Below are 64283 nucleotides of genomic sequence, written 5' to 3'. Positions count from 1 at the left end.
ATTAGCTACCGATGTCTTGTTGCATAAATGCACACAGTTGCCAAAGTGGCACAGGTTTTTAATGTAGGACATCTTAATCCATTGTGATAGCTACATGGCTTCTCCTGCGAACATAGATGGACGACTGTGCAGTCAAGGGTTTTTTAATTCCGTATCTAAAGTTCAGCAAACAGAAGAGAGAGCATCGAAAGACTTAAATAAACCACAATGCGATAAATCATAACAAAGCACAAAATGAAAACATCCAGTTTATTTAGAGAATGTTCTCAAAGAACGGAATACATCAGTCTCGAACCAAAGGATACATTTATCCAGGCTGCTGTTAATTCACAGTTTATTTATAAAATGATTCCATTTTTGATAACATCTGTACATGGCAAGGTGCCTAACCTCTGGGGCACAATGGGGAGAAGTTATTAAGCTAGCATCCTCCTTCCTCTTTATCTACAAGCAAAGAAGCTGGAAGGAATCACTGCTGACTCGACTCAGGCAGCCAACACCAGGTGGGTCTTACTAACTTCCACTCATCGGAGAAAAGACAGAGCTCCTCTAAAATGGAGACAACAGGACATCTTGGTAGGAGATTCTCAGAACCGCAACCAAAGCAAGCGAGGTACGAGACTGGAGACCCGTTGTGATACAGAGTCAACGCTTCGACTTCAATCATGGGAGAAACTAAACAAAAATAATCACACAAAGTGATGAAATTAAATCAGAAATTATATGTTTTGTGTCCGTTTGTGATAAAAACTCCAGCTGTTTACAGACAGCACAAACCCCAATGGTTATTATCGTTCTGGTTTTCTCTCTGATTACTGGACTGGGAAAACAGTAAAACATAATTTCTATTTGTGCAAATTTTTGAAAGAGCAGTGAGTGCTTATGAATAATGTACCTATAAGGCGAAGTACTGATCTGGTCTGAAACAAAGTTCTTAAAATACATTTTTCTGTACAGAAATTCCATTTGCTATACATCACCCACAAATTTAGTATGGCTGAAAAAATAAATCTGATTGGCCACAAAATGTTTTTCTTTGACAGTTAAGACCTAAAATATATTTTTGATATTGGAAAAAATAACATATCGGTCATTTTTTCTGATGGATTTTACCACTTCCTGCCTGATTGTTGAGGAATTCAGAATGCTTTTTGGCCAGCAAGAAGTATGCCTACACTAGGGAATTTCTTGCTCTCTTTTCAGGAAACACAGCTACATTAGTGCTATTAACGCAGGCTTTCTCACCACCATTTATCTAACGCTGTCTGGCCTCCATCGCTTTTCTGGATCCCTCTTATCGACTCCGCAGCGGGCCCCTATCCTGCAATTAATTCCGCTTGGTACAGAGGTTGGCAGCGCTCGCCGTGGGGTCCCAGCCGTTACAGATATCTGTATGTAAACACGGAGGAGATAGCAGCACCCGAGCAAGCAAATACCAAGCCAGCGGCATTCTCATATTTGCCTGGAGATCGGATCGAACTCCTTCAGATAGGGTTACACCAAGCAACCATTCACCCTTCAACATGCCAGCCTTTGAGGCAGAGACCTGCTGCTCCTGGGGCAATGGGGTCTCCAGCCTCACTGGGGCAAGTAATTAGAAAAAGATGAGACCTGGCCGACCTGCTTTCTCATTTCCCTGCTGCTGTCTTCTCCCAGCATGAGCCCAGGAGGTATTTCACTATTCTGGAGTTTGCCTGTCTGTCTCTTCCCTCCTCATCCTCAGCTTTTGTTGTTTGTTTGTTGTTTTGTTGTTTGTTTGTTTGTTTTTAAGTAAAGCTTTAATTTTCTAAAACACAACACTTATTTATTAAGAAATAACACATCACCAAAAAGAAGGGGGTTTTTAAGACTTTTCTCCTCAGCAAACTGGCTTTCACTGAGCATTACACATGCCTCCAGTAAATAAATTAGGAGATAACGAGCATTAAACTCATAAAACAATCGCTGTATTTTGCTGACGGTTGGCATCCCTGCAATACAGCTGCTCCTCCTGGCCTCCTGGGAGAAGAGAAAGGGACAATAGCGAGCGATGCAGCGTGACTGACATCTCTTCTACCCCACCAACCTCCAGGCGCACACATGTATTTACCCATGCTCACCATCAGATCAGAGTCATTTCTGTAGATGTGACATCATCTTAAAAGACTTTCTGTCACCCAACCAGGAGTCAATGGATGGTCAATGCAGGAGGTCACACAGGATGGTCTTAACAAACTCATAGATTCAGAGATTCAGAGATTTCTAGGTTGGAAAAGACCTTAGAGATCATCGAGTCCAACCATCCCTAATCCCCATTAAACCATATCCCCAAGTAGCTCATCCACCCTATTCTTAAACACATCCAGGGATGGGGACTCAACCACCTCCCTGGGCAGCTTATTCCAGTGGCTGACAACCCTTTCAGAGAAGAAATACTTCCTAACATCCAACCTGAATCTCCCCTGACTAAGCTTATGCCCATTTCCTCTTGTTCTATCACCCATCACTAATGTAAAGAGCCCTTCCCCTAACTCCCCACCATCTTTTCTCAAGTATTTATAGGCCGTAATCAGGTCTCCCCTCAGCCTCTTCTTCTCCAGGCTAAACAGCCCCAACTCCCTCAGCCGCTCCTCATAAGTTTTATTTTCCAGCCCCTTGACCAGTTTGGTCGCCCTTCTTTGGACTCGCTCCAGGAGCTCAATATCTCTCTTAAAGCGAGGGGCCCAAAACTGGACACAATATTCCAGGTGCGGCCTCACCAGTGCCGAGTACAGGGGCAGGATCACTTCCCTGCTCCTGCTGGTCACACTATTCTTGATACACGCCAGTATCCCATTGGCCTTTTTGGCCACCTGGGCACACTGCTGGCTCATATCAAGCCGGTAGTCAACCAACACCCCCAGGTCCTTCTCCGCCAAGCAGCTCTCCAGCCACTCCTCCCCGAGCCTATAGCGATGCTTGGGGTTTTTATACCCCAAGTGAAGGACTCTGCACTTGGCCTTATTAAAGCTCATGCCATTGGCCTCAGCCCAACGATCCAGTCTGTTCAAATCCCTCTGAAGGGCCTCCCTACCCTCGAGCAGATCGACACAGCCTCCCAGCTTGGTGTCGTCCGCAAATTTACTGAGGGTACATTCAATCCCCTCATGCAGGTCATTGATAAAGATGTTAAACAGAACTGGACCCAGCACTGAGCCCTGGGGAACCCCACTGGTGACCGGCCTCCAGCCGGATTTAGCCCCATTTACCACCACTCTTTGGGCCCGGCCATCCAGCCAGTTTTTAACCCAAAGGAGGGTGTACCTATCCAGGCCAGCAGTTACCAGTTTCTCCACCAGAACACTATGAGAAACTGTATCAAAGGCTTTACTGACTCCCTGCAATCCACCACTGAGTAGACAATCTCCCTGTATCTGTTAGAACATTCCTTTTGTCTTAGCATTGAGTCTAACAGGCGCAGCTCTGCCCGTGAGCCGCCCAAACTGGCCAGCTGTGCTCACAATGAAGCGTTACCATCTGCGATCATCGGAGGAGAGGAGTCCTCGCTGAAGGCTGTAAATAAAAGGAGAAGAACGTAGTGGCTTTGGGCCTTCTGCCCAAGCAGATAAACCTTGACCGCTGTTGCGCCTTTGCTTTCTCAAGAAGCCCCAAGTGCCGTTTCTGATCGGAGAAGAAAGAAGTCCTCTGCTGTGACCCTCATCACCGGCTGTGGCTGCTCCAAGCTGGAGCTCACACCACAGACCAGCAGAGCCAGGACAGAACCCGCAGCGTTGCTCCCTGCCACGTGCAATCCCTCGCGCTGTCGTCCACCCCATCCTACACGTTTTCTCCTCCACTGCTGATTTATGAAGGCTTTTCATTAGTCACACCCTGTTTCCCAGCACCGGTGTTCTGCGAGGAGACCTCTGCATGCAAGTAGGTGTTGAAAAGGCGAGAGGGAGCAGGAAGGTAATAAGTAACTGGGTGATGGTTAATTCAACTGGCCTTCCAGGAGCTAAGAGACAAGAAATCTCACACGCTCTAAGGAGAAGTCACTCCTCAGGAAATCCTTATGGATTATTGTTCCTATGGAGCAGGAAAACGAGCCTCTCACAATAGAAAATATCTTCCCATCAGCAGCATTAGAAAATGATAAAGCAACCAAACTGTGGCAGAGTGAGTCATCACTCAACAATTTTTCTTCAGCGCTTTCCCAGTGATAGCTAGCAAAGGTCGTGGGTTGCTAAGCCAGAGTTTGGAGACTCTAAGATGGGAAGGGCCATCAGGAAGCCCTGATGATAACAAAGATGCTGACTTCTACATTTCAGTCAAGCTCAGAAGTAGAGTGTCAGGGGGAAGATCCATCTTCCTTGTTCTAAATTAAAGACTTGCGTTTTAGCAGATCTGAGGGAAGTGTTGTGGTTGCTATGGATAAAATATATGTAAGGTCCAAAACTCAGAATTCACTCTTTTAGTAGATGGACAGCAAAAAAGAACTTAAAAGAGTGTAGTGCTATCACATCCCCTGCTGAGACATCCAATTCAGGGTTAGCTCCAGATTATGATACAGAAAGTGGCTTTGACTGCAGTGTTCCCCTGCCTGTTGTGATAACCTGACCCTAACGTCCTTCCAGTCCACCGAAGTGACTAATCTGCAGAAGGTCTTCAAGCCATCATTCAGCTCCCTCTTCATTTTCTGTTTGAACTATCCCAGTAATTAATTTACCACCTGTACATCTGTGATAGTGGGAGGAATTCGTTCAAAAAAGAAAGGAAAATCACTGCTTTCTGCTTCATTTATCTTAAAGCTGAAGTCCTACAGAGGTGTCATATTCCCTTCCTTCCTGCAGATGTAGGCTTGTCTAAAATAGCCACCCTCCCCTGGCATTCAGTTATCTCTGGTGTAGCACCATCGCCTGTAGCAACACAGAGAACAATTAAGATAAGACATCCGTGTTTTATCACTGTGCAGTCTAACCTTACTTAAAGCGAGTTTGGTTGATGTAGTAACAAAAAAAAAGAACCCCAATGCCTCGCAGTACCTCTCCTGCCATCGCTACCGACAATCCAGCCACAAAGGAAGTCCCAACATTGGAAGACATTATGGTGGAAAGTCTGGTGGAGACCCAGGTTTTGGCATTACATTGAGGCAGCAGATATAAGGAGTGGGAAAAAAATGGAACTGGATTTCATGTCCATTGTGTTCTTGTCCTTCTGCGATATACCTGTGAAAACTTATAGAAAAGTGCTCAGGTATTGTTAATCAGCCACTAATGACCTCTTGCGCTCTAGGGAATTTACAGCTTTCACAGAGGTCTCTCTGGCTCTTTTTTTCAAGATTACAGGGAGATTGTTTCATTTCTATGTTCCACGGTGGGTTGATTCACTGTGATTTCTCCTTGCAAGGGTAGGGCGACAGGCTGTGCTCGGGTAGAGCTTCCATCCTGAGAATGTCCAGACGTGCCCCATACCCCTAATGAGATTATTTTTACTCTGTCTTAAGGGTATTTTAGGTCTTCAGAGAAACTAGGTTTTAGCTGCATACCTTACAGGCATATAACAAAGACAACGTCAGCTGCACACAGTACTGCCTAAAGAATTTCAGAAATATGTAATGCATGATAAACAGAAAGATGTGCTCGGGGTTTCGATCATCTTTCTTCTTAGGGAGGTATTTCAGGACTTCGACTAAATGCACGTCTTACATTAGAGAAGCTTAGCAGGCTCAGAATATGTATATCCCCATTTCCCTTCAGCCTGTGGAGCTGCATTACTACCAAAGCTGAGTAAAGTATCTTTATTGAGTCAGTGTAAACAGTTCCTACTCAGCTCTGGGTCCTGCAATCACACTACTGACTGGTTTTTTTGTTGGTTGAGGTTTTTTTGTTTGGCTTTTTTTTTTTCTTTTTCCCCTGCAGCTTTTTTCTTTTTCGGAAATACGAACCTTCTCATGCCTGTTGATTTCACCATTCAGGAATTTAATTCAGCAGTCACCTTAAAAGGCCATTCATTTAGACTTTAGGGAGGAGTGCAGTTGCTTCCTTTGCAAAATGTGATGTCAAGGCTTACATTTTTTTCCCCCCTCCATTCATTTTAAAGTAGGAAATGCAGAAAGAGGAGGGCCTGTAGGACAACACAGTGCACATTTGTGCGATCACCTAAACGAGCAGAGCTGAGACTCACAAGCAATAAGTTTCTTACTGAACGTGAGTACGCCGGATGCTCTTTCGGAGGGTCACAGGTACGGAAAAAGGCATAACATATTTCGGCAGGGTGTTGATTCAAGCTTCTTAATTATCCACCCAAAGAGATCAAAGAGCAAAGAGAAGTCAGATGAAAGCAAGGTGCTGGCGTGGCTGTAATTCCTCTCCTAACTATCTGGTTCCCAGGTTACAATGATGTCAGGCTGTATCTGTCACAATTAACATGGGGAGGGGGAGGATAAACAAAAGCCTGTTTACTGTAGGTGTTGCCAGAACAGTTTTTGTATAGATTTCTCCAAATGAAATCAGTTATTGTAGGTGAGCCTGGTGGCTCCGGGTGTTATTAAAGCTGTCTGCACGTCTCGTTACAAAACCCTGTTTCCAGCTGGTTATAACCTCGTCCTGAGTTCAGTTCCGAGAATTGAGCCATTCCGAGATGTCCGTGTAGGTACACGTGTAGGTACACGTGGCTGTACTCCTCGGATGCAGGGTAAAAGTGAAATGTATATCTCGCTCAGGTCAAAGGATTTTGGCGTGAGGATTTGGCCTTTGCCGTGGGGAGCTGCGGGAGGAGGAGGGAGAAGTGGTTTTCCTGAAAGGGCTCTCTCTTCCACGCTCCTTCAGCAAATCCAGCCACGCTTCGCTCCGGCAGAGAGGGGCCTTTGAAAGTTTGCAGCTCACGTGAGCTCAACAAAAACCTTCGCAATTTTAGCAGCTGACCTTCCCCAATGATTTTGTCGGCCATGAGCACACCGCAGTCCAAATTTAAGATTTTTTTTTTTCTCCCCCTTGTACAGTTGTTCTAAGCCCCTGTGGCAGGTCACGCCTAAGGATGGGGGGCACTGGCTGGTGTCCAGCCAGCCTCGCTGGGCTGGCACTGGGCAGGAAAGGGGAAGCTGCTGGGAACAAGGACCCTCAGAGAATGGAAACTGGATTTAACTGGAGTTAACAGGAGGAAGGGTGAGAGGTTTAAACTCCCAGGTGAGATGGGGGAGAGTGCTGGTGCTGAAGCAAACTGCAAGGCAAAAGTCAGAAGGGAGCTGGGAAGGTGGCATCACATCTAGGGCACCCAGGAAGTGCCCACCAGCAGAGCTGAACCCTCCTGAGGTGGCACAGGAGAAAGGGAGAAAGGGAGAAAGGCATTGGGGATGGCAATCATAGAGTCATAGAACAGTTTGGGTTGGAAGGGACCTCAAAGATCATCCAGTTCCAACCCCCCCTACAATGGGCAGGGACACCCTCCCCTACACCAGGTTGTCCAAAGCCTCATCCAACCTGGCCTTGAACACTTCCAGGGATGGGGCATCCACAACTTCTCTGGGCAACCTGTTCCACTGCCTCACCACCCTCAGTGTAAAAAATTCATTCCAATGCCGAGACAGGGAGGAGATGACGGTGCTGGTCCAGGCACCGAGCTGCACGTGGGTCCGCACCTGCCGTCTGCCATCCCTTATCTGGGATTTGCTAGGGCCTGGGATTTGCTGAGCAAGAAGATTAGGACCGGGTGGGAAGTTTGTAAAGCCGAGGTGAGGACTGGCTCAATCACAAGTATAGGACTTAAAGCTGAGGGCAAGGAGAAGATGTGGTGTGGATAAATGGCCTCTGGGGTTTAAATGCTGCCTTGGACAATGTCCCTCTGCTCCAGAATTCCTTGCACACCGGGCAAACTTTGCATATGGTTACCTGGCAGCTACCTCCTCATTTCCCTGAGGATCAACATGATGCCTGATGTGAGAAAGTGCTGAGTGTTCAGAGCTGTGGCTAAAGTCAATGGGGGCTATGTTTTTAGTGTATACAAAAAAAAAAAAAAAGTCAAGTGCTTAGAAGGATCACATTGTAATATCTCACATTGGATGCCAAAATTAAGTTATATTTTTCCCCCCATTTTTCATCCACTCACTTCAGAGTTTTAAAAAAACCCCACCCATTGATATTTGTGAAGTAGTCAGATTTTATAATGTTAAATGCCACTAAATAAGTGCCTTGGGGAACAAACAATTCTTCCTTCAGAGCAAAATAAAAGAATACAGCACAGTAAAGTCTGAAGCTCCATTAAACGACCAGGAGAACACAACTCATTGAACAGTTGCTTATTACACCACCAGCTCTTATTCTGTGTACTGGCTGAAACACAGCTACTCTTGAAAAAATAGTTACGTATCATGCTACTAGGAGATGAGTCATCCATGGAAGTACTAACTGGAAAAATACCATCCATTTCTTTTCATGTAATATTAATAGTGTAAAAGCAGTGGTTTTGAGCTTTCTTCACCTGTAGATCCCTATAAACTTTCCAGGAGAGATGCAGACCCTTGGATAGGGACAAGACAACAGCTTGTTCCTTGGTTACATCTTCTGCAGCCCTTGGAAGCCATCTGTGGATGGCTAGGAGTCTGTAGACCACATGTTGTAAACCACTGTCTCTGACTGCATAGCTCACAAAGGCAAAAAAATCCCTGTTCAATCAAGAATTATTTTCTCTGTCTTTCCAGTAACACGCTCCTGTGTAATAAGAAAGTAGGAAACATTCATTGCCCTTGCTGCCAGCAATAATCTCAAAAGCAGGGGATGAATTTGTTTCGACTTTGCCTCCTTTTTTCCTTTATTTGTTGTCTCTCCCTCGATCGCACTGCCATATCCTTTGCCAACCGCATCCTGGGCTGCATCAAGAGAAGCGTGGCCAGCAGGTCGAGAGAGGTGATTCTTCCCCTCTACTCTGCCCTCGTGAGACCTCACCTGGAGTACTGCGTCCAGTTCTGGAGCCCCCAACATAAGAAGGACATGGACCAGTTGGAGAGGGTCCAGAGGAGGGCCACGAAGATGATAAGAGGGCTGGAGCACCTTTCCCATGAGGACAGGCTGAAAGAGTTGGGGCTGTTCAGCCTGGAGAAGAGGAGGCTCCGGGGTGACCTTATAGCGGTCTTCCAGTACCTCAAGGGGGCCTACAAGAAAGATGAGGAGAAGCTGTTCAGGAGGGCCTGTTGTGATAGGGCAAGGGGTAATGGTTTTAAAATAGAGGGAGGTAGATTCAGATTGGATATTAGGAAAAAATTTTTTGCCATGAGAGCTGTAGAACACTGGAACAGGTTGCCCAGAGAGGTGGTGGATGCTCCATCCCTGGAGATGTTCAAGGCCAGGTTGGACGAGGCCCTGAGCAACCTGATCTAGTTGGAGATATCCCTGTTCCTTGCAGGGGGGTTGGACTAGATGACCTTTGAAGGTCCCTTCCAGCCCTAACCATTCTATGATTCTATGATTCTATGATTCTATATCTTGCATTTCTCTTGCTGACCATCATTCTTGTACCCCCAGCACACTAGCTCACCTCTCCCAATTTGGCCCAGCTCCTAACACGCACCCGGTAGGGCTGCAATCCCGTTTCAAGGCTCACGGAATCAAATGTTTCCATTCCATTGCAAATTGAGAATGTTATTTGATCCCGCACAAACAAACATTATGAAGGTGTTTCCCCTCGGAGTTTGGGAACTCCTGTCACTGATGCGCAAGGATCTGTAATTACAGCAATATTCCCTTCCATCCACCACAGCTGTCTCCGGCAATGTTCCCCCTCATTAGAAAACCATCCTATAATTTAAGATTAGGACTGGAACATCAAGCAGTAATTGCCCCTTTCTGTTTGAGCCTTTGCAGAATTTACGTTGTCAACTCTTCCCACCCCTCGGCAGTAGGTCTTTACTTGAACTTCCTTTCGCCTGGCCTCCTTTGCATCAGCAGTTCCCCCAGTTCACATGGGGGAAGAACTGGGTGTAGAGAGCGTTTGCTTCAGGGAATTTTTTCTCATCACCTGACATTCAGCTTTTTGCTACGCTGGTGAGCCATGTTGCTTTCCCATGAAGTTATTCTGGCTGCGAAAATTATGGAAGAAGAATTGAAAGCGATGGGAAGCGATAGGAGTGATAGGTTTATTCGGTTCCTCGTTCTGGATATCTGCTCTTTTCTGGAGTATGGAACAAGGCACATATATCTTTATTCATTATCCTTTAAAAGGACACATCTTTTAAAATTTTGTTAGTTCTATCTATATGATATATGAGAGACCTTCCTGAGCTCAGAATATGTCACTACTGCCTCTGTATGACAACCTTAGTAATAGGTGCTGGGCTGGTGGCCAAGGATGTAGCTCCCTGCTCCCTTATTTCTGCTTTTTTTGCACTTCCAAGCCCTGAGCCCTGGCTGCTCTCCTCTGACAAACCCTGTCTTTGCTAGCAGAATTCTAACAACACATAGATAATTTAAATTTGCCAGCAAGCTCCTTTTAGCTATTTATTTTAATTTCAATTTGTAAAACATATAAAAGTACGTATTCTGGGCTGTGAGCATAGTTTACAAAAAGCAGACCGACCCCTAACAGCTTTAGCAAACCACTGGCTTTTTCCCACATGCCAGGGCTCTTCGTCAGATATTTCAAGAAGAGCAAAGTGGACAGGGAGGGCTGGGTGTGGGTGGGCTTGGGACAGAGGTCTAACACGTGTGAGCAGCCCCAGAGTGCTGAAGCTGTTTGTTTCTCCATTCCTTCTGCCTCTTGCCTCGGTGTCTGCACGGCAGACGTGTGTGCACGATACACCTGTGCGTACATAGGGCATGTTTTCCTCCAGGTGCGTGTGTAACATTCACATATTGGGAATTATGGATCATGTATTAGCTATTCCTGAAGTTTCTGTTCCAGCTTTTCCCCCCCGCACCACCAACGTTAAGTCACTTCTGCTTTACAGCCAGCACACGACACAATGAAAAAGATAAATTTTGAAGTTCCGCGGATAATTTCTATCGCTTTCTTTCCAGTTACCCCCAGTTAGTGGGACTAAACATTTCCTCAGAAGACAAAACACTAAACTACTTTCCAGTATTTTCCTTGACTTTTTGGAGAGATTGACTTTTACAAAACGACCTGCTGCTTCATGGGAAGAAGAAAATTCCATCCTCAAAAGTGCTTCTGAAAAATCAAGCCTTTCTTTTTAGAGAAACTCGTGCAGTTTCCATTTGCTGCCTTTCTTCATGTGTTGCCAACGAGTGGGGATGGCCCGAGCCTGACTTTTCCTTCCTCATTATATTTGGTGCGTGTTTGCTTCCCTCGTGGGCTGTGTTTTGAATGTGTTTGTTTAGTTTCTCACTGTTTGCCATACTGACTTCTTTATTCTTTCCCTTCTGAGTTTGCTGCGTATTTTACTTCTGTCTTGCATCTGCAGTCTGCTTTGCTTTGCTCAGCTGGGCTTAGCATCCTGATTGTATGAGGATGTGCCTTTTTTTGTCATTTTTAACCTCTTGAGGGTTAGTGCTCTGTTGAAGAGAGAGACTACAGAGGGGAAGTCCAAAAATTAAAACCCTAAAAAGAAATCCTACATACAGCAAAAAGAAAATTTAAGAGCCAAAAAAAAAAGAGTATATGCAAAACTAAAATGAATAAAACAGGCACAGGATTTAAAAACCTGCGTCATTTTTTTCCCACAGACATAATCCAGATGTTACTCAGTAAAAGAATCATGTTTATGTATAAAAGAATTGTATTCATTGCGTTGTGTGATTTTTTGAGTTCAAGAAAAACACGAAACCCTGGGTCCAGTGATGCACCTTTCACGGGAATCCACAGCTTTCTTGGTGAGGTTCACGGCCATCGTGCAACACGATCCTCTTATCTCTGGTAAAAGTCTCCAAGGGTTATCAGCAGCTTTTGACACAAATGAACTTAAGATTGGGCTACTTTTCCACAGAAGCTATCTGGGATCAGTGGAGTCATTCTAAAGATGAAAACTATCTGTTGTCCCTGCAGAAATATCTGAGAGGGTCGTATCGGTTATCTTCCTTGCTTCACATCCCCTCGTGGAAAGCCCGTTGTCAATATTTGTGTCAATGGGGTGTCACTAGATGAGATACCTCAGATTTTTAAAATGAACGGTTGTATGTATCTCATAATCTGTACTGAACATGACAATCATCCAACTATAGCCAAGCCTGGGAATAGCAAATGTCAGAAGGAGAAAAGATGCTAACTCAAAATAAGTTTGAGGAAAAGATGAGTAGGGCTGACAGATGGTACAGCACTTTAAGGAAATCACGACTTTCCCCTCCTTCCGTCAGTTGCTAAGGAGAGATTATATATGAGAGAGTATCAAGAATACCAGCATTCAGGTTGTACTTAATTCTGACCAGTGTCTGAACACCCATGAAGCCATCTTACACTCCTTCCATCTTCATCCAACCTGCTTCTTGAGACTGTGGCATTCATCCCTGTGACTCTCTGTTTCTAAGATGGAAGATGGGAATGCTCTATCTTTTAAACTGACCAGAAAGCTGCACCGATGCGTTGACCAGTCTACCATGCAGTTATGCACCTCTTGAGCTGCAAAGGCAAACGGGAACGTGTCAGAACACATCTCCCTGCAGCAGAGTGACTCCACATTCAGTAGCTGCTTTAAACCAGAACAATGATCTTTCTCTTTTCGGCTTTACATGGGATAGGGTTCAACCCCATTAATGACTGTGTTTCCCTCCCTACCACTCCAAGGATACTCGCTGAGAGGGGATGACGTAATCGTCATGACTGAAATGAAACTCAGCTCAGTTGAGGAGACAGAGTGTGAAGATCACACATTTGCTGCAGAAATTCATCTGACGAAGAAAAAAAAAAAGAAAAAAATGCAGATGATCATTGCTTGTTTTTTTTAAAAAAAAGATTGCAAGATGCATGTTGTTTACTCAAGGTTTAACTAGCTGAAGGGCAGAGCTCAACAAATTGTAGTGAATGAAGCTTCATTTGGCCGGTGACCAGTCACCAGTGGTGCTCCTCAGGGCTCAATTCCAGGGCCAGTCCTGTTCCATGTTTTTATCAATGATCTGGATCCAGGAGTTGAATGCACCATTAATAAGTTTGCTGAAGATATCAAACTAGGAGGTGCTGTTGACCTTCTTGAAGGGCAAGAGACCTTGCAGAGGGATCTGGATAGATGGGTCAAAGCTCAAAGCTGTGCCAGGAAAGGTTTAGACTGGACATTAGGAAGCATTTCTTTACTGAGAGGGTAGTCAAACCCTGGAAGAGGCTTCCTGGAGAGCTGGCCAATGCCCCAGGCCTGTCAGTGCTTAAGAGGCATTTGCACAATGCCCTTCACAACATGCTTTGACTCGGTCAGCCCGGAACAGGTCAGGCAGTTGGACTAGAGGATGACTGTAGGTCCCTTCCAACTGAAGTAGTCTATTCTATATTCCATTCTAAGCCTTCTTTCAATAGAATCAGTGATAAATTGCCTGCTAAATTGCCTCCCTTGTCTCCTACTTTAACTATATTATATCCACTAATTCCTCCAAAGACAAGAGCTATAGGAGAGACATTCCAGCTGAGGATGGACCAACACAATCCTCAGAGCTAGGTGAAGCCATATAACTTTCTCAGCCAGACTGCAATCTCCATAGTAAACCATTATAGCAGTAAAATGCAAGGAATTACAGCACCTAAATGGCATCTAAAGCACACCTATGGTGGTCTATGAATGATAACTGTGAAAGTGAATTACATAAACAGATTACAAAAGGGTAGGATGTAGAACTTGTACTTGTGGAACAGCTCCTGCAACAGGGCTTGAATTCTAGTGTAGCAGATTTTTTGGGAAAATGTAGTGGTAAAAGAAAGTTAATTTTAGTTTTGAGAGGATCTCTTGTGCAACAAGAACCTTCATGGGTGTGCAGAAGAGAGAGGTGCCATCACAACAATACAATGAACCAGATGTGCCCGAGCCGTGGTCAAATTATGATGTGGTCAAGAATTTTAAACATCACACTACACACTCTGTCTAAAGCATTTAGTGGCCAACACAAAACCTCTTCACTTGGTGAGAAGCCATGATGTATTTCTAAAGCAAGAAATATCACAGACAGAGCTGTCACCAGTGAAAAACAATTTGGACTCAAGTGAAAGAAATGATAAAAACCCACGATGGTAGGAAGCCATTATGGGACACTGGGGGAGGATGAGAAAGCAGAACAGGAAATGTTTATGTAGTTAAAGGAAGCCTGCAGAACAACTACAACAGGGACATCAGAATTTCAATCAGCCTGTCACTGAGGGGAATTGTAATTAGGAAATATCAAATAAGTGTGAAAAGCTGAAGACTTTACCTAGCCCCGAATTGTCTTCAGACAGTTTATGAATGTGAAGCTATAGGCAGAGAAGCACCGGCCTCCAAAATCTCACATCCTGGCTTTTATCTCCAACTCCAAAAGAGTGCAGGTCTGGAAGAATCAGTTTATTGACCTTCTGGGTTATATTACTAGCTCTATTTTCTCAGGCCTTCTGTACATGGCTGGGGGCTGGTATATTCACAGAGGATGTGGTTCGTTTAACTTCTGGGGATTGACTCTTGTGTTCATGGAGGGCATGAACTATAAATCGTTGGGAAGAGAACTTTGCAAGCTATGAGATGGTTAAGCGTCTATGATTTTTTACCACATGAGTTATTCTTAAATAAAGTTGGAATATACGATAGGCAACAACTAGTCAGTTTTGGGAATGACAATATATACTAACCAAAGTTTTGTTCCTTTGGCAGTTTAAAACAAAATCAGCACAAAGCCCATTCTCCTGCCAGCAGCACCACCTTGGCTTCTGTGAGGTTTAGATTCTCCACTGCAAAAGTGCAGTTAAGAACGTGAGGCCCTGGCAAAACTTCTCTGTGTTGCAGTTGTAAGAAAGAACAGTTAAGTGAAAAATTACTGGATGTTACCCAGGTGATGTTAAAGCATCAGATCTGGCAGTATTGGTCTCCCGACCATTCCCAGCTTCTGTTTGCCTTCTGCTCAGGCTCTGTGTGCCCGCTCCACCACTGCAGCCCTTCCTGTGCCAGGGGTTTCCACCTGGTCCTTCCAGTTGGCCACTCAAATGTCCTTGATGCTTGCCTTGTCCAAAACCAGTGTGTTCGGCCATGGGGCCAGCATAAAACCAGTGGAAGTCCCCTCTGATGCTGGACTTAAATAGACTCAAGGAAGATCATTTCATACTAACGGGACTGCAGCCAGGAAATAAGAAGAGTTGCAAGAGTAACCACTAAATATTTATGGGCGATAGTTCAAAGCATGTTCTTCTGAGAAGCTGAAGCTGTAAAATTTATTGCGTTAGACTTCGTTTTTGCAAAGATTCATCTGAACAAGCATCTGGTGCGTTCCAATTCGTAGCACACGTGACTGCTAGTGCATCGTTCTGCACAACAATAATCACTTCAAGATTATCCCTGATTTACTCAGTATTACCACTATAACCCAGATTATTCCTTGACATCTGCTAAAATGGATAACACACTTGTGTAGTATTTTATCTTTTCTGGTCTTTATTTGTTCTAGTGAAAGATGATCTAGCCTGATATTTCTCAAGACATAATTGTTGTGTCTGGAGTCATCCTTGTTTGTGTAACAGGGATAGCATTTGTGAGACTTGCAGGGGATTAGAATGAGCATTGATTTTATAAAGAGGCTGTGACTCACTAACGTTTTGATGAAACCATGGGAGAAAAGTGCAGACAGTTAATTCTGCTCTCCTCTGGTCCCATGTGTACGCTGGTCTCCAAAAGCTGTGCAGAGAGGTTTTCAAGAACAAACTCTAATCAAACCTTTTCCTAGGAAACTCTCGTTAGCAGCCTGCAGAAATGCCTCCTTTATTTTAATGAGCCTTTTCAGCAGTATCACACAACTGCCTTCATAATCTCAAAACTCTTGTTTAAATAGCTGTGACAATCAAGCCAATTATGTTCCCATGGACCAATTTTTAGTTATCTTTGGTCGGCTTCCTCTAAAAACATATTTGTGTCCCTTTGCTGTCAGCCGAAATATTTTTTTGGAATTCAGCACTATTTATCTCACTAATTACCCTTTAACTTGCTTTTGCTTATTTTTACAAATTTCCCTTTTTTTCCCCCTACTAGATTATTTATTTTTTTAAAAAAGCTTAGTACTTATTGTTTCTACTGACCTCTGGATCTCTGAGCTTATGAGGCTCTGGGATGTTTCCTATTTAAAATCCAAAAGGAGATATTTCAGTTTCCCTTTTCGTTTTGCTTTGGGTTTTTTTTTTTTTTTTGGCCCCAAATATTTTCTGCCAGCAGTTTCCTTTTATACAACTGCTTAATTTTGCTTCCCCAACTCATAGAAATCCAAGTTAAAACAGGAGTAGAGGAGATTCTTTTGGCAGCCCGCCTGCTGAACTCTAGAAACGCCACTTCACATAGTCCATGCTTCGGATGGTTGAGTGAGTTCCAGAGAATATAGCTGGGAAGACAAACCTGTGAAGCCCGAGGAGAGGGGAAGCCGTCTTCTAAATCACTTCATCCTGATCATCACATCTCTGTTTTATTCCGAGTGCTTCATCTTGGCAAAGTAATTCATTCTCTTTGCCGCTTCGTTTGTCGGTCACTGGGATAACTCAGCCGGCGGGCGCTGGTGGTGCTGGTGAATTTTGTGACACCAACACTCATTTACTAACAAGCACATTAAGATATGGCATGCAGACAACTAGATAGTTATTAGATAGTGATGCCTTTAGACCTGTGCTTACCTGAATGCCCTTTAAGACAGGAATCTGGCTGGGAAAGGCTCTGCTGTCACTTCATGCTCATCTCCCAAAGAAGAAGATCCTAATTATACAACTGAGAAGTCCTAAAAGGATTTTAGTCTTTCCTAAGTGAAATCAAACAGCAAGTTTACACTTGATCTTTGGATGGAAAATGTTAAAATTCACTGTAGGTTCCCAGACGTCTGCCTCCCAACTGTTTTTAAAATCTAGGTCATTATATATAGGTGGCATCAGACAAGTCTCCGTGGAAGTCTCAGAATATTTAAAACAGCAAAATGGGCCAGCTTTCTTTAAAGCTTGTAACCATCTAACACAAGTTTTTCCTAAGTGCACAGTCCAAAAGAGGTTAAATATCTCTCTTGACCCCTCATTGAGTGTGAATGTTTAACGTTCCGTGTTCTCATGGCTCTGTAAGACAGCATTCTCTAGGTAAATTCCCCTGCTATTTCAATCTCTTTGCAGTTTTTTGGCCATCCAGTATGAAACCAGCAGCAATATAGATCCTACCTTGTTCCAGACCTGGGTGGTTCATTTCCACATGCTGTACAGTCATTCCTTGACTGTGGGCATTTTCCACGAGCTGAAACATTTGATGTGGCTCAGCTACTACCGCTTCTTTGCTTTCGTTATGATTACTCTCCTCATTATATTGGCCCAGACTAGGAGCGAACCAGTGCTTCCAAAAGGTGTCCTGCTCCCTGTGTGCAATTTTACACATGCTTGCGGACAATTTTCAGGCTAGCAAGCAGCACGCATTACTCTCAGCCGTGGCATAGCAAAGGCACAGGGTAGGGCAGTGCTGGAGAGGGCTACTGGATGGATGCTGCTGGGAAGCAGCAAAGGGATTGACTGGGAGAGATGGTTGCCAAGGCTGACTACCATCGGTAGGGAAGCAGAGAGATATCAGACCCATGATTTCAGTGGCAGAAGGATGCTGGATGGGTAAGACGATGCTGGGTGAGGAAGGCAGGGGATACTCTGGCTCTTGGACTTTCTACAGGTAGAAGCTACTTTACCTGCGGAGCAAAATTTTGGAGGGGATCCTGTAACTGGCTACAGATGTGTCAGCTTGGGAAGCTTTATCCTGGTTCCCTGGATCAGGTCCACTGCTTAGGGACATAATTCTTTTACAGACAGGACGTGATTCCGTGCCTCAGGAATAGAGCCAGCGGGCCCCTAGCAGCCCCAGGACAGAAGTACAAGCCAAAAGCCTGCCACATTTTCCCACTGGCAGCCTGAGTGCCTGAGAACCCAGCTGAGAGCCAGGCCAGCGTGAGAAGGTCCCCGCTAGCCTAAGTGAAATGCATGACACTTGGCAGCTCCGTTGCTCGATGGGCTATTGAAATCCAGAAAAACATTCCCGGTGCTTTCAGAGGACTGAGGATGCTGCCTACAGGTTGCTTTCCTTGTGTCGTGACAGCGCTCCAAGAACTCAGATAATATCACCACCTTCTGAACATAAACCCACCTGTGTCTGAAAGTGTTTACTTTTTTTTATTCCTGAGCTTTTTACGTCTGCTGCTTAGTTTCCTGTACATGCCCACGACTGCCAAGGAATAAACTTGTCTCTGTTTTCATTTCTTTCCATTGCAGGCAATGCAATCTCCTTGTGCCTGTTGCAAATTCCTCCACCACTGAGCTCTTCTGGCATCACGCTGACTTGTGTTTTTAGGGCAGAGGGGAAGAGGGTTTTGTGTGGTCATTTAATGCATGAGAAAACTCATTAATAGATTTTCTGGGTAACTGAAATGTTTTTATGTGCAGAATAGAGAGAGCCTAACACTGCAAGCTTCCTCCTGATGCCCTGGCAGTCTCCTGCAATTCCAATTTGGTGTGACTCTTTTTTTGGAAGGAAAGAGTAGCTTGAGCTCTTTGCTTATTCATTCTCATTGCTGGGGCTAATCAATGAAGCAATTGTATTTTTTGGTGATGCGAGCGTCGGCGTGTTTTAAACCGACAGGAAACCATTCACACCTACCATCGCTGGGCCACCAGGTGAGAATGAGAAGGGACCAGGACAGTGACTATGAATATGGACCAGATCTGAGCCCACAACGCAGCTGAAGAAACTCACAGCCCACTTTTAAACAGTTGAAATAGCCCATTCCTCCGGAGTGGCTTATTTGTGATTTTGCATCCTGTTGCTGTGAAATTCAGGTGATGTCAAGATGTCAAGAGTGGATGATAATTACTTCAGCAACAGATAGACTGCTCGACCAGAGCGTTAGAAAGATTTTGTGCAACTAACAAATAATTACATAAAAATAAATCGAGGAGCAGTATCGTGTGCAAATTGAACCATTTTAAAACAACAAAGTGCAAAGGTCTGCATGCACTGTCAGTGGCTCCTTGTGTCCCCGGGGAAAGGCGCTCTCTTTCTTGGCCGTGGAAATGCAATTTTCTTCCCTGCAGACACCTAGAAGCAACACAGCCATCTACTGACGGACGAGGTTAACCACAGTGTGCTTATGTGCTCGTCATTTAACTCCCTATTTCCATCCCAAAACTGTGGCCCGTGGAAAACTGGTTTTCAGCAGAAGCTAATTACTGAAGCACACAATGAGCAGCTGATTAGTAACTCGCTGACTCTCCTTATTACTCATTGCTTTGACATCTGGTTAGGTAGCTGTGTGTATAAGCACTCCAAGCGTGTGCCATATATTTTCCCAAGTGTCAGATGGCATCGTATCTTCCAGTTGACATCCGAGGGCTCCATTCCCATTTCTCTGCTGCTGTGTGGGGCTAAGAGAAAGTCATAATCCAATACATTTCCACTGAAGAATGATTCAAGGCTCTCCGATGTCTGTGGATATCCCGTTCCCTTTTTGACACCTCACGTTGGTGTTTGCTGGACGCCGATCGCTTTGTAGAAGTCAAAGAAACATTCTGGACACCAACACAACGTCGACGAAGCAACCTGGCAGAATAAAGAGATGGGATAATAATAATTCCTTCGACTCAGGAATTATTCAGCATATTTTAATTGTGTTTAAGAGCTGTTCATAGGTTATGTGGTGATGCAGGTGTTTGAAAATGGAGCCTGACATGCAATACCCTGTGTGTTACGTGACTTGAGGGCCTGCATGTCCCCAAGACCATGGAATCTCGCAGGAAGTCCAGATTTTGCCACAAACCCTCATTAAAATAAACGAACAAAGAACATTTCAAGTTCATACAACTGTAATAAAAGATGTGAAAATGGAAATGGAATGAAAGTGGACGAAATACTGCTTTTAAAGACAGTTTTATTAGAGTAACACCTAGACATTGGATGGATGTCAAGAATTTCCCATTTACCAAAAGGCTTTCATGATCCTGAAAGGAAAATTAAGCGTTGGTTAATAATCACATAAGGCTCAGCAGGAACAGTGTCTGTGTCAGCAAACTGAAAAAAATACCTGGCATACTTGGAGCACGAGTAGCTGGCTGCACAGTCCAAAAGGCACTCAGGAAAACACAGTGAGGCAGCAGGCTCCGTGTAAACGGGAAAACAGCCTTAGGCTGTTATGAAATGGCTGCAGGGATGGAGACCAACCAGTGCAAGTGACTCTGCCCAATGAGCCTCATGACAGCTTATAGAATGTGGTTTTCACAAGTGGTGAATGAAGTCCCATGGCCCTACTCAGGTGTAGGAGGAGCTGTGTCACCTGTATAAGTGGTACATGTTCTGTAGGCAGAAGGTTGCTTGGAACTGTTGGAGCCAGTTGACCTACACCCACACGTACGCTCCCTTCCCTTGCTGGAACTGGAGCATCCAGATTTACACGACTAAGATTTCTCTTTGAAGTGTCACTATGAGGAAATTGGGCCTTTCTTCCTCCTGCAACCACTTCAGCACAGCTTGAATTAAATTTTAACTATGTTTAATCCCTATTGCTTACATAACAGACAGGCTGAAATCACCCTTTGCAAATTTGAGAACAACCAAAAGCCAAGGCGTGAAGAAGTACAGGGAAAATACCATTCCTAGGTTTTTTTATTGTATTTTGCTATTGTGAATGAGAGGATACTACAGATTCTCAGAACACGGTGTAAAGGTCCATGCATATGAGCAACAAGCATTTGAGACTTTAAACTGAGACTTGAGACTCTCTTTACAATATTCTAGAACTTGTGAAAACTTTAAATGAGTGTGACGTTTAATGGACAGAGATAAATATCATGCTGTTATAAAATCTTATAGCTACAAGAATAGCATTTTAGGCTGAGGTGGTTATATTTTCTGGAGTACAGATGTCAACATGATACCTAAAACAACAAAAAAGCATATAAAAGCATTTGGAAGCAAAATATTTGGAAGCATTTGGAAGCACAACCTAACCCACTTGTTTCCACTCAAAAATAAATTTGTGTCATCACAACAGACATGAGATAATGGCTCAGACAGAACAAAGTATAAATATACAAAACATATGGATTTCCAGAACAGTTGGATCTTGCTTCTGTAAATACTTATGCACGAGTGGACGCACTGAGTTCCCTGAGATTGTTCATGTGTTATTAGTTAGAGTCTGAGAGTCTCCAGTCATGTGCAGTGACATTTGCAAACCTGTAGGACTGGAACTTCAAAAATGATAAATGCTTCTGAAGAGCAATGCTCTCTCTTCTGCGGACTGGATAATACTTAGCGAGCATTTGGTCATTTCTATTATAAATCATAATAAACCTTATATGTAAAGCCACAAAGCAGAGACTGAGAAAAGATTAGACATTTCATAACCACTGGACTGGCAGTTTTAAAAGTCTTTCCTCTTCCCCCTCATGAAGGCACACTCTCCGCCTTGCACACTCTCCTGACAATTTGTGAATTATTTATGTGACTGTTTTCAACCTGTGCAGCACTGACACACAGGGAATATGGTAGCAGGGGAGAGAGAGAGATGCTCAGGGCAGTGCTGGGAGGGATACTGTCAGCGTGCAATGGCTACACCAGAGTTGCAAGCAAGCAGGAGCTGCCTCGCTATTTCCAAGCGTTTTCATCACTGCGCTCCCCCTACCCTATTCCCACCCAGACACGTCTGCCATAACCCCACTCCTAACTCCATCACTTGTGCCTCAGATGCCACTGGAAGAAGGCAGCGGTGCTGGGCCATGCCATGCCTGGAGCGTGGCGAAGAAGGCATGGAACTAGCAGCTCCTCACGCCATGTCCCGGAGCTGGGGAGGCACCTGGAGACAAACAGCACTGAGGTTGTTAGTGGAAGAGCAATCCTTTGGGTATTCACTGGGTATTCACTTATATATCTTAATTCTTTCTATGCGTGTCCTTTCTCGCCCTCACCTCCTACATTTTGTTCAGACAGAAAAACAGGAATTTGGCCTCATGGCTGGGATTTCTGGATAGCCAGTAACCTGACTGGATCTGCAGTGATGCAGATCCAATGATGGCTGTCCTGATAAATGGCCAGCGCACATACACAGATCAACTGTGCTTCCAGTGAATATAACTCTGAGGTACCTGGAGCATGTCACGCTTACGGCACAGGTGCTACTTATCCGAGTACGTGCCAGGAGATACCTGGATCCACGTTTCTGCCTGTGTTGTCCTGAGCTGAAGTTAGAGATGCTGGCACAAGCTTTAGGCAAGATAAGATAAAACACTTTTTAAATATCTGACAGAGCCCTTGTAATGTAAATCGGCAACCTATCAGGTTTCAGAAGAACTTTTCCTTTAAGCATGAAAAATTCTGGCTACCATCAAGTCGCTTGTTTTCCTTCCTAAGTTTTTAGTCCCGAACACAGTCAGAGGAAATTTTAGACTATAGGAAGGAGTGATCTTTCCAATGACAGTAAATTTTATATTCCTATTGATCCTGATGAGTCCATCACTGCTTCCTGGAGGTGGAAGGGATGGTACCCTTATAGGTAATCCCACAACTGAGCTTGTATATTATAGAGAATGAAACAAGCACCTGTTCAGATTGCACTTGGGTAGTTCTTAGGTGGCGGAGAAGTTACTGCATTCCCCCTGTAAGCCGTGCCCTTCCCTAACCAAATCCTCCATGCTACCCCCACACTGGGGCTTGGAAGTACCTTGAGGTAGTAATTTCCATGGACTAATGATACGCTATTGTAGAAAGAGCTAAGAAAAAGGGTCGCAATGGTTTTAACTTTGTTTCCTCTTCGTTTAATTAAATCTTGCTTTCTTCTCCAACAATAAGATACCCCTTAGGACTTCTTATTCCTAGGGTTATGGGACCCAGAATTCAGGGGCACCACGCACTGTGCCAGGCTGTAATCCACAACCGATGATGCTAATGGGGTGTCAACATGAATAAGGAATGCTGCAGATCGAAGCAGAAGCTGGATCACAGCACCCATCTCCTCAGTAGCCTCTTGTGAGCAATAAGGTCAAAGGCTTCTTGAAAGTTAAAAATCAATTATATTAGTAGATTTTCTTTTATTCACTGCCTCGCAAAAGAGGTCTTCCTTTGTAGCAATGCTGATTTGTCCTCAATTTTTCTTGGAGGTGACTTAGAATTATTTGAAATTTAAAAAGACAATGAATTTGCTAAATGGAAATTATATTTTTTACAAAAGAGAAATGCTCTTCTAAAAAAAAATCACGATGGTACCTGGTTTTGCTAGATTTCCCATGACCATTTTAGTAAGTTGTTTGAAATTAAATATTTGAAATTGTGTTTCTTTAGCCTTCTGCAACAAAACAATTTATAGGCATTTTAACGATGGTTTTGATAATTCTCATCATGTTTAAAGTGGATGAGGAATTATTGAAAAAACAGGTCTAATGTGAACCCATGCTAAGGAAGAATTAATAGCATACAAAAAAAAGATTCCAAATAAAACTCCATGCTAAATCTGTAAGCAAAAAGCCACTCCATACAACCATAGTCCATGTCTCTGATCAAATCAGAAATCTGATCTGAGCCTGCATAACACAGCAGTCTAGCTCCTCTATACTGCTCACCTAAAGCTTTTCTACCCCTGTAGCTGTTTAACCAGCATATTTCCTGTTTGATTTTCCTTGAAACAATAAGATATCATGCCATTCTCTTACCTGTATGTCTCTTTTGAAGCACCTCACATGTAGGAAGGAAAATTTATGGATAACTGCTACTTCTCTTCAGTCTTGAAGCTACCATCAGGGCAAAATTATTTGCAGATGAAGCACATTTTCATTTAACCATTTCAAGAAGTTATTCCTTATACATTTGTCCCCAACTGGATTACCACTGCTAGTAACACTGCACCCACTAATAGGTGTTTTCAGGATTTGTCAATAAAAACCATCTCCACCACCCCTGTCGGAAACCAGACATCTGGTCTTGCAGGGTTTTATTCCAGAAGTTACATGTTGAAACTGCATAGCCCAGCTGAAGTCATCGGAAGTCCAATTCCACGTTGCAGTCCCTCCACCAGTCACCTACCACTGCTGACTAGTGCAGCCTTAAATTGCCACACTCTTTACAGGTGATTTGCAAGCGAAGGCGAGTAGTTCCTTACTTCCCTTTCAGCCTGCTCCATTTGAATTCTCTGGTGGCTAGAAAGGAGAAAGCTTACTAGTTTTCTTATCAGTGGATACACTTGTAAGGTCTCTCTCTCTCTCAATAGCCCCTCAGTCCTTGAAACCTTCAGTATTGTAACATCTGAGACTGCCCCCCTTGTGAAGTTTGATGAGAATTGGCCACTGGGCTCTAAGGTTAGGGGAAGGATCAACTGGTACAAATAGAAAACATCAACATGTAAGTCCTGACAAACAACTGAGAAGCCCATTATGATGTTTAAATACATAGGCATTTCAGCTTGTTTGCCTACGGAAATATCAGGGCTGACAAATTGTGTGCCTCTTGTTGAAAGACGTGGTCAAACCTGTCTGTCACTGTTGCTAAAATGACAACGAACTGACTTCCAGAGCCGTTTTTGCTCATGGAAATCCATTATGGAAATTCCTATAGAACTGTTGGGAATTGGCAAAATTTCTAGTACGGAAGAGATGATATACACTGCCAGAGCAAGAAAACCCATGTGAACATGACCTTTCCGTTCATTTTCTTCAGAAATAAACCTCTCTGGCTTCATATATACAACTGAAAGAAGTACAAACAGCACAAACCCACTCTTTCCTCCTTGTACATCAAGTGTTCCAGATCATTAAATGAAACGTAAATTCTGTGATTTAGAACAGAAAATCCTAGCGGGGCTGAAATATTGATTTTCTCAAAGCCGTTTGAGAAATTTTCTCAAAGGAATGCAGGAATCTTTGTTATCATTTCATGGTCAGGCAGAGATTTTATTTAAAAAGTCTTGGAGAAAACTGATGTTTCTGAGCACACAGATTCTCAAGTTCTTTCTGGTTGTCATCCCACATATAGGTCAGTAATTTCACATGACCCCAGCTATTAGAATAAACAGCAGAAGAGGCTGAATTCGTTACGTACAACCCAGCTCGTAACTGCTATGGTTTTACTCAGAGTTACAACTCCTAGGCTGAGCCCCGCTGGTTTGTGCAGAGGAACGAAAGAAAAAGGTGAGCCAGAGTTTTCAGACAGCACTCTCACTAGCCTGTCAGGAAAAAAAAAAAAAAAAATTAAAAAATCAAGAAATGGAGAAGATATTTTACTGGCAATAAGCTAAGATTTGATTTATTCCAGCTTGAATAGATACCAGCATAGATTAATCATACAATGTATCGTCTGTGTCTAAGAACCTAGAGATGTAGGATCTTATATGCTCTGAATTTTCCCACGGGAAAGCCTAATGGCTTTAAAAGAAACCTCAACTTTCAAATCAGGTACCTGTTTTAGACACCTCAACAGGAAGAAGATGATCGCTCAGTCTTTCATAATATCGTAATGCGTGAATTTCATTCTTTAAAAAAAAATGCAGTTTTGGCATTCTTAAAGATGATTTGCCATAATTTTCCCTCTGAGCCACCAAGATGACACAGACAATACAAGTATGCAAAAAGATCACTTTGGTTTTGTCACGGGATGTTAAGTCAGGTAAGTATTGAGAATGATGACATCATTTCTTGCATGTTAAAATATCAAACGGCCTCTTGGTGCGGTACTTCATGAGACTTCACAATGTATATTCATAAAATGTTTTCTGGAACACGAATGAATGTCAAAGTATTTTTACTAGGTTTTCAGTCCTAAAATGGGATCATGGCAAGTGTAATTTTGACGCCTGAGGGACAGGGACCTGCTCACAGAGCTGGCACCAACGCACAGCTTCTGAAACGACACCACGGAAGAGATCTGGCAGTTCTCAGGCTGGGACCCCAGGGATTTCTCGGTCATCCCAAGCCCGGAGTTTTTTTAGTACCAAACGGGTGTGTTACAGAAATACTGTACGTATGTAGGCTGCCAAACTGTCAAACGATAGCATCGCAGCCATCCTAAATGGTAAAGTTTAAAATTTACCTTTTGCCTTGACTTTTGTGTATTAATCCTTGCAAGCGCTCATCCGGCTGATCCACTTCGGTGCATCGCCCTGTGTACAAATATTTGCCTAGTGCTTGGAAATTCTCTTCTATTCTGTTCTTGGAAATTCCTGGGAATTCCAAGTTACGTGCCCCGGTAATGACAGCATGTTCACAATTTCTAGTGCAAACAATTGTTCTTACATAAGAAGGAAGGCAGCTGGGAAACCGACCTGAGTATGTCAAATACGACATTTGAAGGTGTTGTCAAGGACCGGTGGCTTGCATTTACAATTTGATAAGCCATCTCAAGGACAACAGGTGCTGTAGGAACACAGAGGTCCCGTGCTCCACCTCGAACACGAGGTTTGTGAAGTGCTTTGCTTGAAGAGGAAAATAATTTGAAGTCAATAAACATAAAAATTAGTGCTTTTGCAAATTTTCACATTAGCTGTTGTTTGTATCCAGCTTCTTTTTGAAAGGAAGAATTAGGTCCTGGGTGCTAACGATATTCCTTCAGGCTCTTTTTATCTTTCCCTTCAGATGCTGGAGTTCTTTAGGGTCCTCTCTTTATTAGCAGACTTTTTGTGCTTCACTCCTTGCTCATACTGCAGAACTTAACAAAAGGTATGATTCTTTGGCGTTAAAGGGACACTATCTATTTGAAAAATCAAATCTGTCTGGAACTCTTGTGCCATCTATAGATACATACAGCATTCAGAGACTGAAGCAAATAAATAAAAGCACTGTTTCTTGTTTCTTTTCAAGAGACAATTTATTTTCATAAGCAATTTACCGAGATAACAAGGCCGACTTTTACAGCAGAAATCCTTAGCAGAAGTATCACGACCTGAATTTTTTCCTTATTCATTGTCCCTTTAGCCACTAAACTCCAAGGTTATCCTTTAAAGGATTTTGTTTCCACAACGGAAAATCCTATAAGATAGATAATCAGAAGTTTTTCTGGGACTTCAGAAATTTGTGATCTCAGACAGGTTTCTTGTGCGACATAGGACGGATCTCTTCCTAGGCTTTCGCTCTGGTTATAACAGTATTTGCTGACCTCACATGGATATTTGGGATAAATACACTGAGGCGTTCCCACAAAACGGTGATGGAGGTGACACTCACATCAAGCGATAAAGATTTAATTCTGTTGCTATCAAGTATTTAACCTTTTCAGCCTTCAGACCGTCTTGTGAACCAACACCCTGACAGGACCAGCGGCCGGACACCCCACAACCCGCGCCACGGGCGCCCGGGGAGACTGAAGCCGCTCCGCTTCCCGCTTTTCCCCACACATCGCCCCGCTGCAGAGTGCCGTTTCACAACGCCCCAGCCCTGCCTCGCCAGCAGAGTTTTCCCCCTCCCCTTCTTCACCGGGAGCAGCTCTCCTCAGACTCCGCCCGCCCGCCTCACGTACCGACGGCCGCCATTGCGTCACCGCCCGCCCGGCGGCGGCGGCGCGCACCGCGCATGCGCCGTCCGCCCCGCCCGCCCGGAGGCGGAGCGCACCGCGCATGCGCCGCCCGCCCGGCCCGGCCAGCGGGCGCCCCCCAGCGGAGCGCGCCGCCGAGGGAGGCGGGCCGCCGCTGCCGCCGCGCTTCCGGTCTCCATTTTACGCGAACGACAGCGGGCTGGAGGTCGAGGCGGCGTGGCGGGTGGAGGGGCCCAGCCCGAGCGGGCTCGTTTTGGGTACCGGGCTGTTCTGTTTCCTTTCCTTCTCCGCGGGAGGGTGTCCGGCCGGCCCGTGGGGCGGGAGGCGGGGGGGTGAGGGCGCGTCCGCTGGCCCCGTCCCGGTGGTTACCGGAGGGAGGGCTGGGGGGGAGGGGGGTGTGTTTGTGACGTGCTAAGCCGCCCCTCTCTCCGCTTGTGGCGCGCAGACCTCGGCCGCCTCCGCCGTGCCCGCGGTGAGGGCGCCGACACGGCGATGGGCTCCCCCGGGAGGTTCGCCCCCGGCCGCTGAGCCCGCCCGCCTCGCCCCGAGGTTCCAGCGGCCTCGTCCCGCCGGGAAGAGCTCCTCCGAGCGGCATGGAGCAGAGCGTGGTGGATCACCCGGTGACCCTCATCATCAAGGCGCCCAACCAGAAATACACCGACCAGACCATTAACTGCTTTCTGGAGTGGACTGTGGGCAAGCTCAAATCCCACCTCTCCAACGTCTACCCCAGCAAGCCGGTGAGTTGTCAAACAGCCCTTTCTCCTCATCTCGCCGGTGGTACCTGGAAAGGAAATTGAACTTTGGAGGCTTTCCTGAGGTGCTCTGCAAAAATTCCAGAGTCTTGTTGCCAGAGAGTTGCCTGTGGAAAGGCGATGGCTGGCGCTCTGCTTTCGGAACAGCTGGAAATGAAAATAGTTGCTTCTTAGTTCAAGAAGGTAACAGAGTAGTGTTCTGAAAGGTGGTATCATTGAAGACTTATTAATACTCTATTTAACTTTTTTAGGAACTGGAATTAAGATATCTCAAGTTAATTTAAGACAGATTTTTGTGAACGTGAGAGTTCTGTCTGAAGTAATTACAGTACTTAAGTGATATCGCTGGATCTAATGAATTCACTGAGGTGTGGAGCATAGACGTTTATTCATAATATTATTCGAAACATGAAATTGAGCGACCTCCACAATTATTTGGTCGTCGTCTCCCCCCTCCCCCAGTAAAGCTGTTTTTTTTTGAGCTTGTGCTGAAAACTGCTCTCAGATGTTCTGCAAACTTGCATGACAGCTGTGACTGCATTTTAAAGCTAAATAGAAGAGCTTATCTCTTTTTATTCACTGAGGAAACTACGATTTATTTCTAAATTCTTTTGAGTTCTAAATGGGGCAGTTAAAAAGAAGCTGTGAAAAATCAAACAGATAATAACAGAAAGATAATTCTGTACCCGTTTAGAACGGTGGTCATACAGAACACTGTTTTTGAACATTTGTTCCAGAAAGTGTGACTTTGCCTCCACATTGCAGTAGCAGCATATGGGCCTAGACCTTGTTGTAGAAAACATCAAAGGTTGTAAATGGTTATTATTCACGTAGTTCAATAGAAGAGTTACTGATATTGTTGGATTCTTTTTTTGGGGAGGGGAGAAAGACTTCGAAATAGTGGCTTTGTGTCAGAAAGGGGCTTTCTGCCTTTTGGAGAAAGCAGAAGAAAAGAAGACAACAACTTTAAGCTGTGTTTCTGGCACAGTGAGATCTGTTCAGCGGAATTCCAGAGTTTGTGGGTTTAGTTACTGCTGTGAGTAACTCTGTGTGCTGTAAAAGAAACAAATGCACGACTTCAGCTGATTGCTGCTTCCTCCTCTTCACTGGAACCTGCTGTGACGTGTTTGTGTTTAAACACTCGTTTTCTGACTCATCCTATCATCTTGCTAAATAAGAAGAATCCTTAATGAGCAGGAGGCTTTTACGTTGCACTGTAGGTTTTAACCAGTAGTGTAACATTAAATTTCAGTTTCCTGGAACATCTTTCTTCTGTTGAAAATTGATTCCTCAGTATGCATCTACTTATTAAATGACTAGTTCAGAAGCCTCAAAATTGTTCTGGGTTAAAGAATGAGGAGTTTCTTTAGTGAAAATTATGCCAGTAATTCTAATTTAATTTGGATTTACTGTACCTCGAATTAAACTAGTAACTGAACACAACTTTTATTTCATACAACCTTTCAAATGAATGCCATGGGAGGAGAGAAAGGTGTTTAGGAGGATGTCTCCTATGTGTAGTTAAAATTTAAAAGTGTATTTTTGGCTTGATAGCTTTTGACATCGAGTGTTACAGCTTTTTTAAAATTTGTTTAAATCTTATGCTTTTAGGAGCTTTTTTCTCCTTTTTTTTTTTTTAAACCAGATCAGTGTCAAAAGCTTTTTGATCAAATTTTGACATTCTCTGAATGTGATAGGTCCTGGAAATAACTTCTGTTAGAATGCTTTTTATTTATAATAATGCTATTTATTCTGTTAGAATGCTGTTTATTTTTATGTGCAGGAGTGCATCAGAACACAGATGCTGCAGTGTTCTTGAAGTTAAGGGTGTAAAATAGAAATCAGTTACTACCACTGCTATACATAGCATTTTAAGTTTCCACACGTGACTTCTGCCTCATTGTCCTATATGCATCTGTGAATCAGTCGGTAAACTGATAACTGTAAATGTTGTCATTAAATTTACGATTTATTAATACTATATCTATAGAAAATGAGATTACTATAATAAGCTAACAAGAAGTTAGGCCTTGAGACAGTGGTGTTTGTGATTTTTTTTTTTTTTTTTTCCGGGTTAATTTGTGTAAACAAGTTAGCTAAATAGGTGCAAATTCCAAGTAGAGGCAGATTCCAATTAGTTTAGTTGTTGTTATTGTGTCGTATCTATACTAAGGTTCACATTTGTCAATATTTTTTTTTCCCTGACCAATTTTCCATAGCTAGAGTACTGCAGTTACAGTGTCCCTACATGAAATTTTTATTTAAGAAAACTTGGAAAATCAACCTGTATGTGTGAGTCTGGCAGATCTTGCATTCAGTGCCTTAACTGCTGCATTGATTATACCCATAAACATTAATTAAAAACTGCTGTTTCTCATTTCCTGTGGTACCTATCATCTAGCATATATTTTACCCACAGTTCTAACCAGATGTGGTTGTTTAGATTTTTATTTCCTATGGAAGAGCGGGAGAGAGGCTATGGAAGAGTGACCAAAACAATGGAAGTTTTGTAGCTGAAACAGGATAGCTCAGAGATTCTCTGTGTTTCTAAAGGAAGTTGCTGCATTAACTTAGGTTTGGTGGTTTTGGTAATGTGCTGGATGTAGCTAACTGGGTCTAGGAATGACAGAAGGAGTCTTGCTTGAAAAATAGAATTAAAAAAACAATAGCTGATGAATTTTGAAATTTCAAATACATACCTTTTGCATTGTGATCTGAAAACTGTCTTCCACCTCATTCTAAACGTTAAGTTCTAGAATAATTTTATCTGATATGTGCTTGCTTCTGAAAATGGGGCCACTCTGTTTATATATATATTTTTGAATTCTTTTTCCATCACAGTTCAGTGTTTGGGCTAGCAGTGAGCATGCTGTTCCTTGAAGCAGGAGGTGTGGTACTGAACCTCCTCTGGCAGAGGATGAGTTGAATGCCTTTCCATTTACTTTGGCATATATGTGAATTACTGTGTTTTCACACTTAAATCCCCTACATTTCAGAATTCCAGGCTGGCTTTCACCCTGAGAATTGTAAGCGATAATCCTACAGTGCACAGTTGGGTATTTAAGTTATGTAGAGAGGAGTGTGGGGTTTAAAACCTCATCTTCCCTCATTAATGTCTCCAGCTTAATGTGATTAACAGCACTCAACATTTTGTTTTGTGGTTTTGTAGGGAGCTGAAGAGCAGTACTGGAGGCTGTGTAGTAGTCTGCTTTGAGAGGTCTTCTGTAATCCTTGTGCACGCTGCAGATTCCAGTTTTTCTAAGGCCTTTCCCAAATACAAAATGCAAGCAAGTTTTTGTAAGTTTGGATTCTGTTAGCAGCCTGTTCCTGCTTGAAAGGAGCAACCACAATGGTAGAGTTCAAAAGAACTCAGTCTCTCGTGAGAGAGACAGGCATTTTTTTAATGTTTTAAATGTGAACAAAATAGTACAGCATTGATGTTGAATTCATTGCAGTATTTTATCCATTGGAGCTGCAAATAACTAGTTCCCTGTGTTGTAAGACTTAGAAAAATAGCGTATTATGTCGTTAATTAAAATACAGAAAAATGCAGAAGAATATAGAAAATTACTCTTCAATAGAAATGATAAGCAGTTCTGTACTATATGTGGCAGGTTGTGCACCGTTTTTTAAAGATAAGTATTTAATAATGAATTAAATTAGCTAGTATGAATTTGGGGGAAAAAGTTAAAGCAAGAGTTTCATAGATTTAATGTGTACGTTTTGTAATTATTTGCTTAGAGTATGTATAATTTTTTCTAGTGTTATGACTAGATTTTTTCAGAGGGGAAAAAAAAAGTGAGGCAATTTTTCTATGTTCTGCTTTAGTGTACTGGACGTCTTATTGCAGATAGGTACCCTAAATAGGGTAGAGCCCCAAATTAAGAATGATTTTTGAAAAGAAATGGTTATCTTTTCCATGTAGAATAGTTAAAAAGTTATTAACTTATAAATAGTATATAATTTGTTTAAAAAAATAATTTGTTTGCATTACTAAGATATTTTAAACTGTGGAAGTGTAAGAACTGGCAAAAAAGCTTACCAAAACTTGAAGGCTACCTTGAAAAATAAAAATCCTGTTGCTGCTTCATGCTTTTTAATGCTTGCTTCCTTGTTTCCTCTTGTGATATTTTTTTTTATGGGGGGTGAGGATGGGGGCAGGGACTAATTACAGAAATTCTGTCAAAAAATACTGAAATTTGTGCCCGTCTTCTGTGTATTTTAATTATGATTCCATCATTCTACTAACTTTTTTTTTTAGTTTGCCCCAGCTACTTTTCCATCTACTTTTTCAGCAAGTGCCTGGGAGCAGGGTAAAGAGGAAATTACCTTCAAAATAAAGGAATTTTTGAATATATTGGATAGTTTTCTTGAGCAGCATTTGCCAGTTAAGTGTTGTTAATTGTTATGGCACTCTTGCTGAGTGTGCAAGAGCAGAATTCCTTTTTTTATGGAATTAATTTGTGAGTTGGACTTGTGAAGCTTCTGACTTGTTTTTAAGGCTGTTGGTGGTTGGAGTTATAAGGGGTTGTCTCATCTGCAAATGTTATCTCCAGCTGTGTATCTGTACAGCAGGAAAAAGCTAAATTCCTTTCTTTGTCCCATCTCCTAGTCTACAAAGGATCAGAGACTGGTGTATTCTGGCAGACTGCTTCCTGATCACCTGCAGCTGAAAGATGTTCTCAGAAAAGTAAGCTTTATGTTGACACCATATGATATTTGATCAAAACCCCTTTTTTGGGAAATAGGAATTTAGATTTGTGTTGTTCAGCTTCAAATTTTCATTGTTGTGCTGAGAGATGTAACCATATGATGCTGATGTGTTCAGGAAAATGTATTTTCAAATATCCCTTGTGTGTAGGAGTGTGATGCTTGCAGATGGAGGCGTATTTCTGGTTGGTGGGAGAGCAAGTAGGCTGTGTAAGTCCCAAACTAGTGATATGTAGTGTGGAGTAACTTCTTTGGAGAGTTCCCACTAGGATCTAAACAGAATCACTTAACAAATTTGTCTTGATTTAGGACATCATTTCATTTCTTGTACATACTTAAATCCAAGAACTTATATTAAAAATAGCACTTGTATAAGCAAATTAAGGGTACTATATTTTTTTATACGCAAAACCAGAACTCTCAATTCCTGAATGATTTTTCTGGGAAAGCTATTTGTTGTCCTGGTTTTGTTTGTCAGCTATCAGCTGTTCCTGATGATGTTTGACAGTTCTTGCAGTGGGTTTTTTGTTTGGGGGTTTTGTGTGTGGTTTTGTTTTTTTTAATTCTATTGGTTCATCTTGGAAAAAATAATTTTACTAATCTAGCTTTGGATTCACCAGTCAACATTTAAATGCAATCCAAATCCTGAATACACGTGATATCTGATGTAGGAAATCTTGAAAAACAGGCACTTGGTTTTGAAATTGGTTCAAATAGTTGAAATCAATGCTACCAAATAATAGAGACTTCATTAAGTTAGTAAAGTTCTTAAAAATGTATGGAATAAAGTGATATTAGGGCAGATTATCAAGAACCTTGTTTCAATTTTGATGGTAACAGAAAACACAATGCATTATGTTGAGTAGTCTTTAAACTCCTTGTGAAACAGATCAGGATGCATCAATAGCTATAGCTGGAAAATACTTTAGGTCGTTATACAATTTGTAATCCTATGAAATAGGTAAGCTTTGTAATACAGTACCTGGGTGTTGGTAATGGTGCTTTTTTTTAAAGCATTAAGGTAAAAGTCAATGTACAGAGAGCAAGAGTGGGTTACGTTTTAATATTTAGTGTGGAAGAAAGTCTCTAAAGGAGAAAAATGCTTCAGTGAAAGTAGGCAACTGTGTGTTAAGTGTGAAGAAACTGGTGCAGAGGAACGTTGAGCAGAATAGTACTGTTACTTTATAATCTGTGTTCTGAAATAGATTTTATTAAATTAGATTTAACTGCTTACTGAAAAATGACTGAAATTTATGGTGTATAGGCTTACTAGAAAACTGGAGCTGGACTATTGCCAACCAGTTTATATCTTGCACCACTTAAAAGTTGGTGAAAATTCTTATATAACTTACCTCAAAGCTTAGTTTTGTTCATTAAGGAAAAAATGAATTCTGAATCTCTTAAATTCACTCGACCTGTACAGCAGACTAATTTTAGGAAACACAATTTCAAACTTTGCTTATGTACCAGAGGAGAAACTTTCCCAAACTAATGTCTTCCTTCCCTGTACAAGGGCTATATTTGACTTTAAAGGTGTTTTAGTAGCTATAGGCCTTGGGTTTACTGAAAGAAATTTAGTGAATTTAGAAACACACTCATCAGTCTTAAGGACAAAGTTAAAAATGTGTGTTTGGAGACGAGGAGGTTTTTGTGCTCAAGCTTATGAAAGCTTTTGGAAAAAAAAGTATGATTACTCAAGTTCAATCTCATTCTCTGCTGTATTCTTCCTACTTGATTAGCTCTAAATTCCTGATGTTATGTAAGGATTTACTCAGTTTCTCAAATTAGCTGTGTGATACTTGCTCTTTGATACTGAGCAGTGTCATTTCACTGATACAAAATACCTTGAGGCTATAAGCTGTGGCACTCTTCGAGCATAGTGGTGTTCAACATGTGATGTGTAAGTAGAAATGTATTACAATAAACTGTCGTCTTGAATAAAGCTTACAAGTGATAGTAGCTCTAGCTTCCTTTGCCTCTCGGAGTGGCACAAGTTCTGGTCTAGAAAGAAGGTAACTAGTTAGGTGAAAGGCTTTTGGTGTGGTCAGAATGCTGGTCACCTGCCTTCAGTGCTCTCTGATGGCTGCTTGCTGTCACTGATGAGTAAGAAATTGCACTTAAGGTAATAATGAGGCTGCTGGGGGCCAGGAACTGGTACCTGCAGGAGTTTAAATGTGGATAGGGATAGGCTGTGCTCGCCGTGATGCACAGTGGCGTATCAAAGCCATTAACCAGTTTTCTTTATTCCTGAAGATTAAAACTTAAAAATGAGTGAGCATGTGTGTAAATGTTTTTCTTAATCTTTTTTTTTTTTTTAAAAAAAAAAAACAACCTCCAAGCCTGGCATTTCTAAATGTCATCTCATAAAAACTGCAGCTTGACTGCACCACACCGATTTCAGAAGAAGACAGAATTTTTTTTATATTGTTGTTTAAAAATTGGTTACTAAAGAAGCTGTAGTGTGCAGTTTAAATACAGTCGTAGGTGTTCGTGTTGCTATGGCCATCTAAGCTTCAGGCACGCTGTTACAATGGGATGTTTTCATCTGGTACAGTGGAATAGCTTCAGCTTGAAGTTGTTAGGACTTCAGAGTTGGGGAGGGGAGCGTGTTTGTGAAGAATTGGTGTAGGCTGATTACTTGCACACTGACGTGGCTCTAAGTGGTGCCACTGGTTTGTTTCATCACTTTCTAATGTTTAGGAATACTCAAGTCCCATCTAGCGCTTCAGGTAGGGTTCCCTGAGGGTGGAATATCTGCAGGGGCTCTTCACTTGGGCGTCTGCAGATGAGGCTGGAGCAAAGCTAAGACTGGAGCGAGGTGGAGGCAATAGCTGGTACGTTTTTCTTACCTTGCTCTGTTCGTGGAACTCCAGTGCCTACATTTTTCACTTACCCTGATGTCTTTATTGAATAAAACTCTTCATTAACTCTCAGTGTAAATTCAGAGAAACGGAGCTCTGTGAAGGGTTTGACATTTTTCCAAAACAAAAAGTAAAGCTGACGATTTTCTTCCGCAAGTTTCTCCGTGTGGTCCTCCATTGGTTCTGCTGTACTGCAGTTCCAGGGAAAGCTGGGGGTAGGTGAATGTTCAGTGTTATTGTGCTGCTAAGAAAACGTTAGTTGTGAAACAGTAGACTTGTGCTAGGCTCAAGCTTTGCTTTATGATCTCTCCATGTTGTATAATGTTTCTTTACTGAATGCAAATGCAACATTGAAAGTGGATTTTTAAAGATGTTTTTTGTTTGTAAATTTCTCAAATATTGTTGCTTTAGCTCTTCAATTTCTTTAATTTTTAGCAAGATGAGTATCATATGGTTCATCTGGTATGTACTTCCCGGACACCCCCAAGTTCTCCAAAACCCAGCACCAGTAGAGAAGGTCACGGAGCTTCAACCTCCAGCAGTAGCTCTGTGAGTTTTTTTTCATGCATAGGACATGAATTTCTTCTACACTGAGGAAGCTTTCCAGGAATTTGTCTTTTAATTTTTAAAATTTGACTGTGAAATAGTGTGGTGAAAGTAGAGCATGCCATATGAATTTGTACAATTAGACTTGATTATTTAAGGGTGTTACTTTATTTAAACAAAGATGACCTTTGTTCAAATTGTAACACAACTATGTATATTAGATTATAAAGCACTACTTTTTCTAAGCTGTTCTTTATTTTTAACACTTTATCAAAAAGTGCATTTTCCTTTCTCTCTGTATCCTTGGCAGAAATTGAACAGTCTACTCAGATTTATTTTTTTAAAAAAACCTTCTGATTTGTTTTGTGAAAATTTTTTCTGCTGAAAAGAGACCAGTCAGATTAGTGCCCTTGTTGTAAGATGAACAGGTGGAGCTTGGTCAGCATTCGTTCTGCTTGACAGGAATTGGCCAGTACTTAGTAGCTTCAAAGTAGTCGTGGTGTCTGTAAGACTGAGAATTAGAAAGTGTTCTTAATGTTTTATTAGTTAAGCTGTTCCCAGAACACTTTTGTTTAGGGTGTTTCGAGTCTTCCTCTCTTCACACCCTCCCAAAATGATGATATTCTTTGGCTGTACTCTGTTTCAACAGAAGGGCAGTTAGTGCTTCTGTTAATGACTTGGTCCTCATCACTGTAATTCTCTTGGCTTTTTCCAGAGCTGGCAGTATCACTAAGTGACTCTTTAAGGTTAGTCAGAATAGAACGTGTACAATAGCATTGTAGGTACTTCTCATCTGTGATGTGTTGATTGATGGGCAGTACCCTTCCAGTAATAAGGTGTCTGTCTTCGTTCCTCTGTCTGTAGGGTGCTGTTTCTGAATGCTGTGTGATGGTCAGAAACACGAGCAGTTTAAGCAGTAGGAGAGAGTGGACGGTGGTTACATCATCTGTTCACAGCCTGTTTTTATTTCTGTTTGCAAGCAGGATGCAGGGGGCCTCCTTTGTGATTGTTTTCGTGCTAACTAGATCCGTTGTAAATGTCGTGTTTAAATGATTACACCAATGACAACTTAAAGCAGTCAGTCTGCACAGCGTTAAGTTCATAATACTTTGAAGGAAACAACCTAAACCAAAAGCTTGAATGGCCTTTGTTCTTCCATTTGTTTTTCCTTTTAATTCCCCCCCCCACTGTCTAGTGGTAAATTTTTCTTGTTTTCCTTTGTAGGGCAAATGTGATATGGATGTCTTAAGTAATTGCAGCTCCTCACTTCCTGAGTTGTCAAAGTTGAAGAGGATTTTCTACTGAGTAAACATTACAGTAATGCTTAGCAACAGGATTTGGGGATTTATTAAAACTAAAATAATGCATCTCGATGCTCAAATTGCAGTCTTGTTACGGTGACAGATAATCTAGGAAAGCCAGGTGTTGTCCTCCTTCCAGGGTTAAGTATTGATCTTAGAAAGCACTGAAGGTCTGGCCACACTAGTTTTAAGTGTGTTTCTGGGAGCCTAAGTAGTTCCTGGCTACTTTCCTGTCCCCACCCCTGGCAGTGGGCACAGCGGTTTGGGTTGGGCAGCTGGCACATTGAAGAGGAGGATGAGCAGAAGGGGAAGCTGAAGACCAGAGTAGAGGAACAGTATTTTAGCCACTGCAGGCACTGTTGTCTCCGAATATAAAGTCTTATCCTGAGGTGGTAGTTACTTTTGTTAACTAAGGGTAGCCATTAGAATTTTTGTTGCTACTAAATATTCTTTGGCTTAAACTTTAGTTTGTTTCAGCTTTTTGAAACTTTGATTCTCAGTGTTGGGTCTTTCTGAAAACTTCACTTTGTTTATATGTGCACCTGAGTGCAAATTTGAATTTCTGTTTTTACTAAAGACTTTGCAGAACCATTAAAACCGTGGAAGACTTGCCTGGTGCTTGTATTTTCAATAATACTTGTGACAAAACGTGAAAGAAGGTAGTTTTTTAAGACACCGTGGTAAATCTTGTAACTGGCAAAAAGATCTCCAACCTCAATTTTATTTATTTTTAAGAATTTGAACCGTTCTGGATCAACTGCTGCCTCACCTGCAAACCAAGAAGCTTCATCTACATCTTTGAACGTTAGTGCAGATGGAGTGAGGCATCGTAATCTCCCACAAGCACAAAGCAATCCCATACCAAGCCATCAGTTCCCTTATTTAATGCAAGGGTAAGTGAAACTGAAGCAATCCTCAGCTCTTCGATAGTCTTCAGAGTACTTTAAATGTTCAGTTACAGTTATGGTTTTTTCAGTCTTCAAAATTGTTTGGCTAGTTCATGTTGAAGCACAGATCACACTTAGAAACATTTTTAATATGAACATCAATGTTTTTAGCCAGGAATCTGTCAGTGTTCTTGGTGCTCCCCTTCAGGCTGTTTTTTATTTTTTTTCATGCTTTCTGCCCTCAACTTTCTGTTGATAAATGCAGCTGTAATATTTATCTAGTGAATCTAATTAGTAATGTAACTGATAAAATTATTGCTTCTGGTTGCTTTTTCTAGACCTTGATTGTAATCATCAACACTAGATTCTGAATCAGAATATGATGGTTCTTACTTTTTGACATATAAGAGATGGAATCATAGAGTAGTTTTTGTTGGAAGGGACCTCAAAGATCATCTAGTTGCAACCCCCCTGCCATGGGCAGGGACACTTTCCACTAGGTCAGGTTGCTCAAAGCCCCATCCAACCTGGCCTTGAACACTTCCAGGGATGGGACATCCACAGTGTCTCTGGGCAGTCTGTTCCAGTGCCTCACCACCCTCTGAGTCAAGAATGTCTTCCTTAGGTCTAATAAAAATCTACCCTCTTTCACTTGAAAGTCCTTGCCCCTTGTCCTATCACTACATATCTTGTAAAACGTCCCTCTCCAGCTTTCCTGTAGGCCCCCTTCAGGTACTGGAAGGCTGCTAGAAGGTCTCCCCGGAGCCTTCTCTTCTCCAGGCTGAACAGCCCCAACTCTCTCAGCCTGTCTCCATAGCAGAGGTGCTCCAGCCCTCAGATCATCTTCATGGCCTCCTCTGGACCTGCTCCAACAGCTCCATGTCCTTCTTGTGTTGGGGACCCCAGAGCTGAACACAGCACTGCAGGGGGGTCTCAGGAGAGCAGAGTAGAGGGACAGAGTCACCTCCGTTGACCTACTGCCCACGCTGCTTTGGATGCAGCCTGGGACACGGTTGGATTTCTGGGCTGCCAGCACACATTTCTGGCTCATGTTGAGCTTCTCATCCACCAGCACTCCCAAGTCCTTCTCCTCAGGGCTGCTCTCAATCCATTCTCTGCCCAGCCTGTACTTATGCTTGGGATTGCACTGACCCATGTGCAGGTCCTTGCACTTGGCCTTGTTGAACTTCATGAGGTTCTCACAGGCCCACCTCTCCAGCCTGTCAAGGTCCCTCTGGATGGCATCCCTTCCCTCCAGCCTGTCCACAACACCACACAGCTTGGTGTCATCAGCAAACTTGCTAAGGGTGCACTCGATCCCACTGTCCATGTTGCCAGTATGGATGTTAAACCAGCGCTGGACCTAATACCAACCCCTGAGGAGCACCACTCGTCACCAGCCTCCACTTGGTTATTGACTTGTTGACTGCAACTCTTTGAGTGTGACTATCCAGCCAATGCCTTATCTACTGAGGGGCCATCTGTCAAATCCACGTCTCCCCAATTTAGAGACAAGGATGTCGTGCAGGGCAGTGTCAAATGCTTTGCACAAGTCCAGGTAGACAATGTCAGTTACTCTTCCTGTATCCACCAAGGCTGTAACGCCATCCTAGAAGGCCACCAAATTAGTCAGGCAGGATTTGCCCTTAGTGAAGCCATGTTGGCTGTCACCAGTCACCTCCTTATTTTCCATGTGCCCTTAGCATAGTCGCCAGGAGGTTCTGCTCCATGATCGTGCCAGGCACAGAGGTGAGACTGACTGGCCTGTAGTTCCCTGAGTCTGCCTTTTTTCCCTTTTTGAAAATGGGGGCTATGTTTCCTCTTTTCTGGTTGGTGGGAACTTCATCGAACTGTCACAACTTCTCAAATATGATGGATAATGGTTTAGCAACTTCATCCGCCAGTTCCCTCAGAACTCGCAGATGCACCTCATCAGGTCCCATGGACTTGTGAACCTTCAGGTTCCTTAGATGGTCTTGAAGCTGATCTTCTCCTACAGTGGGTGGTTCTTCATTCTTCCAGTTCCTGCCTTTGCCTTCTGTGACTTGGACTGTGCAGCTGCAGCTCTTGCCAGTGAAGACTGAGGCAAAGAAGTCATTGAGAACCTCAGCCTTCTCTATATCCTGGGTAGCCAGGTTGCTGTTTCTTTCCAGAGACAGCCCGTGTTTTTCCTAGTTCTCCCTCTTATCACTGACGTACCTATAGAAGCTGTTCTGTTGCCCTCGATGTCCCTGGCCAGATTTAACTCTATCAGGGCTTTGGCTTTCCTAACCTGATCTCTGGTTGCTCGGACAATTTCTCTGTGTTCTTCCCAGGCTGCCTGTCCTTGCTTCTACCCTCTGTAGGCCTTCTTTTTGTGTCTGAGTTGGTCCTGGAGTTCCTTGTTCATCCATGCAGGCCTCCTAGTTTTTCTGCCTGACTTCCTCTTTGTTGGGATGCACCGCTCCTGAGCTTGGAGGAGGTGATCCTTGAATATTAACCAGCTTGCTTGGGCCCCTCTTCCCTCCAGGGCTTTCTCCCATGGTACTCTACTAAGCAGATTCTTGAAGAGGCTGAATTCTTCTCTCCTGAAATCCAGGGTAGCGAGCTTGCTTTGCACTCTCCTTGCCTCCCTAAGGATCTTGAACTCCACCATTTCATGGTCACTCCAGCCAAGGCTGCCCTTGATCTTCACATTCCCCATCAGCCCCTCCTTGTTGGTGAGAACAAGGATCAGCATAGTGCCTCTCCTTGTTGGTTCCTCTATCACTTGGAGAAGGAAGTTATCAATGCATTCCAGGAACCTCCTGGATTGCTTATGCCCTGCTGTGTTGTCCCTCCAAAAGATACCAGGGTGGGTCAAGTCTCCCATGAGGACCAGGGCTTGTGAATATGAGGTTGCTCATGTCTCTCTGTAGAGGGCCTCATCTGTTCAGTCTTCCTGGTCAGGTGGCCTGAACCAGACCCACACTATAATGTCACCTGTCCCTGCCTTCCCTTTAATCCTGACCCATAAGCTCTTGGCCAGCTCCTCATCCGTTGCCAGGTGGAGCTCCATGCATTCCAGCTGGTCATTGACATAGAGAGCAATGCCTTCTCCCCTCCCCTGCCTATCCTTCCTAAAGAGCCTGTATCCTTTCATTCCAACACTCCCATCACAGGATTCATCCCACCGTGTCTCCGTGATGCCAATAAGATCACAGTCCTGCAGGTGTGCACACAGCTCCAACTCTTGTGTTTATTCCCATGCTGGGTGTGTTTGCAGGGAGGCAGTGTAGCACTAGATGTAACTCCTCACTTCTCTGTGTTGGATTCAACTGTAGAAATGAGATGCAGGTGGTTTTCGGGCATGTAAGTGCTTGTGTATCTGCATTTTTCATACATAATAACAGGTCTGATATACAAATGTACACTGGTTACTTTTCATTGGTAGGTAACTTTGAAGATTCTGACTTTTTTTTTGCACTTAAGAAGCGGCTTTAGGAGTTCTTCACCCATGTGACCTTTGCAGCTTCCTAAACTTTTTAAAAATTTTCTTTCAAGGGGAAGACTAGTGCATTCTGAGATGATAGCTGCCATTTCCTCAGGGAATGCTTTAAAGGTTTCTTTCTCACAAGGCATTCTCCCAGTACTGTATAGATTCTAGAGACTTTCTTTGGAAAATGTTGAAACAAAAAAACCTCTGAACCTGCTAACAGTAAATTGTTTCTGTCACTGGAAGGAAAACAGATGTCAAGAACTGCTGAAAATTTATTTAGTTTCCGTTCAGTTTAGCTGCTGTCTTGTTAGAGTTAACCTAGACTTTACTAGTCTTACTAATTTTCATCCTGAATTCCTTCAAGTCCTTTTTGCTGTTTATCTGAAATGTACTGTCTACTGGGAGGAAATGGCCTTTGCACTGGGTGGAGCTCTTGCCTTGTTCTGACCTCATGCATCTCTGCAGAAGTGGTTATACTTGTAGGTGACACTAGGTTGACTGTCAAGACTGTTTTTTGATGTAGTGTAAATTACTTCCTGTTTTTTTTTGTGTATTGCGTAATTTATTGTTCAAATTATTGATCTGTAAGAAGTTTTAAGGTTTTTCTAGTTCACTTTTCATGTAAGCATACCCTGAGAGTGAGTGTTTTGTCAGTATGCATGGTGAACTGAATAGCCTCTGGACTTGAAAAACGCAACAGAACCGTTGATCTGTCTCTTACCTGAAATAATTAAATAAAAATGCAGTGGGAAGCATCAGTTTGAAAGTCATTACTGTGTTTGAAAAAAAAAAAAAAAATTTCAATAAATAAAAATATTATATAATACAGTCTATGCCTGTATTAGCAAGTAATGTGGATTGAGAGGAGTGGATCTGTAGACTGAAAGACGTGCTGAGAACCTGACATGAACACTGCACATGTTTCAGGGTTTTGTCTTCTTTGAACTATGTCTAGGTTGGTCACCTGGAATAGGTGCCTGTTTCTGGCCAAGGAGCCTTAGCAGTGCACTTAAATCACACATCTTTCAGTTTGCTGTAATCTGAAGGGAATCCAGGTGGTGATCCAGGTGCATTCTGGGGTGAAAACAAAACTGTCGTAAGAGGAAGTGGCTGGAGATTTGCTTCAAAAGTGCGGTCCTGACCTGAAAAGAAATGCCCAAATAAATGAACCCTAAATAACCTTGGGCCTTTTTTGTACAAGTAATTTAATGGAACACTGTAGATCTTTGCTGCAGACTGCTGGGCACTGGCTGTGCTCTGCTCCGAATGGTCTGTGCCAGTGCCTGCTGTAGTTTGCTGTTGTCCTAAAAACCCTTTTTTAGTGCTTTCAGTCATGTTCTTGGATGCATCTGTTTTGCTTCAGTGTGCAGCTACTTCTATTCCAGCAGCAAGAAATGCCTTCTGGTTTTTAGCTGCTCTCTTAAACATTATTTGGGACAAAGAAATCTGGCTTTAATGTGATTTGTGCACAGACTGAGACTTGTTAGGAACAATGAAGATTTTGTAGCTGAGATTTGCTTTGCCTTGTGGATGTTTCTTACTGTTTCATGACCAAAAATTTACTCCAGCCACACAATAACTGTAGGCTCTATTGATGGGGAAAGGTGTCCAGATGTTTGAAAATGTATGTGAGGGTCAGTTTTCTTGAGCATTTTGCAACATTTTTATTAGTAAAGTAATTTGTACAGATAAATAACATGAATGTTTGGTTATTAAATAATGGTTTTGATGTGTTTTTAGTTCCTGGCACAAAGCTTCCATGTGTGACTTCAGGGCCCCTAGGTGCAAACAGAACAGATGGGCTCAGCCCTGAAATGGCTTGCATTACAGATTGGAGAGTCCTTGGAAGCAGTAAACAGACAAGAAACATGGAGGCAGGGAGATTATTTGTCAAGTGTGGGCAGCCCATCTAATTAAATGTTTTCATATTGTGCACATGGTAATGTTTGAAAGCCAACAACAAAATGACAGACTGACAGCACACAGGATGTCCTAGGACGTAAATACCTTGCTTCATCGGTAGCCTTTGCTTGCTGTGTGTTTTGCAGGAGCACTTCCCTCTCAGAATAGGTCCTGTTTGATCTCTCTTCAGTATCAGGAAAATGTGAGCTGCATTTTGGTAAAAGCAGCACTCTCCACAGCATGACGTTATCTTACTACATTTATTAACTTGAGCAGCTTGGGGGCTGTGTGTTAGCTGCTGTACAAACCTGTGCTGAAAAGGCAGACTAAAATGTAGTACCCTCTATAAAGAGGAGATAAATAATACCAACTTTAATTTAAATATGCAACAACTTGGGGATAAGAGACAGAGGCTGGAATTTTTGAAAGCATCAACTTCTTCGGCAGGGCCAAGACTAGAAGATTTGATCTCAGCCAGATAAATAGTGGAGGATCATAGAATCACAGAATGGTTTGGGTTGGAAGGGACCTGAAAGATCATCTAGTTCCAACCCCCCTGCCATGGGCAGGGACACCCTCCACTACATCAGGTTGCTCAAAGCCTCATCCAGCCTGGCTTGGATATCAAAATATCATTTCAACTTGAAACCCCAGGCTCCTGAGAGACTAACACGAAATGAGATGTCTTTATGGGTCAAGGTCATTAAACAGAGGCAGTTATTGTCAGTCATGCAGGTGACAGATTGAGCTTGTAAGTCTGAATAAAAAGTTTTATTTTTCCATTAGTGGTGGGTAGCGTCTTCGTGATGACACTACTAACTAGTCTGATCTTACGCTCAAACTGAATTCCACTTAAGCTCATTTTAGGTGTCTTCCATGGACCAAAGGAAGTAATTCTGAGCTTTCTAGGCATTTAAGGAGTAGCATGCCTATTTATTTTCAGAATATTCTGAAGCTGCCTTTACTATTTCAAGCTTAAAAACTGTTTTCTGACTTGTCTAACTGTTCTTCTATTGTCTGCTCTGCTTTATTCTCCAATCTTGGAAGCCTGTGCCTGTCCGATTTATTTCTCTGCTCTTGTGCTATTGCTGCTGTTCTTTTGAAATACTGTGCTTCCTCTCTTTCTCCTCCTTTGGGAAAAAGATGAGGAGAAAGCTTGTGCTACTTTCTTTTTCCTTCTAACAGCAAGCTGGCTTGCTTTGCCAAGAAGAGCCTGTTCTGTTAGAGAGGTTCTTCTCCCTGAAATATATTACCCTGTGTTTAGAGTTTTTTCCTGAATTTCAAAAGCTAACTTAATAGCCTCTAATAGCTGTGTGATTGGCATCATCTGCCTCAGTCTGATTTTTAATGAACAAATAAAACACTGCTAAGCTAGTAGGCATTCTAAGGTAGAAGCCAGTTCTTGAATATTGATGTCTACTTATTAATCGAGTCAGATCTGGAGAAGTGAAGTCTTGTTTCTCAGAACGTCCCATCTCCTTGAAAAGCTGTTTGGAAAAAAGGAGAAAGACAAAAACTCACCAAAATATTTTAATGGGAAAGGAAAGAACATGACATAACTGAAACCTTGTGTGGTTTATCTTGGTTGACTGATTCCCTAATCTACTATTAAACTCTTAAGACCTCAAGAAAGCAACTTTTGAAAGAGTTTGGAAGAAAGCAGAGGTTCGAAACCTGTAATGTTTCTAAAAGACACATCTGTGAGGGAGAGCTGTTAGCCTGAGGCCTCTCAACTTTTGTTGAGCTCTACTTAGCAACTTGAAAGCTAAATAAATACCATGTGGTGTTCTACCTGCTTGAAATTGAGACATTGCTCCATGATTTGCCACATTGTAGTACCTAACACCTCCCTGTAGAATATTTGAATCATCTTTATGTTTTGAGGGTCAGCGTGTTGTGAATTTTGGAGGAGTATTATTTCTCCACGTGTTTGCCTGTTCAGGGGCTAGGAAAACTCATTCTTAAAGCTTGCAGCCATAAAGATAAAAGCATGATTGATGTTTTTGAGTAGCAGCATGACAACTTTGCTGTTCCAGCATGTTAATTATGCATAAATAAGTAGCATCGGCAGGGCTGCCAGTTCACCCTTGCAATTTTTGAGAGAAACGTAGAGTATTGCCTATGATTATCTCAGTTTGTGTGTAGTATCAGGAAAGTAACTTTTGCTTTCCTTTCTCCTCCCCCTCCTCATTGTCAAAACAGGTTGTAGCAAAACACAAACACGAACAGTTTTAGCAGAGGTTGTGAAGTTGCATGGCAGACTCTTCTCCAGAATTAGAGTGAAATACTTATTCATGTGTGAGATGGAAGAAAGATTTTAATGTCTCCCTCCTATCTTTCTGGGCATATCTTGTATATCTGAGTGCCTGGTAAACTAATGAAATCTCTTCGTAATATCTTTGCAGGGAGTGCCTTGCTTAGGGAACAGGTGTAGTCTGCAGTACAATTACAGCAATCTCAGCTTTTGCTACCTGCAGTCTGAATAAACTTTTCTTCATGCTTTATGCTCTCATGCTGTCCTGAAAGATGTCCTGGTTTACTGCAGTTCACTACATCAGAATCTTTGGGGAAACTGTTGGAAATCTTGCCAAAACATGCTATGTGCTCTAGGAGGTAAGAGAGGCTAAGAAGTTTAAAAGCAGATAAAGCCAAACCTAAAACTTACGTATAGGAGCTTTATATTTCCTGCATGTGAACCAGAGTTGAAAGCCCAGAGGGACGAGAATTGCTTGTGCTCAAAATATTGAGGGAGGGGGGGAAAAGTAAATAATTTAGTGTTCTTACTTCAGAAGCTGTACCTGAAAGATTAGTTTGGTGTCTTTGCTCATGTTCGTTTCTTCATGTCTCTGATCACAGTAGTGTTTCAGGTATTGCTTCTAAAAGAAAGTTACAGGAGCTAGTAAGTTTTCCCTTCGCAGCTGCTGCAGCGCCTTTAAGGGTGGCCTTGGAACTTAGAAGGAATCGTATGGAAGAATTTCTGCAGTCACACACAGTTTTGAAAAATTTTCAATATGGTTTTGTCTCAGAGATGGAGCTAGTGACAGATATCCAAGTACAAAAACATAACTCCTCTTTCCATAGAAATAACTTTGCTTATTAATATCTTATATGAAAATATTGTGCTTTTTGGAATGGGTGGGATAATCTCGCTATGTGTTTCAGTGTTACTTCAGTGCATTATTATTGTAGGGGGACAAACGAGGGGAAGAATGCTACTTTAATTGTTTTTTTTAATATTAGTGCGTTATATAAATGTGGCGATTTAGGTCTGAATATTTTTCTTTAAATCATTTTATAGCAATATAGGCAACCAATTTCCAGGCCAAGGTGTTCCTGCTGGATTTTCTATGTATCCTGCATTCAGTCCCTTACAGATGATCTGGTGGCAACATATGTATGCACGTCAGTACTACATGCAATAGTAAGTCTGTGTTATCTTGGGTCATTCTGAGTTACACTAATGAAAGAAAGGTATTAAAAACTTCAATGTCATTTGCAGGATCAAAGTGTCTGTGTTTATTTTGGCTGGCAGTGCTGTTTTGACACTTAAGTTTTGTCCAGCAAATTATAAAATCCAGTTTTGAATTGGAATAAAATTAATGTATTCACTAAAGATTTAAGGGAAAATGCAGTTTGTTTGACATCTATTGTATCTGCAACTTTGCTGTTGTTAGTGTAGAAAAGAAGACAAGAATAGGCTTAGAAATTTTGGTGTGTGTTTTCTGACAAACTAGTTTTGTGTTTAAATTTTTAGCCAAGCCGCTGTTTCAGCTCAGGTGACTTCCAGCACTGAGCCAGCGAGACCTGCAGTTGCCCAGGCTGTAAATTCAGAACATGCTCCTGCAAATGAGCCCGCAGCAGCACCAAACGTAGCCGTCCAGGAGAACAGGCCTGTGAACCCAAATGTTCAGATGAATGCACAGGGTGGCCCAGTAGTGAACGAGGAGGACTTCAACCGGGACTGGCTGGACTGGATGTACACCTTCTCTAGAGCAGCAATTCTTCTGAGCATTGTATACTTCTATTCTTCCTTCAGTCGATTTGTCATGGTAATGGGAGCCATGCTGCTGGTTTATTTGTGAGTACAACGGTTGAGTACAGCTGCAGATCTGGTATGTGGAGTATGGTGCTAGTGTATAATCCGTTTAAACTGTGAAAAATTATCCAAATAGAAAAGTTTAGGCACTGTTCCTTTACAGTGTGTGTGTGTGGTGAATAATAATAATAAAAAAAATAAATTTCAAACAAGCAGAGAAAGTGATATGAAAAAGGAAATAATTCTCTAAACGTTTCTACAGTAAGTTGGATACCACTTATACCTGAAACACAGTGCTTTTAAATGTTGGTGATATTAACAGATCAGTATTGTAGAAATGTAGAATTTTGGGATGAAAGTTTAGAAAGTGGAGGTGAGGGAGAGGAAGTTCATATAGGTCAAGCATATGCTTGCATAAACTTAAAGCGTTTACTGCTGGGATATGAAAGGAAAATTGCAGAGATAAGCTTGTTTCTGTTTCAGAAATAACCTGTGGGATTTGTGCAGTAAATTGTGTTAGGCAGAGTTAAGGTAGTGCTGGTGTAACAGTGGGGACTAGATCTGAGAGAACTGCAGGGACTTAAACTTTTTTTTTTACAATGCATCATAAAGACCTAAGTGCTCTCTTTATTTTATTAAGAACTATTAGTAATGTTGTCATCACTTCCCTTTATATATGAAAATACCTTAGTGATGCAAATAGAAGTGAAAAAGAGCAGTAATGCTTCATGTTTTGGACTGATGTCATTCATTGAGCTTCCTTACACTGCAGTCTCAGTCCTCACAAGGACTGTTCTGTTTCTCATGCAGATATGACAGTTGAAATTAGAATATAGACACATGAAAATGTAGGAGCAGCTTATTCAATTTACAAGGGTAATGCGGTTTGAGCCTTAGCTGAAGGTTAAATTCTTTTTTCCACAAAAAAAAAATCAACTTTAAACTATGAAAATTAAGCCTGCTTTTGAAAATTAGTACAACTTAAATACTTAAAAATGGGGAGGAGGCCCCTAAAAAGTACCATGATTAGGTGATTAAATATATAGAATAAATTACTCACTTTCTGGAACAGAGGGCTGTGAACAGCACTTCTGAAACTCAAAGAACAGCTCTTACCAAGACCCTTTTTAACCCAGCCATCAAAGAGGAGCCGTTCGATCTAGAAGTATATTGTTTGAAAGTACCTGAAGAATTTACTTCAGTAACTAGCTGCAGCAGAAAAGTCTTTCTGTTCCTTTCAAAAGAGAGATTTTCAACCGTTTCCTTTTCTTACATAGACATCAAGCTGGATGGTTCCCCTTTAGGCAAGAGGGAGGCCAACAGCAGGCAGCCAATAACGTGGAAGTGAACCGTGGTGGGCAACATGCAAATAATCCTGACCTTGAGGAGATGGTGAGTAAGAGCAGATGTGTCTTTTGAGACTCCTGTTACATCGTAAAGTATGCTGTAATGCCTGGACAGTAAGTCAACTGCTATGAAATGTAGTTGGTTTAACCAGAAAGCTTTAAGCGTTGTCCTCAGTGTTGTGCCAGCGGCCTAAATTGTGTATTTTTCCAGCCTGACAGTTACTGATTGTCTCTGCTTCAGTCACTGACTTTCTTCGTGCTAGTTGCTCTTCAGGAGGTTCTTCTCAGAGAAGCTACTTAAATGTAGGAAGCTACTGCTGGTTACCTCCGTCAGAGCTCTGAAAAGAAGCAGTTGAATTCCTTCCATTTCTGTTTTTAAAGGAACGACTCATGGATGATGGGATCGATGAAGACAGCGGAGAAGATGCAGGTGAAGATGCCAATACAGAACAGCAGCCTGGATTCATGGCTTCTGCTTGGTCCTTCATCACAACCTTCTTCACATCACTCATCCCTGAAGGGCCTCCGCAGGTTGGCAATTGAAGTGGAAAAGGAACTGTGTCAGGCAGCCTCAGTAGCCATACGTAGATGTGGAGCAGATCCTAGAGAGTGTTTTAAATACAGTGCAATTCCTGAAAATTTATAACGTTATCTTTTTGATCATGGTGTACAAAAATGTGTATTTTTTTTCTTTTTGCTTTCTCATGCATTGACTATTTTAAGCACAAGTGGACTACTAAATGCTTTCTTTAAGATTCTTCTTTTTCTGAAGAATAAAATGTAAAGATATTGGTCTTCCATGTTTTATTTTCATTTCAAATGTGTATTATACTGAGGCAAAAAGCTTGTACTTCATCTGCACCATTACCTCTTTAAAGAGCTGTTAAACACACGAATGTTGACAGATCTTTCCAAATGCTGTCTAGTCGTCTGAATAACTTTAATGCATCTTGTGTTGGTTTTATGCAGGGTGTGAATTACCACTTGGGATTTGGAGTTTCCATCATTCCGGAAAGAAAGCTGTAAACACAAAGATGACTTGGTAATGGCATGTCGTCTTCATGCCGCGAAATACTAAGCCTCTTCTCATAGGTTTGGAAAGCTAAAAGCTTTTTCTTGAGGCTGTGCTGAAGTTCATTAAAGGTGGAGGTGTTTGACAGCTCTTCAAAGATAATTGACAGTGATGGGATAAACCTTAAATGTTTGATACATACAGTACTTTTTAAGAAAAACATAGCTGTACTGGGGAGAAACATGTACATGAGGTTTTTTTTAATAAAAACTGTTACGGTAACTCTTTTGGATGTTTATATGCATATTTGAATGCAACCAACTAAGCAGTGCATCATTAAGGATGAGGGTGTGATTGATTTCAGAGTGGAATAAAGTTATCACGTTGGCATTACCAGTACTGACTAAAGTGGTTTGTAGCAGTGCGTGCCCAGTTCCGGGTGTGATCTCCGTGGCAGGATGTCTGTGTTCTTGATCTAATTAAAACTGAGGAAAGGAAAATTGTACATGAGCTATATATAGCACAGTGTGTTTTTTGGTTGCTTTCTTTAGATTTTCATCGTAGTTAAGGAGTTTCATTTGTTTTTGTTTCGAATTCTGAAGTGACGATGAGTTACCTAACTTAAAAATGGCTGCAAAGATTCTTTTCTACTACAACCAAAAGAAAACTTACCTGTTTTTCTAATTTCCAAGTGCAGGGCAAAGCTCTTCAATAGGTCTGAACAAGTGAGAAATAAGGGTGAGTTTTTTGCTTGCTCACATCGAACTGCTGAAGCTATGCAGTGAAGTTTTAAAGCCTAAAAAGTTTTCTTTGGGTTTATACTCTGAAACATTTGTCAGGATTTCCAGGACTTCTTGAGTTATCTCTCAGTTGGAAAGAATAAATCTGAATAATTCTAATTTAAACAGCTTAAATAGAATGTTTTTTGAGTTACAAAATCATTCTCATTTACCAATCTGTCAAGAGGAGAAATAGGAATGTCTTACAAACATCCATTATTTTAATTGCTCTGTAGGCAGCAATGATGAATAAATCATGTTGAATTAGGATGTTTTACTCCCGTGTTACTATGGAGAGCTGCTCTCAATTTAGGTTCTTTACTACATAAGCATAAAATGTGTAGATCTTGTCCAGGAAATCTTACTCTTTTAATTTGGTGGATGGATCTAGCTTGACTAACACTGAAGAACTACTATAAAAACTTACATTTTTAAAGGAGTGGCACAGAGTGGCAAGCTTGGATGTGGTAAGACCGATATCTGGAGTGCATTGAAGAGGTTTTGTCTGTTTGACTTGTGTGTTCTCCCTCCAACTTTTCCCAAAAGTTGATTTATTTTTCTTTTTTTTCCCCCTGGAGTTAGTGTGTCTGTAACCTGTGATGTTATGACCTACTGATGTCCAGCTAGTAACAGATTTTAGTTGCTTCTTGCTGCCATTGGTTTAGGTTTCTTTTGGTTTTGACACTTTTTTTTTTTGAGTTTTAATCAGGTCGTAGAGCTGGAGCAATGAGTTGAAGAAGCCAGACTTCCACGAGAACATCTTAAGGTCATTGAAACTCCAGCTTCCAGAAGCTTACCAAGATCTAAGCAAGGAAAAGTAAAAAGATGGTTACTGAGGAAAATAAGTGAGAAATAAGAATGAGAGATATGCAGTGTTACGAAAAAGTAGTGAGAGAGTTGGAGGCAGAGGAAAGCCAATGGGAGGAGCAGAAATAAGAGAAGGTGTGATCATGAGTAAGTCTGAAGCAAGCATCAAAGAGCAGATGGAGATGAGATAGGTGCATTTCAATTTCAGAAACGGAAAGAGCTTGATGAATATTAGGTCACATTTTTGATTTATTGGGTTTCTGAGCAATTCAGCTATAGAACTGAACAGCATGAAATACGTAACAGGTGATGATGGAATAGAAATGAAACCCTTATGAAAACAGTTGCCTCTTCTCTGTGTTTTTGTAGGAACTGTTCTATAGCATCAAACAAAACATAGTTTTGTAGTACGTGGCCGCAGGGAGAGCTAGATGCTGAACTGCAGCAAATCTCTCCAGCATGAGATGGATCAAAAGGCACGAGGAAAGCAGCACAGGATGTGCCCCGGTGTTAATGGTACTGTAACGTAGATGTGCATCACCCGCTTTTACAACTTCAAATACAGGAAAAGGGATTGAAACTCATTCTTTCCTTAGGGGTGGAAACTCATTCTTTCCTTCTCCTTACAGGAAATGACAGATACTCCACATTGAGAGGAAGTCTGTGTATCTAATATCTAATAGCAAGTCTAGGCCAGCATGTGCAACAGCTTCAAACCGTGTTAAGGCAGAGACAGTCACACCAGAAACAGACCAGATGGAAACATACTCCATCCATAACAGTATCATAGAATCATAGAATGGTTTGGGTTGGAAGGGACCTCAAAGATCATCTAGTTCCAACCCCCCTGCATGGGCAGGGAAACCCTCCACTACACCAGGTTGCCCAAAGCCTCATGCAACCTGGCCTTGAACACTTCCAGGGATGGGGCAGCCACAGCTTCTCTGGGCAACCTGTTCCAGTGCCTCACCACCCTCAGAGTGAAAAATGTCTTCCTTGTATCTAATCTAAATCTCCCCGCTTTCAGTTTAAAGCCATTGCCCCTTGTCCTATCACTACAGGCCCTTGTAAAAAGTCCCTCTCCAGCTTTCCTGTAGGCCCTTTAAGTACTCGCTGTGAAGAGGAAGATGAGAGCAGCAGGACTGATGGAACAGGTGTATAGAAAGAGTAACACGCAGCTGCTCTTCTGCATGGTTTCTCTATTTTTTAGAGTAAGCACAATATTCTTTGCAACTGATCTCTGTCCGTATATGCATCTGCATTGAGCTCTTGACACGATTTACATTGTGTTTAGCAATGGGACTGTTGGTTTAACAAACAGGTATAACAAACTCAAACTGGAGAATTCTGATTGACAGGCTGGGAGAGTTGGGGCCGTTCAGCCTGAAGAAGAGAAGGCTCCGGGATGATCTTCTAGCAGCCTTCCAGTACTTAAAGGGGGCTACAGGAAAGCTGGAGAGGGGCTTTTTACAAGGGTGTGTAGTGATAGGACAAGGGGCAATGGCTTTAAACTGAAAGAGGGCAGATTTAGATTGGATCTAAGGAAGAAATTTTTCACTCTGAGGGTGGTGAGGCACTGGAACAGGTTGCCCAGAGAAGTTGTAGATGCCCCATCCCTGGAAGTGTTCAAGGCCAGGCTGGATGAGGCTTTGGGCAACCTGGTGTAGTGGAGGGTGTCCCTGCCCATGGCAGGGGGGTTGGAACTAGCTGATCTTTGAAGTCCTTTCCAACCCAAACCATTCTGTGATTCTATGATTCTATTCTCTTGCAGCTGTCTGTGCAAGGTCTTGCTTTTGAAGGAAGCTGGGGTGACTACTGTGAACGCTTAGAAGCTTAGACTTACTCACAAGACGATCTACCCAGTAGCACCAGTTGGAGAGGAGAGAAGCACATACTGGACCTGAAGGAGCTATCCATAGAAAGGCTAGGGCTCGCTAACGTTCTTTATTCTCTTGGAATTTACTGAGGCAAGCAGAGTGTCCAGTCGGAGAATGCCCAAGCTACAGAAACAGTTATTTCCACTTCTTTACCAAGGCATTAATTTGTGCTTCTTTTAGTGTGTTTATTTAAACAACATGAAGAAATGTTGCTGTTCAACAATAAATACTCATCCTTTCCTCCCCCCCAGTGTGTATCTGTGACACTGATGTGATTTCGCTGCTTGGAATTCTCAGAGCCTGGGATTGCAAAGCCGAGTATGTGTAGTTATTCCGATGATCTCTTTGTTTAAACTTTTATTTAATACCTTGCTCTGCGGGCCTTGGGACGGTATGGTCGTTATGTGCCACTGCTAGTAAAGCTGGTCCTAACGTTTTTCAAGGCTGTGGGAGGAGTAGAAGGGAAAAGGAATATAGTCCTACAATTTCATTCAGGTGTCTTATGAAACGCCAGGTGGTGGTCACTGTTTTTCCTCATCCTCACTTAGTTTTGGCTGTCCCAGGAATAAGCTACAAAATTCCTGGTCGTTTTTGGAGTAGGGAGCTTACACCAGGGCAGCTGCAACTCGCAGTTTAAATCTCTCGGTGGTGAGATATGTGTGTGTCTAAGTAGGAGAAAACTTATGGAAAGGCTGTTGTAGGGTTTTTTTTCCCAGCTTTCCAGAAATCCTGGGAGGGAGAATCTAAGTGTGAGTTTATGGGATGGAAGTAAATTGTGTTGTGGGTATGTTGGTTTTAAAATTTGTTTGTTTTGTTGTTGTTTTTGGTTTGTTGTTTTTTGTTTTGCTTGTTTGTGGGTTTTTTTTTGTGGTTTTTGGTAGTTTTGGGGGGGTTGTGTGTATTTTTTTCTTTTTTTTTTTCCTTTTTTTTTGGGGGGGGTTGCGCTTTTTTTGTGTTTTTTTGGGGGGGGGAGGGGTTGTGTTGGGGTATTTTGTTTGGTTGGTTGTTTTTTTTATTTGTTTGTGTTTTTTGGGGTTTTTTTTGGTGTGTGTGCACGCGTGTTCCTTACCCCTTTGGAAAGACTGTGCTGACCCGAACTGCTGGCTGGGCTTTGTGTCGGGAGTCGGCGTGTTTGGGGGTGGGAACGTTCGGGGGAGTCACCTGGCAGGAGGTTAAACCGCAGTGACGAAACAACCACCGCAGTGACGAAACAAACAACCGCAGTGACGAAACAAACAACCGCAGCCACGTCACAACACGCTGCTGTAAAACCAAACGAGCAAATCGGCCGGCCGGTGAGCGCTCAGTGCTCCCGTTTGTCACCCGGCGACAATTAAGGAAATGAATAATAGACAAAATGAGGAAACACGTCATGTGTGACGGGGTAATCCGGGAGGAGCCGGGTCCGCCCGCCCCTCCCTCCCTCCCTCCCCCCCCGCCGCGGGGTGCTGCTCGGCCGCCCCGCGAGATGGCGCCGCCACCCAGCGGCGGGCGGTGTCGGGCGCGGGTACCGTGAGGGGAAGGGGCGGCCGAGCGCCGGGTCCCCGCGGTCAGTGACCGCTCCGAGGGGACGGGGGGTGTTGGGAAAAGGGGCGGCCGCGGGGCTTGTCCTTAAAAAAAAAAAACAACAAACCCTTCTGCGGTGCCCTCGGCAGGGCGAGTTGCTGCAGCCGGCGTGAAGGGTCCGCTGCCACTGAGAGATCATGGAATGGTTAGGGTTGGAAGGGACCTCAAAGATCATCTAGTTGCAACCCCCCTGCCATGGGCAGGGACACTCTCCACTACACCAGGTTGCCCAAAGCCTCATCTAACCTGGCCTTGAACACTTCCAGGGATGGGGCAGCCACAAGTTCTCTGGGCAACCTGTTCCAGTGCCTCACCACCCTCATTGTAAAAAATTTCTTTATTACATCTAACCTAAATCTGCCCTCTTTCAGTTTAAATCCATTGCCCCTTGTCCTGTCACTACACGCCCTTGTCAAAAGTCCCTCTCCAGCTTTCCTGTAGCCCCCTTTAGATACTGGAAGGCTGCTATAAGGTCACTCCAGAGCCTTCTCCAGGCTGAACAGCCCCAACTCTCCCAGCCTGTCTCCATAGCAGAGGTGCTCCAGCCCTCGGATCATCTCTGTGGCCTCCTCTGGATCACATGCAAGTCCTTCTTGAGATAAGGGGACGAAGTGTTCTGAGGGAGCTGTGAAATTGCTCTCGTTGTTGCATCCCTTCTCTGGCTGGAGGGCTTCATGTCCAAGGCTGTCTCTAAACAGCCATGTCTGCAGCTTGCCCATTCCTCAGCTGTTCCATTCTCACATCCGAATCTGCTTGGTGGAGAGCTGCTGTAACAAGTTAGGCACCCTGCTGTCTTCATCTGGCTGAAAAAAAACAGCCTCCGGATTATGTGACACAGAGCTGGCTCTGGGAAACGTGGAATCATCAGTTTATTGGATTGTGTGCTAGTTTTCCAATACTGTTGATTTTTTAATTCCCCCCCTCCCCGTGGCCACAAGGGTAGGGCGTAACACATAAGTTACAGCACGAACATCATTAATTAAGATGATTATGCCTGACTTGGTCTTGATATGTCTTAAATTAATCTTTCTACCTATTAATTATAATGCAAAAGACAGCATGGGTCTTCCTAGCAAGTAGCTATGATGTATGATTCTTCAGAGCAAGTATTTTTTTTTTAATTGCTGAAGCAAACATTTGTCTTAAGTCATCTGAATAAGTTTTCCCTGCCGCTGCTAGTGGAGAACAACTGATATCTTCTTCATGGTGTTTTGCCAGTTGCGTTTCTCTGGTGAGGGCTGGAATTCCTGTGGCCTCTGACAGAGGGCTTTTGAGGTCCTTCACAAAGTGAGGTGACAGTATCTGCAGAGATTCAGTACCGTGATGTGTAAAACTGGTGGCTCTAGCCAGTTCCAGCATGGCACCAGCTGGGCTGAATCATGTAGAGGTGGTCATTTTTGGGGGGTTTGCGAAGGCTGAACCAATTTTCTGGTCTGTTTCCCAGCGTGGGCACATGGGCAGATCATCTGGTACAGCGGAGGGGGCAGCACGGTGTGGCACGAGAGCACCACTCAGCAGCAGCTATAGCGTAAGAGGATGTTGCTGTCAAAGACTCTGACTCATGAGACCAGAGCTATTGTTCCAAAGTCCCGTTTAGGAACTAGGAATGCACGTTTTTAAGGCACTGAACTGATCCAGACAGCATCTTGGGTTTGAATTTCAAGGGAAACACGTAGGAGTAAAACATAGGCAGAACCGTAGAACTGTTCACCCTCTTCTTCACCTGGTGTGTGTGCATCATATGGTGCCAGTTCATAAGCTGGGTGGGTTGGGGCTGCTTGCACTCCACAAAGATCTGACCCCAAGGATATCTGAGCTATTTCAGACATATCTAACTCTACTACAGATGTGTGAAATATCTAATATCATACATCCTTCAGTTTCTCTCTACATTGGATTACTTGTGTGGCTGGAGCGGGTCTTTTTTCTGTCCTATTACAGGTGGCTGTAAGCACTCAAGAGGCTTCCGATGGGAAACAGATCCCAATTTCTTTCCATTCTTCTCAGTACTGGCTTCATTCCCCTTTTTGTGAGTGCAGTTTAAGGACTTTCGGTGTATAAAATGTGAGGCATAGGTGATGGTGATAACTATACAGTTAAAGTTTGTTTCTCTTGTTCTGGCATTGCTTTGTTTTGCTGAGACTGGTGTAGCATGAAGATGGGAAGTGGTGAAAAGCAGATGGTGAAGCTCAGGGAGTGTGTTGTGAGGAGAAACTGTTTGTTGGGAAGGTCTCTTCCCCTTTGCTGTGTGTTTGTAAACGTTTTGAGATGTCTGATGCCTGTTAAATAAGGAAGTAGAATCAAGTATTTATTGAAGGGAAATAATATCAATTTTTTGTCAACCAAGTTGAAGAACTTATGCAAGAAACTGTAGGTTATTATAAGAAATAATCAATGGTGTCATGGTTTAATGGGGGGGGGGGGGGGGGGTGTTCTGGTGGCAGGAGAGGGGCTTTGCTCCCTGTGACTTCCCTGGTTTTGGAACCGGGACAAGGTTCTGGCCACCAGATCGGACTCCCGTCCCCCTCAGGGTTGAGCCAATAGGGCGCCTCTGCGAATTGCCCTATTTAAGTCAGGACAAAGGAACTGGAAAAGGTGCTTTGCCCAGGAGCGAGGAGAGAAAGGAGGAGGGCACTGCCCCTGCTCCCTGGCTCCCGGCCAGGCGGCTGCCTGCATTGGGCTGGCGCTGCCCACTGAGGATGATGGCGGTGGAGCCAGCTGGGGAACTCGGGGAGCGCCCCACTCCCGGGGTGCCCACTGGGCTGAGTTCACCTGGAGAGGACTGAGATCTGAGAGAAACAGCCGCATCGACAGCAGGTCAGTGAGGATGGAGCGGGAGGAGGTGTGCCAGAGCTGAGTTTCCCCTGCAACCGGTGGCGAGACGGCAAGCGGCCCCCCTGTAGCCAGGATGGCCTCGGTGGAGCAGAGACCCACTCGCAGCCCATGAAGAGGAGATGCCTGAGCCTGAGGACGGTCGTGTTGGGGTGCATGACAAGGCAAAGAGGCATCTGGAGTCTGCATGACAACTCACGCCGGAGCGAGTGGCTACAACTCCCTAAGAATCCGAGACTGTGGTAAAGCCCACACTGGGGCAATCCATGGGGAAGGATTGCTTCCTGTGGGCTGGACTCACGCTGGAGAAGTTTGTGGATTTTGTCCTCGTGGGTAGGGGATCCATCGGAGCAGGGGAAAAGGGTGTAAGGACTCCTTCTCCTTTGAGAGAGAAGCGGCAGTAACAGCACGGAATGAACTGACCTGCACTCCCCCACTCCCTGCTCCCTGTGCCGCTGGGGGGGTGGGGGGGAGGAAGGTGTCGGTTTTTAAGATCTGGCTTTGTTTCTTTTTACCCTCTCAAGTAACCGGTTTTGTTTCCCTTTGTCCTTTTTAGTAACCGTTAATAAATTGTTTTGCTTTAAGAAAGCCGAGTCTGTTTTGCCCGGGACCATGGTTGGTGGGTGCTCCCTCTGGTCTTGTCTCGACCCTCTGTCTCTTTATTACATTTTTCTCCTCTCCATTTACTGGAGTGAGAGACCGGCTGCGTGGAGTTTAGTTGCCAGATCGGCCTAAGCCACGACAAATGGCTATCTTTCATTTCCATTCCATTGTTCATAGCCAGGGTGACTTCTCTTTGGCTAGTGCAGTGCTTCCTGCTGCTTTTGGAGCTTGTTCATGTGGACAAAGATCCTGGCCTCTTTTGTGCATTCAGAGCTGCTGCTGAAAAGCTCTGTTTGGTAGTTAGCTTTTGTGATGTGTGAAAGCACTGAATGATTCCTTGGAAAAATCTTTGCTTCTCCCTCTGCTCTTCTCTCTTCTCCTGACAGTTCCATGTCAGCTCAAAACCTGGGTTTGACAATGATTTTGAATTGTATCAGGGCTATTGTGAAGAATTTGGCAATGTGAGGTGCCACTCATTGGGATGGAGGTTGTGAAAGCACTTCCCGTAAGATATCAGGTTGAACTCCATTTCTACGTTTCTTGGGGAGGGTCTTTCTCCTCATGCAGTGTAATTGCCCATCACTGAGGGTCTGCAGTGTCCCAATGGTACAGAGAATAGTAAGATCAAAAATACAAATAAGTTTTTAAGTCAGAGAGCACAGTAGCATCACTGAAACAGGCTTTAGATAGCTTTTTTGACTTTATAGAAGTACCGTGAGATTTTACTTTCTCCTTAAGCTGAGAGCCTGTTGCTTTGGTATCCACATCACAGATGACACCACTTAATATTCTCTGGCCCTTGTGATGCTAAAAGGCAAAGAAATTAGGTCAAGGATCATTAAGGGTGAATTATCTTGATTTTCTAAGTTTAACAGAAAACTCTGTATAGAGTTTATTGCACTGCCTTTCTGTCTGCGTAGAATTTTCCATTTTGAAGAGGAAAAATTGTAATTGCTAGCGCGGATAATGATCATCTCGAAAATCAATTTGCTTTTGATTTTAATGGCTAACACTAATGGTTTTGCCCATTGTAATTTAATAGCTACAGTGGCTTTCCTCGTAGGGATAACAGACTGACTCACTCTGTATCATAGAATCAACATCTGGTTGGAAGAGACCCTCAAGATCATCTAGTCCAACCATTCACCCTGCACTGTCAGGGTCCCTAAACCATGTTCCTCAACACCAAATCCGCATGGTTTTTAAACACCTCCAGGGATGGGGACTCCACCACCTCCCCGGGCAGCCTGTTCCAATACTTCACAAGCCTCTCTGGAAAGAAATTTTTCCCGATATCACATAGACGCGCATGCAGGCACTCAACATTCAACTACATGTGTATCTGAGGAGCTCCTGCTTAGTTCGGTGTAGCCTACTCACACACACTGGCAGAACTTGCTGCACAGCGTAGGGATTTTTATGTGTAGAAGTGGAATTGCGGATTCTAGACCACAAGAGAGATTTTCTACCTTAAACTGCAGTAAAGCAACCATCAATTGCTGGGTTTCAGTGAAGATACGGAGCTGACCTCTGCAAAAGACAAACCAGTAGAGAGCAGAGGAGCCCAGCCAGAACCGAGCTGGTGTGAGAATGCTGCACTTTGTGTGTGTGTATATATATATATTTTTATTTTTTTTTAAAGCAAAGCAACAGAACAAAAGATGCCTCCTGAGATAACGGTGGCAGCGGTCTGAAGGAAGGTGGCTAGGTGCCAAACCTGTGGAAGAAGTCCTTGTGGCTGCAGAGATAAGTGAAGCAAGCTAGTATTGGCCAGCTGGTGGCCTGTGGGTGTGTGTATATATATATATACACATATATATATATGTGTGTGTGTATATATATATGTGTATATATAAATATATATAGACACACTCACTGTGGTAGCTGGTTGGAAGAGTTACCAGTGAGTAACAGAACTGGACCTGTGATTGCATGGCCTGGTGGTCTCTGTGCGCAAGGAGAAGAAAATGAGATACAGTTTTGGGAGCAGAGATCATAAAAGAAAATCAGGTGTTCAAAGATGTGTGCTATTCAGGAAAGATTAATAAAGCTGAAGTATTGATAATTCTGTGTTCGCGGTATGACAGACGACAAGCAGAGAGGAATAACTGGTCAAATAGACCCACTTTGGATTAAATATTTATGGGAAGGATGGTAAAAAATCTTTTTAAAAAATCTATTGGTCTAGTGTTGGAAGTCTTGTTTGCAGACACCCAGGCCTAGATTTAGAAATGGGCGAGTTTCTATAATTAAATTTGATCTAGAAAATCTAGGTAGGGAAAACAGGAGCTAGGATGAGTGGGATCCAGGCGACTGGCAGATGTCTTCACCAGTCGTTGGTCTAACGGTAGCCATCAGTACTGCAGACATTCATGATCAGCAGCAAGGATGTTAACAAAGAATCGATTATCAAAACCAACCCAAACTGCTTAGATTGACCGAAACTTAGAGTTCCTTTCAATCAAAAGGCAGTTAAAGAAAACTAAGGTGCTTCAGGAAAGCAAACTCAGAGTAGTAACGAGTGGAGCAAGGGGGACTAATGAGCTCAAGGACTTGGCTTTAGAAGAGTCTTGGAGCTGCTGACATCAAAAGTGCAGAACCTCCCTCGACTTTGAATGAAGACAAAAGCTTTATAGGGCAGTGCTGCAGAGACAGCTGGAACATGAAACGTCGTGTCTGGCAGAGCAGATTTTATGGTCCTTTGAGAGAATTTATGAGTTTAGATGGATAAGATAGGGATGAACACGAAAGCTAGATAAAGAGGAGATAACAGGAAGCTTTGCTGACAGGGGGATTACAGGGCTAGAGACACAGTTTTTAAACATAGCCTTGAGGGGAAAAATTCATATTGAACAGTTCAATTAATGATCTTGCATAAAAACTAGCAGTGTTTTTAAGAACAGATTAACATGGGTGGTCAGACGATAATGAGGTGACATCCCTTTCCCTTGGGCTCTTCCAGTGGTAGGTTATATGTTGTGGTTACAGTCCTCCTCGCCAGAGCACGTCTGTGGCCAGGCTCTGGAGTGCCAACGAAACTTGATACTGCCATGAAGTTATGAGGCATCAGGAACACGAAGAGAACGGTGATGTGCTTCAGTGAGGACTGGTCTACTGAAAATGGGATGAAATGCGGCAATGCAAAGACCTAGGTGAAGAAAACAGTGACTAATAACAAGAATTACTCTTACAAACCAAGAACATAGCACTTGGAAACAGCAAAGGAAGTGAGCTGGGCATGTTAGGTGAGCAGAGGTTCACAAGGACTCATGTTGGGTGAGCAGAGGTTCACAAGGACTCATGTTGGGTGAGCAGAGGTTCACAAGGACTCATGTTGGGTGAGCAGAGGTTCGCAAGGACTCATAGGTGCAAAGTAACCACAAAAAAAGCATCTGTGACCCTGGTGTCTTAAGGTACCTCAAATGAGTTCTTGACAGAAGAGAAGGAATTAACTCCACTGCTCAAGGTGTTAACATGCAATGCTGTGTACAGTTCCAGTCTCCTGTTTCACCACAGATGATCTCCCAAGTGGAGTGGCATGCAGGGAAAGGACACTTTGATGATCGGGAGAATTTAAATCATCTAAGAAGACGAAAGCTGAGAAATGACAAATGTTGCCTTTGAATACACCAAGGAGATAATACCTCTGGCAGGGAGGATAGCTCTTCAGTGTGAAGGACAAAATTGGCCTGAAAAGGAGCGGATATAAGCTCCAAGAAACAAATTTGGGCCAGAAGATGATTCCTAATCATGGAAGTGGTATCATCGCAGGAAGAGCGATGGTGACAAAGACTGCAAGTAGGTTTAGATGGTTGTCATGGTTTGATGTGGAGGGGGGGGTGGTTCTGGTGGCAGGAGAGGGGTTTTGGTCCCTATGACCTCCCCGGTTTTGGAACCGGGTTAGGCTTAGTTCTGGCCACCAGATCAGACTGCCATCGCCCTCGGGGTTGAGCCAATAGGGCGCCTCTGCGAATTGCCCTATTTAAGTCAGGACAAAGGAACCAGAAAAGGTGCTTTGCCCAGGATCGAGCAGAGAAGGGAGGAGGGCACTGCCCCCGCTCCCTGGCTCCCGGCCGGGCGGCTGCCTGCGTCGGGCCGGCGCCGCCCACGGAGAATGGCGGCGGTGGAGCCAACTGGGGAACTCGGGGGCACCCCACTCCCGGGGTGCCCACTGGGCTGAGTTCACCTGGAGAGGACTGAGATCTGAGAGAAACGGCCGCATCGACAGCAGGTCAGTGAGGATGGAGCGGGAGGAGGTGCCGGAGCCGAGTTTCCCCTGCGGCTGATGGTGAGATAGCAGGCGGCCCCCCTGCAACCAGGACGGCCTCGGTGGAGCAGAGACCCACTCGCAGCCCGTGGGGAGAAGATGCCTGAGCCTCAGGATGGTCGTGTTGGGATGCACGACAAGGCAGAGAGGCATCTGGAGTCTGCGTGACAACCCACGCTGGAGCGAGTGGCTACAGCTCCCTAAGAATCCGAGACTGTGGTATAGCCCACACCGGAGCAATCTGTGGGGAAGGATTGTTTCCTGTGGGCTGGACTCACGCTGGAGAAGTTTGTGGATTTTTCCTCGTGGGTAGGGGATCCATTGGAGCAGGGGAAAAGGGTGTAAGGACTCCTTCTCCTTTAAGAAAGAAGCAGCAGTAACAGCACGGAATGAACTGACCTGCACTCCCCCAGTCCCTGCCCCCTGTGCTGCTGGGGGGAGGAGGTAGAGCCGGGAGGAAAAGGAAAAGGGGGGGGAAGGTGTCGGTTTTAAGATCTGGTTTTGTTTCTTTCTGTCCTCTTGAGTAATCGGTTTTTGTTTCCCTTTGTCCTTCTAAGTAACCATTAATAAACTGTTTTGCTTTGAGAAAGCCCTGTCTGTTTTGCCCAGGACCATGGTTGGTGGGTGCTCCCTCTGTTCTTGTCTCAACTCTCAGTCCCTTTGGTTTTTTTTTTTTCTCTCCTCTCTACTTTACTGGAGAAGGAGAGACTGTGTGAGTTTTAGTTGCTGGATCAGCCTAAAACCACGACAATGGTGCTTGAGGAATCCCGTGACAGGGCAGAGGTCCTTTTCAGTTCTCTGATCCAGCACCCTGTCACCAGCGTGTGCTTGCAGGGTTTGCAGTTTGTGAGGAAGCATCCGAAGTGGCACAGCAATGCCATATCCCGCTGAAGTCCCAGGGCACGTGTGAGAGGTGAAGTGCATTTATCAGGCTTGGAGTCTGTCCTCAGCACCGAAAGCAATGCTTGCCTCTGTGAAAAATCAAATCAGATTCCTGAAGACACTCAGTGATCTGGATTTTATTTTTATGTATCTTTCAAAAGACTAATAATAGTTGCTTTGGAGACTTCAGGGAACTCTCATTCCTTACACTATTGTCACTGTCAAAAGAAGAAAATCCACTGGCTGGGCCTGGACTGTCAATAAAAAAAAGTGTATTAGATGCCAGCAGTTTAAATTGTGTCAT

At 43.2% G+C, this 64283-nt stretch overlaps 1 protein-coding gene across 6 annotated transcripts; it reads left to right on the top strand.

Moving 5' to 3' along the window:
- Positions 1 to 28076: 28076 nt before the first annotated feature.
- On the top strand, positions 28077 to 50627 carry HERPUD2 (HERPUD family member 2). 6 transcript variants are annotated; one of them, XM_086615190.1, is made up of 9 exons: positions 28077 to 28293; positions 32921 to 32998; positions 36315 to 36428; positions 38462 to 38619; positions 46499 to 46585; positions 47271 to 47393; positions 47727 to 48050; positions 49286 to 49400; positions 49736 to 50627. In XM_086615190.1, the coding sequence occupies exons 1-9, from the start codon at positions 28147 to 28149 to the stop codon at positions 49895 to 49897; spliced, it is 1308 nt and encodes a 435-aa protein (XP_086471316.1). In that variant the 5' UTR covers positions 28077 to 28146; the 3' UTR covers positions 49898 to 50627. The 6 variants fall into 6 exon arrangements, with proteins under 6 accessions (XP_086471316.1, XP_086471317.1, XP_086471318.1 ...); XM_086615191.1 differs by lacking the exon at positions 46499 to 46585; XM_086615194.1 differs by lacking the exons at positions 28077 to 28293; positions 46499 to 46585 and adding an exon at positions 29025 to 29126.
- The last annotated feature ends 13656 nt before the right edge of the window (positions 50628 to 64283 follow it).

The sequence above is a fragment of the Tauraco erythrolophus genome, chromosome 7 (assembly GCF_009769465.1).
Source record: "Tauraco erythrolophus isolate bTauEry1 chromosome 7, bTauEry1.pri, whole genome shotgun sequence".
Classification (NCBI taxonomy): domain Eukaryota; kingdom Metazoa; phylum Chordata; class Aves; order Musophagiformes; family Musophagidae; genus Tauraco; species Tauraco erythrolophus.
This window is presented reverse-complemented; position numbering and strand designations above follow the sequence as displayed.

Excerpts from the sequence above, each read along its gene's own strand:
- HERPUD2 (XM_086615190.1), top strand. The coding sequence starts at position 28,147 with ATGGAGCAGAGCGTGGTGGATCACCCGGTGACCCTCATCATCAAGGCG. Across the intron at positions 28,294-32,920 it reads ACGTCTACCCCAGCAAGCCG|TCTACAAAGGATCAGAGACT; the intron begins GTGAGTTGTCAA and ends CCCATCTCCTAG. Across the intron at positions 49,401-49,735 it reads ATCCTGACCTTGAGGAGATG|GAACGACTCATGGATGATGG; the intron begins GTGAGTAAGAGC and ends CTGTTTTTAAAG.